The 65,908-nt window shown below is 35.9% G+C and overlaps 3 protein-coding genes and 1 pseudogene across 4 annotated transcripts; 3 read left to right on the top strand and 1 right to left on the bottom strand.

Annotated features, from left to right (window-relative positions):
• The first annotated feature begins 1,038 nt into the window (after nt 1-1,038).
• Nucleotides 1,039-3,481, top strand: LOC144349244 (uncharacterized). Its single transcript, XM_078007897.1, has 5 exons — nt 1,039-1,251; nt 2,361-2,430; nt 2,552-2,827; nt 2,984-3,031; nt 3,180-3,481. Exons 1-5 carry the CDS (start codon nt 1,039-1,041, stop codon nt 3,479-3,481), a joined length of 909 nt encoding a protein of 302 aa, XP_077864023.1.
• A 3,375-nt stretch (nt 3,482-6,856) lies between these two features.
• LOC100369458 (ATP-binding cassette sub-family F member 2-like) lies at nt 6,857-24,786 on the bottom strand. Of its 2 annotated transcripts, none has more exons than XM_006814490.3 (13): nt 24,671-24,786; nt 22,714-22,906; nt 21,187-21,402; nt 20,632-20,814; nt 19,037-19,304; nt 16,274-16,376; nt 15,902-15,997; nt 15,159-15,278; nt 14,771-14,860; nt 13,862-14,035; nt 10,522-10,650; nt 7,892-8,095; nt 6,857-7,305 (listed from the first exon to the last, which is right to left on the bottom strand). In XM_006814490.3, exons 2-13 carry the CDS (start codon nt 22,835-22,837, stop codon nt 7,186-7,188), a joined length of 1,827 nt encoding a protein of 608 aa, XP_006814553.1. In that variant the 5' UTR covers nt 22,838-22,906; nt 24,671-24,786; the 3' UTR covers nt 6,857-7,185. The 2 variants fall into 2 exon arrangements, with proteins under 2 accessions (XP_006814553.1, XP_085357098.1); XM_085500972.1 differs by having other exon boundaries at nt 22,714-22,903; nt 24,671-24,776.
• A 7,206-nt stretch (nt 24,787-31,992) lies between these two features.
• LOC144349245 (uncharacterized) lies at nt 31,993-40,889 on the top strand (annotated as a pseudogene).
• Nucleotides 40,890-43,339: 2,450 nt separating this feature from the next.
• On the top strand, nt 43,340-53,459 carry LOC100370649 (uncharacterized). The gene is made up of 13 exons (XM_002733144.3): nt 43,340-43,477; nt 44,693-44,917; nt 45,196-45,343; nt 47,253-47,389; nt 47,855-47,990; nt 48,977-49,072; nt 49,563-49,687; nt 49,831-49,928; nt 50,524-50,680; nt 50,778-50,882; nt 51,560-51,718; nt 52,667-52,762; nt 52,925-53,459. Exons 2-13 carry the CDS (start codon nt 44,753-44,755, stop codon nt 52,991-52,993), a joined length of 1,491 nt encoding a protein of 496 aa, XP_002733190.3. The 5' UTR covers nt 43,340-43,477; nt 44,693-44,752; the 3' UTR covers nt 52,994-53,459.
• Nucleotides 53,460-65,908: the final 12,449 nt, after the last annotated feature.

Genomic DNA, 65,908 nt, shown 5'->3' with positions numbered 1-65,908 from the left:
AATTTAAAATCACTACACAAATTTGTATATCAAATAATAAAAATAATAACATGTTTCCATGGAAAAACTGACATTCTCCTCTTAACGTTAACCTCTATTCTCAGTCACATTATTGTGGTTTGAAAGTTAAATCAAAACAATATGCAAGTGAGGTATGTGATACAAAACCTCGTTTGGTTGCCCGGATGTTTACGTCTGACCTTTGAATACCTAGTCACGTAGATTAACGTCATGATAAATACATTTCATTAAATTCTTCTTTCAGTGAGTATCTTTAAGTTCCACTTCCAGAGTGTGAGAACAATCACGATTACGTCCGAAAACAAGAGTTTCGTGACCGGGATGTAACCATGAAATTAAACCCTACATAATTAACTAACATTATTTAAAAATGTAAATGTACATAACATCATGCATCTTTGTAGATATACATTCTATACATGCCGGGCGCGAACATTTAAAATCAAATAGACCAATCACTTTTGGAAAAAAATAGATTTGAAACTCTTTGAACAACTGAACTGAAGCAAAGACAACGCCCATTTTGTGTGTTTAAAGCGTTTTTTAAATATTTTCTACTCGTTTGCTTCTAGATCCGTAGCTAAAAATGAATGTTTGCTAGAGCAAGTCGTGCTGGATATAAGTTTTAAAAATGGCAAAAAATGCAGTTCATGCTGTCCGTGCTTGTAACATTCACAATACTAGGTATACAATTCCTTCCGCAATACTCACATTTAATGTAATACACGTCACACTGACAAACTGTGTCTCAATGTGATAAAATTACATTGACTTTCCCACGTGGCTTATAGATATTAGAAGTTCATATGATAATAATATTGCAAGGATATTGCAATAAATAAATTATCATCAACACGTGTTGACGTGAACACGTGATCGGCTGACGTGATGTATAAAAACAGGTGTCTGAAGAGTCAAGTATATATCTCTTCAGTTGTTATAACGGCTTCATACGACATACCCAACATTGCAAAACCGCAATTACTAGTTGACTGTGTAACACATACAGATAACAACATGAAAACTGTCAACACGCTCCTTGGGATGATGTTTTCAATGTGGATGAGCACGATTCTCGTTTGCTCGGTGCCAGTGACCGTACAATCAGACGAAGAAAGGGGAGTTACGACTCTGAGCACACCGAGCGGTACATCAGAAAGCCCATTCGCCGAATCAATGCAACCTGAAGATGAAATCTTTTTGGAATCATCGAATACGAATGAGATGACTGTAAGTATAACTCATATATTAGTATATCACCCTGTCTTTATTATGTACATGCACACACACTTGTAAATAATAAGGTATAATACTTACAATTGTAAACGGGAGATATATTTAAAAGCCATATAAATCTAATCTAACCTCAATCTAACCTCAGTCAAGTTCATGTTAAGCGATCTCCCACATCTCACATCTCAAAGTTTCTAAATCATATTATATGGTTTGTCGATTAGATCTGTGTTTTATGTTATTGTCCGGTCAGGCTGAACCTCAAACAATGCGAGCACAAGTGTGACAAAATACTAGTAATATATTTGTATATATAATATTCAAATATGACATATAAATAATAGTCAAGTTTTAGTTGTTTTCATTGAAATTAAAATAACAAACAATCAAAAATGACATATACTAGTAACTGATTTAACTCGACCTTCATTTTGTGTATTAGACAACTTTTAAACAATTGTTCTAGAAGAAACACTCAATACATGCTTAAAAGATTTGTTTACATAAATAAAATGTTATATTTTATTTCCTTTCAAAAACTCAAATAAAAACGTTTCAATTTGTGTCAATCATCCCGGGAAATGTGTTGTTAAGCCAATTAGGTCTTGCCATATTGCACAATTGTTCGGTCACAGAGTCATATACTCTTATTGCTGTCACGAATTATTACAAAATTCTGATTAATGTTATTAGTTTCATAAAATAATAGGTCCGAAATAATCCATTTCCATTTTTGTTTTCAGAATATGTGCCGACAATACAAATACTTGTCCGAATTACTATTCATGTATTATTTTTGAAACAAAAACATGTGATACTTTGCGAGAGAAACTTCTTCGACAGTGACGGATATTGCGAATATACCGCAACTGTTTCATTTGTACAAATTTCTATACATGTATATATCAATGATTCCAATTGAGTACACGAGACAATACAGCTAAACTTTTACCAATACCTAGTAGCCACCTGCCATGGATCAAACACCATGTATGTACGAGAGCATGGGTCATGCCGCGTGGCGTTGCATCCCGGCGTAACACAGAGCATCACTTGTATAATTTGAGATTTATTTTATAAATGAGTTTTTTTTTATTTTTGTACAGATGGAAGAACTGTTAAAGTCGTGGCTAATAATGGCAAATGGTGCCTATTGTCATGGTAGTTCAATCCTTAGTAAGTATCATCAAGCAATTTTGAAATTCAAATTGGAAGTTTATTTTTGTTCAAACAGTTATTTGCAGTTGAATCACTCTTTTGAGTTTAATTTTACTGATACTTCCGTTTTACTACACAGCTGCGCCACGTGTGGCATCAGTACGGCGTACCTTGAGACAGGGCAAAGTGATATTAAGACTTCACGCCGAGACGGATGACGTCAATTATTTCGTGACGTATCCATCATCCAACGGCACGTACAGTTACGTACTGAGAAGTCGTGACAAGTCGCATATACCGCTGCACGACGTACCGTTCCACGCAGTGGTCTTAGTTGAAGTGTTTGCTATCAGACGGTGTAACTATAAACTCTACTGGAGTAAGTCGACGTATTTCGAAATGAAGGTCAATGAAGGTGAGCACATACTGTAGCTATGCAGGGGGGTGAATGTTGTCAATCCGTAGTAAATTAGGCGGCCGCGAAAATTGTTGATACAGTGACATTGTTTTTTGACAGACAAGAGTGTCACTTTACTGAAATATTAAAGGGAATGTATTAATTGTTCTACAGATGAAAGGGTTACCATAATAACGCCAGCAGCGCCCTCACCTTGTGAAAGTAAGTCACTTACGTATTACTTCAATCTCGATCGGAAAATAATAGACTGCACCCGAGTAAAAATCATTGAAACATAGAGTGTATTATTTACAGATGACTTTACCCCAGTATTTCTAAATGTGATGTTATTTGGTATATCTCGTTATAGTTCCCAGAGCGGAGATGGCACTGGAGGGTAAAATGAGCGAAAATTCTGTTAGCGTGACGGTGAAACCCGAACCGAGCATCGAACACTACTTGTTCACCGTGAAGAACAGAGGGCTGCGTCACCAGTCTCGCATAAGCAATGGTCCAGAAGGCTTCGGAATAAGTGGATTGACCATTAGTGATCTGCTACCAAGGATGTTATATAGTATCAGTATACTCGGTGAATCGCAATGTATCGGCAAAACATTTCATGGAGCACCCGTGTTTTTCTTTGCGAGGACCATCGGCGCACGAATGATATGAATAGGTAAGCCTAAACTGATTAGAGACGATTACTCACACAGCTAGGATAATAAGAGCTTTATCGCTCAGAGAAAGTTTTTTTTGACAGTTTTTCCGTGTAATGTTAGAAATCTTACACATACTTGCATAATCACGGACACAAAGAAGAACGTAACTCAAAATACTGACAACCAACAAATACACTATTATACCGTAGTATTTTGCCCTATTAGAAGTTAACTTTAACACTTTTGTTTGTGCTTCTGTGAGGTCACAATGACATATATTTAGGAATGCCGTTCCTTTATGAGCAAGAGGGTCAACAACTTTTGTATTCGTGATTGAAATTATAAGAACAATCCTCACAAATCGCTAAAAAACCTTCAAGCCATAAAATTCATTAATCGAGATAAGAAAACGGCCGAACTATATCCATGGTCCATGTTTAAGTCCGGGGGGCAGTTAATACATAGCTGGGATCGGTAGGGAGTGATCAAAAGTGTGACAATTTTTTTATATCTGGATAGTGGCAAAATCTATACCCATATTTATACCAAAGTACCATTTCTGTCATCACTGTTTATTCAAAATAGAACAGTTACCGTATTTACTCTATTAGAAGAGCATATCTAATAGAAGCACATCTCAGCAAACAGTTGCATTGTATATTGATTTATTAAAATACGCATTTTGGCCATAGAAACACCTGTCACACAAGAGCACATTATTAACACAAATAGGAAAATTATTACCGATATTTATACCTATCTTGACCAGAAATAAGACCGATACTTATACCTAAAATCCAAAAAACAAGACCCATCTTGGGGGCACGTTTCCATTAGGAAAGTTCTATGTATTGCCACCCCGGGGGTTTAAGTGAGATACGCTTCATTGATATTATTGAAATGGTGTATACAAGAATACCAGTCTTGGTTCAATAACACTTTTGTGGGTCTATCATAGACCATATGCGATAGGCTGTGATTGTGTATGATCTGGCCACACATAAACAGTAACTTGTACATAAACCTATGTTTATGTTTACAGAAATATCACACTAGTTTGGGCTCCCGGATTAACCCATCTTCTCAGCGTGAATCAGTTTGTCCAGTGGCACAACACAGGAACCCGCCGTCTACAGATACCTGCAGGGAAATACTTGTTTAATTCTACATAGTGAACTACTACACAGCCAGACAGCTGAACGACATAACCATACCATACACCCTTAAATACCCACCACTAGAGGGCGCAATTTGTACAAGTGAAAACCAGGCACAAGAGCCATCTTAACAGCAATATTGTACAAGTATTATTGTTGGTATTACTAATTGTAAGTGTTCAAAGTCACACATTTGCCAAACGGCTCCATGCATCATCTGCAAGTCGATTTCATACATCAGTAATACAATATGCATGATAATGATACAAAGTTTGAACGAAAACAACTTGTTCATTTCTGAGAAATAGTTCTGAACATGTTTAAGGTACAGCCTACTCATAAATTTAAAAACCCAGAATTTATTCATTTTGCAATAAACTGTACTCCAAGGCAATATAAGGATATTGACCTAAAAAAAGTTGGGGGTCACCAGCCTTTTTTTCGAGAAATTGATGGTTGTATTTTAGTGGAAAGTCGCCATTTTGACACTATTATAACACTTACCATAGGATCCTATGGCAGAGATATTACGCAATATCTCAAACTCTAGCCCGGTGACATAGGCTGAATAAATCATATATTGTTAATGATGGAATACTTTTTGTTGTTCTGAATTATTCAAAAAATCTGGGTTTTAAAAAGTGTAAAAAAATGCATTTTTTCTTTAACATTGTGTTCTATGGAATTGTTCTAAAAATAGCAATTTTTAAAAAATATTAGGACAAGTTTCTCAAAAAGCACAACTTTAACACACAAAATAATGGTATTTCATTGTACCGTAGGACATTAGCTTCATGATTGTACATAATAAACTAATGAATATTGCGATGAGATTTATGACCAATTTTGTCAAAAATTATGACTAGGCTTCTACCTCAAGTATCTGAAGTTTGCAAATTTAAGGACCAAAATGGCCAGCAGTCGGCCATATTTATAAAAAAAAATAGCTCCAGACAGACCTTGAATAGTCTGATTCAGTACAAAGCAGGGACTTTCCAAACAAGTGAATCGTCAGTTTACTTTGGAGGTAAACTGAACACTTTCACAAGCACGTGTTCATACACGTCCCATATTTAATTATGAATATTAAACGTTTCTGGTCACTCACCCATGTTTAGTAAACGTGTAATATTTTAGTGATTTGGTATAACCACCCACAGAGGAAGCGTATACTAATTGATCACTATATACACCATAGATGTTAAACTGGTCCAAATCTTGTGGCACATTTCAGGGAGGTCATTCCTCAATTCATACTTTGAATACAGAATACAGTTTTCTAGTACTATACCAATACAACCTGATGCACTTCTCACTTTAAAGATCTGGTTTTTATTTGACAATTTGTACTGGTCAATGCACTTTTCAACCATGATTAATCAAAATAAACTTTATTATGAAAATAATTAGTGTAAATTTTTCTTCTCGAAAACCTGTACTACAGCCTTAATCTTTTCCCCACCAGACTTTCTCGCCCCAATTCTTTCTTATATTCTTCAATATTTCATGAAATAAATTGTAATTGTGGAGACGAGACAAAATTTGAGTCAATTTTCTGTTTTTACTCAAAAAATTTGGCTATTTTTGTCCCAGTTTTCTGAAGGAAAGTGCAGACTATAAACAGGAGCATTTTGTGAAATTGTGATGAAAAGAGGAACTGGTGGTGAAAAGGTTAATAATAAATTCATGTTTATAAACATTTAGAGTGACTCCTTTCAAAAACAAGCAAATATTCTGAATCAATACATCTTTTATTTCATTGAAGCATTATTTTGGTTGATACAACCCAGATTCTTAAAACCACACCTGAATATTTTACACAATGATAAGACTCTTAGAGCACAATAAATAGAGTATATCAAAAATAATAAAATACGCTTCTGTGGAAATAATTTAATAAAATCTGTTCAGAAAAAAAAAAGAAGGGAGAGTTTCATAATATGAATGCAGCAAGACTTAAATATGGTGGTGGTGGTACTCTAGTCAAACACCGATTCTACTTTCAACAAAGATAGTGAATTGTACATGTTTTAATGTAACTAGGAAGCTCAATGTCTCAAGAATAAAATAATTTAAAATGTATCATTAAGTGTGGCTAATCTGAGACTATTGTAATATTTTTTCAATCGAGGAATACAAAGCGCAGAAATTGATCTTAGAAATTGAAATAGAGAGAAGAGTTGTGTAAAATTGTGTTACAAACCTTTCACCTAAGCCAAGATGCAATGCAGTTATTAGGATTGAATAAAATGTAGTTTTATGTCTATTAAATTAAAGAAAGAATACTTGATAAATATATTAAAGAAGTAGGGGGATGCACATTATTGGATCCATATCATCAACCTGCTCAGGAGGAATTGACTGCTAATCAAGACTATTCTAAAACAATTATTGTGTATATGGTGTGAAATATTTGATGCAACAAGTGGGACAAGGTCAGGGAAAGGACAAAATTCATGGTGAATTGAATACATATTATCATTGGATGGATGCCACATGAGTTATCAGTTTACACCTCGGTGGTGCAGTCTTCAAGCATTGGACAGAACAGAGTTGAGATTTATTTTGCCTTGGCTTTTGCTTTCAAAACTTTGGCTCGCAAATTATCCTTGTAGCCTAGGATATCTCCTTTCCATTTTGTCACTTTCTGTTTTTGACACACCCAGATTTCTTTAGCAACCTGCAAATGAATAGAAGTATATAAGATTCCGAAAATGAATGACAACTTACAGAGTGAGTTTACACTGCAAGTAAACAGTCTTTGGTGATGCATGTACCAGTAGTTTTACAAGTACAAATTCAAAGCACAGATTATTCCTTCATGAAAGTTTTTTGGATGTAAAGATACAGTAACTATAATTTTATCTGTGAAACATGGTTACAAAATAATTCAATACTGTAAATAAATTATTCACTGGGTTTTAATGTCGCTTTTTTCACTGATAAGTGAAATCTGCCAAATTAAATTCATGTGAGCATGCAAAATGGTATTAGAACACATTGTTTTCCTGACAAATTAACTTCAAAACCAATGAATATTCCTAAAAACATCAAAATCAACTAGTTTTATAGTACCGGTAATAAGTTTTTACATTCAGTAAAATTTTGACCCCTACCCCAAAATAGTGCGATTAGAAATGTGTTCATTTCTATAAATAAATGTTGAAACAATATCGTATATTCTGCCTGATTGATAATAGACAATTCAGAGAAAAAGATGTTGGGGCGAAAATCCTTTCTGTGAAAGGAGTTAAAACTTTTCTTACCTGTCCTATGAGTCTAAAGTCGTGACTAACTAGAACCATTCCACCTTCAAAGTTATTTATAGCATCTGCCAATGCATCTATGGTCTCAATGTCTAAATGATTGGTAGGTTCATCAAGTAGCAGTAGATGGGGAGTTTGCGATGATATCCATGCAAATATAACTCTACTACGCTGACCATCCGAGAGATTGCGCATTGGACATACCTATTTCGAATAGAGAGAGAGATTGCAAAGTCTGTTATACAACCCTGTAGCAAAAATCAGACTCAAATATCTTAATCTTTTATACCTGCATAGCAAGCTAGACCCCCCCTCCCGAATTTAACTTGAACAACAAACTATAAAAGCACATGTATACTTCAAAAAATAACTATTCAAACATTTGCACTTCCCACATCCTAGTGAACAGTACTTAAATATGTGGGAGGGGATATTTCCCAAAATGATAGTCATTACTGTACTTAGAGTACAAGCCCCTCCCCGATTATAAGCCCTGCCCTCTGTTTTTGGACATTTAACGAGTCGAGGGCATCCCCGAGCATAGGCCCAGGGTGTTTTTACCGGGCGTTGACATTTATTAAAATATGCATGTAAAAAGTGCATTTCAAAGTGCATTTCATTGCATAAAAATCATGATTGGTACGGTAGTTTGGTTCCAGCTTTTACGAGAAAACTTGCATTAATTTCAGAGTGCACGGCATGTTTTCTATTCTGTTTTCTATTCTGTTGTCGAAATCAGTGTTAACAGATCGCAATATAACATTGCGGTAATACACTTCCGCAATGCGTTGATAAAAATACTTCGTCAATAATCGGAAAACATTTTCATTTTCATTGGGTAACGAAAGACGGGACCCGTTAGGTCAAAGGAAGTTGTTCAGGTCAAATTATGATGAATCCATGGCGGAAATAGCTTTGTATCGAGAGTTTGCGCACGATCTTGCCTTTGACCGTTTTCCCACAGACCCTACCCATTTTTGCACCGTAAATTCAGACCGTATGTGAACCGCTTTGTAATAGAATTTTTGTTTTTTGTTCATATTTGTTTGTTCATTCTAAAAAGTGTCATTGAAATCAATGACAGCTCGTTTCGCATCTTTGTTTTCTCAAAAAGACGTACCGTTAAAGTCCTATTATAAACCGCGGTTTATATTACAATGTATCAATTTAAAAATTGGGATCAAAAGCTCAAGTTCGGGGTGCGGTTTCTATTACGTACATATTGCAATCACTAAATGGGCGTGGTCAATTTTTGTCCACAACACATGCACAGAACAAACAATACACCATACAATCTCTTGAATAGGCGCCGGGGAAGAGTGAAAGGCCTTATTTTGGTTCTAAAATAGGCGATACGAAATGTTGAAAAATTACAGTCAATCAAAAAAAAATTCCACATGATACAAATAATACTCAGTATTTTTAATGTAATATGCATTTATTTTTTTAATTTTCTTGGTAACGAAAAGTATATTCTAACAGAAGTTTCAAATAAAAACACGAATGCACTGCTTAGTAGCAAATGATCACATAACGGTAGATCGATCCGGCCATGCTGCGGGTCACAAGTGAATAACTTACTTGTTTTCGAAGTGTTGATATTGGTGATTATTATTTAGTAGTGATTACAATAACGCACGAAAAATAAATTCGTTGAATTTTTATAAAATGCAAGTAAAATTCAACTTAGTTTCCCCGTAAGTGAATGATTTCAGTCACATGTAAACAGCCGATACGATATCCAGCATGTTTTTGAATGCTCACGTGATGTATTATTGACCGGATAGGTCAAGTCGCTAATTAACCAATCAAAATGCTGGATGGTGCCCACGTGTCTAAATTACATAGCTCATTTGAATATGTTAATGACAGTTCAGCGACCTCATGGTGAATGCAACACGGAAGAGATTTACCGATAATGTAGCGCAATCTTTTGCCTTTGATTTCCATGGGAAAACGGCATGATTTTTTTTTAAATCAAGAAATTATTTGTTTTCGAAAGATAAATTATTCTTCAATGCTCAGTTTAACACTTTTACGGTGATAAAAGCTCATTGTCTAAAACTTACGAAACACAGACGTATTCAGAAAGAGTATTGACAGAGGTCGCTGCCAGAACAAAAGCAGTTTCATTGCCTGTCTGACCGCCTGTGGTCTGACATCCTATCACCGCTGAACAATAAATACATGTAGGTGTGAATATCTTTAGGCACGTTGTCGAAACAAATGAATAGGATTAGGAACAATGCCGTTTTGGAACAGCTGGTTGAAACAATGAAGTCAGTCACGGTCTTGTTGAATTGGGGGTGCGGTTAGTAATAGGTACTTTTCAAGTTTTCAATTTTTGTTAAGAACTCTTTAACCCCGAAGCCGGAATTGGGGGTGCGGTTACTATTACGTATGCGGTTTATATTAGGACTTTAACGGTAATATTCCCCTGAAGCCGGCGCTGTGAACGAAAAATGTAATTTGGATAATGTTTCGAGGCTGGGAAGATCGTTACAGTTTTAAACGCACCAACAATTATTTTTTCTGCAGTGGTCCTCAAGTATAAGCCTACCCCTTATTTTTTCCGATTTTACATGTTCAGGCCCCTGGGCTTATACTCTGGGAAGTACGGTATTACTTACCTGCTGTTTTCCTGTTAAGCCATATCTACCAATGACTTTCCTCATGTCTTCTTTTTCTTTTATTTCAGGGAAACATTTCATCATGTAGTCCAAAGCACTCAATTCCAAATCAAGAGCTTCTTGCAAGTGCTGGCAAATAAAGAATTAAATTATTCTTTTTTATTATGAAAGTTATTTACAATCTTGTATTATGACAGACAATCTTGATGCTTGTTGAAGTCAGAAATATTAAAGTCGCTTCAGGTATTTTTAGCATTGTTCCCATGGCTATAAAAGCCAGGGCACTAAATCGGCCTTTCGATGTCATCATTCTTCAACGTACATTAAAATTTAAGGTAGAAACCTACTCATAAATTAAAATACCCAGAATTAATTCATTTTGCAATAAACTGTACTCCAAGGTAATATAAGGATATTGACCTAAAAAAAGTTGGGGTCACCAGCCTTTTTTTCAAGAAATTAATGGTTGTATTTTAGTGGAAAGTCACCATTTTGACACTATTATAACACTTACCACAGGTTCCTATGGCAGAGATATTACGCAATATCTCAAAATCTAGCCTGGTGACATAGGCTGAATAAATCATATATTGTTAATGATGGAATACTTTTTGTTGTTCTGAATTATTCAAAAAATCTGGTTTTTAAAAAGTGTAAAAAAATGCATTTTTTCTTTAACATTGTGTTCTATGAAATTGTTCTAAAAATAGCAATTTTCAAGAAATATTAGAAACTGTTTCTCAAAAAGCTTAACTTTAACACACAAAATAATGCTATTTCATTTAACCATGGGACATTAGCTTCATGATTGTACATAATAAACTAATGAACATTGTCATGCGATTTATGACCAATTTTGTCAAAAATTATGACTAGGCTTCTACCTTAAAGGGGAACCGCTCAATCCCATGGATTGCACCAAAGAATCATGGGACACTATTGTTTATGTTGTTTACAATGTTAATCTATCTTTTGTTATCCATTGTTATTTTAATCCAGAAAGTAAATTTGTTGTAAAATTAATCTTAACTGGAAGGTGCCGCTTTAAGTGATACATTGTACACAGTTTGTGGGTGGGGATATTGGCTTCATGCCAGACAATGCTTCTGACAGTTTGATAATGTATCACTGGAAAATCTCATTTGGAACTTGCTCAGTCTGAACGATATGCATGACTAGTTATGAACAGAGCATTTAAATATTGGAGAAGTATGTTGAATTTGATCACAAGAAATATTCACACCATTATGTCATTAAATGGGTGAGTATATGTAGTGTGTTATGTAGTTTTTGTACCAACAGGTTCGAGAAATCTGCTGCCCTGATGGACTCCAAAACACAAGTCCCAGTTTTGGACTACTTCCTACACAACTAAAAAATCAGAAATTCTATTGCTCAGATTATTAATCAGGGATCTGCCCACGCTGGTCGGGGCCGGTCGCTAGCGACCGGCACTCAGAATTTCCGACCAGAACAAAAAGTTGGCGACCAGCACTATTCTATTTGTTTATGATACACACAGGATGTCTGCCACTGGACCATCATTCTATTGTCTTTGTTGGTTTTAACACACAACACAATGCAAAAAATTAACACAACAAAACTTGAAAGATACCGCTGTTCAAAATCAACGTACACGTGTGACATCGGCCTAATCTGTTTTTGTTTTAACCTCCGATTGACATTCTGTTAGTTTTAACAAACGAACCAGATCAGAATAAGTCATACATCAAGATAATGGAAGAGAAGACAATGATAAATAAACAGAAGGAAGGATTACCATTGCAAGTTTAGTTGTGTGTAGTATTTGCCGAGTTGAACAATAACTTGCTCACTTCACCAGCAATGATGCGTCAAGCTGTCGTTTGTTTACAATCTGCACTTGCACTCGAGTGTAGTAACAGTCATTGATGTTTTTGGCTTCATGACTCGTTCATAAAATTAAATTCATAAGCTATATTCAGTCAGCGATACAAGGAATAATAATTTCTCACTATTAATGTGATTTACCAGCGTTCCATCGGAAAAGAAAACAATTAAATTCTTGTTGCCACTTTTGCCGTAACAAATGGACGACACGCTTTGAAAAAAAAAGTCTGCCAGGTCAGAGGTTAATTTCTCAAAATACGTATTTAAGACTCGAATTCAAAAAAAAAGTGTATATATTTTTTCACTTTTATTTAAGCAGATTAATTTCACATTGAAATATTTAAAATAAATAAAAGTTAAAATAATTAAAGTCGTTAAATCGTAGCAAGTAGAACGGAAAATGAATATTAATTAAGGTCATGAATATTAATGAGCTCATGAATATTAATTAGCGACCAACACTCAAATCAAGCTGGGCAGAACCCTGTTAATATTGAAGCAAAAATTAAAAGTTGTGAAAGGTACACCTATACCGTACTCGACCGCGTTAGCGCCCAGGGGCCTCAACTCAGAAAATAACGATTTTTTAGGGGTGGGCGTTTACCCGAGCACCCCCCTCGAAAAAAAGTGCAAATGAAAAGTTTGATTCATCAAGTAACAGATTACGTCTTTGAGGGAAATCAAATTACGAAATTAGTTGAGTCGTCATTGATTTTCACAATGAAGAAACAGAAATGATCACAAAAAATATGCACATTTTATTAAAATATTAATTACGTACCACCAGAATTTACGAAATTAAAAACATTTGAGTCTGTTGGAACACAGTCGAAGTCAAAATTGTCATATTATCTCCACTGACGAAGGTGTTGGATCGTACGCAAACTCTTGATGAAAATCACTTTTCGCCATGATGCATTTGCAGATTTCACCTGCAGTGGCGTCCTTTGACCTAATGGGTCAAGTGGTTATTAACCAATCACAATGCTGTGTTGTACTGACGCAATTCTTCGGAAATTCCCGAAGACTTTCCGGTAACGCAATGCGGAAGTGAATTATCGATGTCGAAGTACGATCTCTTGGAATTGATTTCAGCGAATAAACGACATAGTTTTTCCAAAAAACTAGTAACTAGCCATTTTTGAGAGGCAAACTGAATATGGCATGAAATATTTACCGCATTTTACTTGTATTAACAGGTCATTGTCGAAGTGTAGTTTACGCACGGTTACCGTGTTCTACGCATTCACAACATGTTCACAGCGGTCGATATCCACGCTGTATCATATAAAAACGATTACCAAGATTCGTTACGCAAGACCAAGTTTTAAATTAGTTACATTTTGAAGGGGTGGGCGCTTTGCCGAATGTGACCCCGAATATAAAAAATGCGCAAAAGTAGGGGGTGGGCGCTTGCCCGGGCATGGGCGCTAACGCGGTCGAGTATGGTAATACACATGCAGACATTTACCTGGTGAAACCTGCCAATTCTCAGATGAGGATGCTTCCTCACAAGACCATCTGACGGTGAGAGTTCACTGAGAAGCAATTTGATTAGTGTTGATTTTCCGGCACCATTAGGGCCAACAAGTGCGACCCTGGAATCCAAATCAATACCAAACTCCAAATTCTTGTAAATAAAAGGCTGTATAGGAAAAACAAAATTAGAACACTTTGGAAGAGCAGTATGGTGGTTTAGTAATTTAAACTCAGTTACGTTAACAGTTCTCAATTAGAGTACTACGGTACATTTTGTAACTATGCAATACGCTTAACAATGAGATCTGTATTGCCTGTGTGCTTAATGAAGTCAGATATATTGATTCGCTTCAGGTATTTTTAGCATTGTTCCCATAGCTTTAAAAGCCAGGGCACTGTAATTCGGCCTTTCGATGTCATCATTCTTCAACACACAACACTCAAAATGCACTAAGAAGTCGTAATTTTTTTTCCCAGTGATTTCAGAGAATAAGTATTGAAAACATACATTTTACAAATAAAGTATGTAGGTATTTTCTTCTTTTTTATATATTTTTTTTATAGAGACAGTTTTGCAGATACAAGGGACATGAATCATGTTCAATGTTTAAATTATCCAGTTTGAATTTCAGTAGAACATCATTTTTTGACGTTTTCTCAAGGTCTGGCAAAAAAATAAGGTAAGTTGATTGTAGGAACCACACAATGTTATATTCCTTGGCCTAGATACAAGCCTTCATTCAAACCAACCAAGTTTTCATAGCCATATTGGTTTTCACAAGTCCATAGAACAGTACAGCAACGGTAATACCAACATTTATATTCATTTCATGATTTCTGTTCTGTTCTTATGTGAATGCTGGCTGCATAACTAAATATTGAGTACATAATATAACCTTACCAGATCGTCTCCATATTTGAAGCTGACATTCTGAACCATCAAGACAGGAGGAGGAACTTTACCACAGTCAGGGAAGTAGAATGATAACGTCTAGAGATAAAAGAAATGTTAGTTTCAAATCAGGATGTTTAAGAGGTATGCAAGGTGACTGCTGAAATTGCATTCAAATTTCACTGGCAGTTTGTATTCTAATGACAGATTATGCTACTGATCCACATTCTCTAGAAAGCTCAGTTTTTGATTGGTTTAAGTTCATTCATTGACTGATGTTAGGGTCACAGGCTACACACAATTATTGTAAGCCACTGCAGATTAAAGTCCACAGAGGGCAGCAAAGCAAAGCAGTGACATTCATGCCAAGGAGTCAACCATATTTAGATAATCTTACCTTATCTGCAACCACTCTATCAGCTAGCCCACCAGCTACCATTTTACTCAATGTTTTCTCTTTGCTCTGTGCTTGTCTGGCCAATTTGGCACTACCATGACCAAACCTGGCTATGTAATCCTACAAAAAGTATGGTATGTGTATGGCATTTTGAGTGCAAGTTAGATTAGTGTAGAATTGGTGATTGCTACAGATCTGTGTGCTTGTTGAAGTCAGATATATTGATTCGCTTCAGGTATTTTTAGCATTGTTCCCATAGCTTTAAAAGCCAGGGCACTGTAATTCGGCCTTTCGATGTCATCATTCTTCAACACACATTTAACTTAAAGTTGTATTGCTGACAAAATTTAGTTTGATACCTTTGACGTAAAAGTAATACATGTAAATGTGACAAATGCAACAGCTGTGGCATTCACAAGATATCCACTTTGCCCATAGCCTGACATGACCGAGCAGTTCTATGAATTCGGTTGTAGTTTTCAGCATTTTTTGGTGTCAACACACAGAATCACACAAGATCCTCCAGTTGACAATGTGCTTCATTACAGAATCAATATCCGATGCCAGCAGCTACTTGTGTTATCAATATTACATACTTTTTAGGTTGAACTCTGGTCTAGTGACCACTAGTCTGATGCTGCAAGTATAATACTGGCGAACAGTTTTAACTAACTTTTGCCAGCAATACAACTTTAATAAATATGGACGATAACCACATGACCTTACACATGCTTTCATCATACCTTCATGTGGGCTATTTGAGCCTGCTCCCAGTTATACCGCTTCATCTGATTCTCTTCAAGCTCAAACCTGGTTCGCACATACGTATCATAGTTACCCTAGGGGAAAAAAAACATGCGTCGCATGTCATTGAAAATTTATTATTGTTGCACAAATCAAATAATCTTCTCCTGTATATGACAATATCAAAGGTTCAATTCACTTGCCCTGGACAATTGTATATTGGAGGTGTAGATATGTAGCTCTGTATGACTACATCTGGGCTTGCATGAGCCGTTTAGTACAGTGAGACTTGCAAGGAAATATCACCATTGTTTATAGTATACCTGGGCTTTTAATTTGTATCAAGCCATATGAAACAAAACTTTACTTACACCATAATACTGTAATTTTCTGTTATGTAAATGTATAATATTGGAACAAACACCATTCAGGAAATCTTGTGAATGCGATACTAGCACCAATATACGTTTATAGCTGAGAGAAAACACATAGACAGTCAGAATGCATGGTAGTTACAGTGCTGGACTGAAGCTCCAGTGTTCTCCCCAGAAATTTACCAGAGTCGCGGCTAATTTTCATAAATTAACATGTTGTTTGTCATATGGGGAAATAACACAAGACTAGTTTTTTTTTCCTGTTTTTTCTATTTATTTTATGTACAATCTGTATACAATAAAAGTGCACTGCATGTTTAGTATTGCAAATGTCCCGCAGAAATACCGAGCTTTCTGTTTCTTTGCTTAACCCAGTAATCAGCAACTTTATAAAACCCTGTACGGTCCCAGTAAATTAAACATTGGGTTGACGATTCTCAGTGCTTGTCTTCCATTTCTGTTGTTTTCCGGTTAAGTACAACAACTGTTATGAATCACAATACTTGCGCTACTATGTTCGAGCAATAATAGTTTTTCTAGCTGAAATTATTCATCTTTATGTATTTTTTTTAATCATCGATGTTGTGAACAAGTCAAGACAACGGAGGTCTGAATTACGAATTGTCGCCATTGTTATACCACGTAAAATTGAGGCTTTTCCTCCAAGGAATAACACAAGTGTCACTCCAAATTCCACACGTTTCTTGATTAGAATTCCTGATTTCTTGATAAATATATTATTTTCCATTATGCTTCACTTAATTCATCCAGATCTGAGCACGATATGCGATCCGAGTAGGAAGTTCACGCTCGCTGGATCTTGCGTGGGTGACGCCATCTTGGATTCACGATCACGAGGTCAAAATTGTTTACATCATAAATATATATTTTTTCACATTTTGATCTCAAAAAACAAATACAATATCAAAAATACTGATAAAAATCAAAACCTAGAATAATAGTACGACTACGTTTCTAAAAAATAATAATGAAAATAAGTTTCGTACACACCGGAAACATGTGGCTTTTGACCCCAAGTGTGACTATATCATTTGCATATGAATATACGTTTGGCAAAAAGCTTACGGCTTTGTCTTTATAGAACTGAGCTCCACCTTAGTTTGGTATGTAAGCAACTGGTTTATTCAGTTCTGAATCAATATAGTGATCAGTGTTCTCCACATTCCAAAATAGCTGGTGGGCGGCCTAATTAGCATAAATTTGCATATCATTTACGTACGGCATTCTAGCATCTATGTCATGAACTGCAATAGACACTAAGTTATTTACTATTCTCTTTTTAATTTAATTGAAACACGTTACAATTTTTTGAAATACAAACAGATTGGTCACTACATGTATTAATATTTACGAAATGCAAAAAGTTTAAAATCTGTATTTTATACGTTCGCAAATTATTCTGCATTCATGAAATGCAATTCGAGTAACCAAGAGCAAGTACAAGAGTTATAATGTAGAAAATATACGAGGTGATTTGTCCTCGATGCCAAAACGGACGATTTGTCAAAATAAAACCCATAACATTTTTTATTTGTAGCATCAGTACTCACCCGTGCCGATGGACGGTAAGATGCATTTACGCATGTACGGTCACGATACATTGAGTTTTCACACGTTGTTTTGGAATTAAAGAAAAAATGCTAGCAATTGGCAAAATAAAAGAATCTGCTATGTTCTCGAAAGATTAGACATAAAAATGGATAAATTGAAAAAAGTATGTGGAAAAGATACCTAAAATATTATTCAATTACAAATACTCACGGTAAACTAATCCGGCATGCCATGTTTGATGTTTATTACCGCTTTCCGAATTCAGTACACGAACACCCAGAATGTGCTGTTCCCCTATGCAACTTAGATACTAAATCGTTACAGCGCCAACAGCGGTGGGTGGCCGACTGTCGTTGAATGGGGTAGGCCAAAAGGTCACCAGTTTGCCTTTTCATTGCTGGTCTCACGATGAAAATCGAGCAAACGTAAATACGGCCAGAATTTTAATTTTTGTTCGAGTTTACTGGGAACATGCTAATATATTTACTTCTTTCTTCATGATCGAAAGACGATTATTAAAAATACAGCTGTAAATTGAAACCACTGTAGTTGCGTATCGTGAGCAATAAGTGGCAACAATGTCGGGCGACAATGAATTCAGGTGATTGACACATTGCCATGAATACACTTGATAACTGCTTGCAGACTTTCAATGGTCATTGTTTATGTTTAGACTCTTGAAGCAATAGCAAAATAAAGGGTTGGGCAACTACTCTTTTGTTTAGGCTTGGGAAGAACAATGCAAGCTTTTTACAAATAATTTCAGCTAGATGTACGCTGGTGGGCGGGGTGTTGAGAGTTACTAGGCAGCCGTAAAACTTGATGGGCGGGGCCGCCCACCTAAAACTCCTTGAGAACACTGGTGATAATTACACAACTACACCCCGCCTCCCATACCACTGGCAAAATAGCATAGCATTTACTATTCAATTTTAGTGACTAGGCAAACCAATACCAATACTTTACATTGTGTATCTTCATATTTATACGACTCCCCAAAACCAAAACGTGAAGCGTCTCTGAAAATGGCTATTCTCTTGTTAAACTAAACAGATAAAATTATCAATTGTCTACAACTTTTTGGTAAGAAATTTGAATTTTTTAAGATAATTGACATTGTTAAAATTTTATAATAAGTAATTACCTAACTAAATAAATAACTAACTTATTCAAGCAGTATATACTCACTCTTTTAATTCTTCCTCAAGCCACACGCACGCATCCAAGTCTAAATGATTTGTGGGTTCATCTAGAATTAGTAGATGAGGTTTTATATACAGTGCCTTGGCGAGTGCTATCCGCATTCTCCAACCTCCAGAGAAGTGCTTACAGGCAGTGAGTTGCATTTCAGGTGTGAATCCCAATCCATGAAGTATACTAGCAGCTGTCATTTCAGCTTTGTCAGCATCAAGTTCATCAAGACGTTCAAATATTTCCATTAGTCTATCGGCTTCAGCTGCAGTCAAGAAAAGTATGATAATTTGATTAATAAGTTTGAATTAGAGCACATGCATACATCACATTCACATCACTAACTTATTACATTTGAATTGCTGATTTATCACTAACTTTCACAACCCATTGCATACTGATGCCATTGTATACAGTCAAATCTATGGAGACTTTCAGCAGGCAATGTGTTGAACCTTTATGACAACCCACTAAGTATGGAGTAATTGCGAATATTAGGTTAGATGGTTACTACTATCAATGTGATGTGATGACAAATGTGTGACCCGACGCAATAACTACTCAAAAGTCATGGAGTAAAAGGATTATGTAGTATGTCAGGTCATATAGCCTGTATGCTACTAGTATGAAGCAATTGTCCTAGTTGTCTAGTTCATGTTCACATGTGCAGTCAGCATATTCTGCGCCCTACCATAAAATAGTTATTTAAAACCACATCTCTAATAAAAGCCAAACCACATCCCTTCTGTTGCATTTCACTATTTTAATAGAAGCTGCGGTTTCTCATATACAGTATAACCCAAAAATATGTTTTGTTTAGCATAAATCACTATTGTACCAGTACTTTTACATCAACTTGACCAGAGAAGGGTTAAACAAATTACTGTAACTAACAGCATTAATATTGAATGGTAATTATTTGATCATACTAACTGGGTTTTAAATTCACTAATTTTATAGTCAAATTAAAGGTTATATTGTAATTTTATATGTGGATTTAATTAAATATCAAAAGGCCATTTAAACTAAGAATTAACAAAAAAGACTACTGTGAATGAAATGTTGACTCTTCATCATACAAAACTGATTAGACATCATGGTACATTCAGCATCTGGTAAAGCATAACAGTGATATAATCATCTGATAGAGTCAGGTACAACTGTACACGACTTAATTTACATGCCAGGTTTTATATTATCTTATTTTGCTAATAAATGAAGCTCAAATTAACACAAGTGAGAATATTTCTCTTCACAATAGCATAATGACACAGTACAGTGTACTGAGAATCATAGGTGCTTTTCAAAAGGGGTGGGGTTGTAATCTTGGCACTACAAGACAAAAACTTACACCAAAATCAGAAAGGCTCATGGTAAGGTTAGATGCTTATTTGTAAACAATGACAAGCTAAGGCTATCCGTCTGTGCTTGTATGATACTTGATAAGAAGGGGTGGAGACAACTCTTATTCATCGACTAATGATAATTTGTTTTAACTTTTTTTGTTGTATACAAAACCAACAGCCTACAATACTGTAATAAATTATGAATGAATTAAATCTACAGTTAGTTAATACAAAAACAATCATTACACTCTAGATGTCCAATCTCCTCTGATTCTTTCTCAAGTCTGTTTCTTTCTGCATCTGCGTCCATCACACACTGCAATGCTGTCTTATCACTGGCCGATATCTCCCTGGTAAGATGGAAAATGTCTATGTGATCAGGTATTGGAACTTCACGAAGACCGAGTGCTGTTAGAAAGGTAGACTTTCCTACATGAAAAAAAAAATAATGACAATTCTTATAAGACCTAACTTATCAAACCTGGGCAGATGGAAGTAAGACAAAGAACAAACTTGATGTCCAGTGTCTAAGCAGTTTCACTAGAAATGTCAAAACTGCTCAACAGGCTTTCTGGTAAGTAAGGGCTTTGTTTCTATCTTTTATATCGTAATTCATCAATTTTAGCAGGCACATGATTAGACCATTCACAAAGAGAAAGCAGAAAGCATTTTTGAACTTAAGGTATTTGTAGTTGCCACATTGTCACTGGGAGTTGACGCTGATAACTACAACTAAAGACATCAGCAAAACTTAAAGCATTAATTTGTTTCCAGAAGTTTGTTACAAAAAGACAGACTTACCGGATCCGTTCAAGCCTACAAGACCATACCGCCTTCCACAGTTCAGTTCTATTTTTGTGTCTGCCAACAACTCCACACCATGAAACGTGACAGAGAAATTATAAATTTTAATATCTCTACTACGTGGATGGGATGCTAATACACCAGTCACTGATCTTCCAGTATTAATATCTAATGCAGCCAGCGATGATGCAGCACCATTGACACCATTGGAGCCTAGATGAACAAGGTTTGAATGATACATTAACATGTGTATAAAGAGATATTTCCAGGTTACCAGCAAATACAATTTACAGTACCGTGAATACAAATGCTAATACAGTGGCCCCTTGCTAAGTCGCGGGTGTCGGGATCCAAGCAAAAACCGCGACTTATCGAGGGACCTCGTGAAAGAGGGAGATCGTGCATTGAAAAACATATAAAAAGCGCATATAAACCCTCGGTTTAGCTAATTGATGTATCATCATATGTGTCATATGCAGTATTCGAATAAAATCATGATTATGTTTTCTGTAAACACTTCAGTGATGCGTTGTTTATTTTGTTTGTGTCTGATAGTATGTGGGTAGTTTGCTTTTTGCTTGCGACTTCAACGGTAACAGCTTCCAAAATGAACCAGTTTCATCGCAATTATAAACTTGTTCGTCAAAATAACCACCTTCATAGATAATTTCTCTCAGTTTTTCGGGAAAAGTTCTGACAGCGTCCATGTTCGCAGAGCGAGCTTCGCCTTGGATTGAGACTGCGTGTATAGCATGTTTTCTTTGCCATCGCTAGAACCACCCTGAACTGGCCTCAAATTCGAGTTGCGTGCTTTGCATTGGGTGATGGAACCAGAGAGTGGAGTTCCGGCAGACCATTCCTGAAGAAATGTAAACAGCTTTATCGATGTCACCATTGTCGGACAATTTCGCACATTTTTCTGTTCAGTCCCGCCTCTTGGTAAACTTTGAAAACAAATTCATTTTTTACCCTGTCCCACCCACGAATAGTGGGCTAACCCACTGCTAGATCACGTGCAACCCTTAACTTTGTTTCACCTATGGTTTCACCTCTTGACATTGTCGATCAGTGTGAGTTTATGGCGTACGAACAGACTGGATAGCTTTCGCTTTGACATGCTGCTCAGTTGAGAAATAGAGATCAGATAATGAATTCAACTCATTGTAACGAGTTATATAGAGGTATACCAAAATGGGACTGGCCGAGAAGCACGTATGATCACTACTCAACACCCCTGTTGACACCTTGAGTAAGGCCGCCGTCATCCATTGAATCTAAGCAATTGACGAACAGTAGGTGTTAAGTTGTCTTTTTAACGGTTGGTTAAAAACACTATGCAACAAAACATTAGTCTTTGTACTTCAAAACTGCTGTCAAAACAATAGAAATTTTGGGAGCCATCAAAGTACCCGCGACTTAGCCGAATCGCGACTTACCGAGGCGCGACTTACCGAGGGGTCACTGTAATACAATCATTTGAGAAAGTTAAAGAATTTTCACTATTCTAAGATAGACCAAACTCACCATTTTGAGTGCCATTGCTTTCTCCATTCTTTACATCTGTTTCTTCAGCCTTCCCTTTCCTTTGCCTCTGCTTTGCAGCTTCTTTTTTTTTAGCCTGGCGTTTTTTCGCGGCTTCAGAAGGCATATTCACTAAGGCAATGGAATGCTAGTATTATGGCACACAGCAGGAAATTCTGTCCAGAGAGCGACTCTACTGTGGAGAAAACCACATGTGGTAATGTCAAAGGTAGCTGCGGTTCCGTAGCTCTTTGGTGCGACCTACAATCGAATTTCGCCCTAACAATTTCATTTGGACGTCTTTTTTTTAATTTTGTTGTTGTACGTCGAACATAGAGCTACGGGATCTATCACCGTTTAAAAACAGAAATCTGGCATACGTAAATTAAATTGCTTTTGCTTTCGATTACGATGGTGTGACATACCTTTATTGTGAATTGATAGCTGGATGAATAACATACAAACTTTTGTTTGCAATTTGTGTTTATAAATAAGCAATAATTTGTAATATTTTACAATTACCGCGGAAACCAAGCAAATTACGAGAAAACGACAGCCATTGACATCCCACACTCCCTAGCGCAGAATAAATGTAATCTCGTTTGGCGGTCATGTGATACAGTGGTGGAAGAATAAAACTCACTCTTCCCGTTATTCTAATTGTTCCAACAAAGCAATCACATACAATATTTATAATTGTATGATTTTTGTTTAATAATAGAAACTAGTTGCATAAACGCAATTTATCTACTGATTTCGGTCACGTGGTACAAAATTATAGGTCTCGCGTAATTTGCTATAGGTCTCGCGTAACTCTGTAGTCCAAAATGGCGTCTTTCGTCTTGTTATTTTTCTGCGACTCTGTGTACGGTAAATAAAGTCATTTTTTTATGACCACCGTCATCATTTCACAGCGCAAATAGGTTCTGGTCATTGTTTGGAAGTAAATAAACATAGTGAGTACTTTCGAAGGTCTTAAAATGTGATTTTCGCGACGACCAAATTTGGCATGTGGATTAACCGGTATTCAGTCGCACAAGGCCCCATAGCCCGGCCAGAGTCAGTCACGTAAATAATGCGGTCGGCAACATAGGGCTATGATTCCACAGCTATGTCAAAGGGTGTTAGATGTGGATCCAGACATTAGTCCATACGTATCCCATGTGATGATCAAGTGTTTAAAATGTACACGAAGCTTGAGATTCCAACCACTCATGCTGAAGGTTTTAGAGGTTATTTGACAAAGTGAAAGACCTCAATTTCAGTATTGAATTGAATGAATTTCACATTTTTGTTCAATACTGCTTTGAAGGTGGAATGAATGGGTAACGCCCCACGAGTCGAAAGTATTTGTCACTTCTGACTAGTGTACAACCAGTAACCAAAATATGAGAACGGGCCTTTACGAACTTGAGTCATACATACACAGTTGCCAACATGTTACAATCAAACACCGGTGACTAAGAGGTCGTCTACATGGTTGGATTGCATTAACTGGTTATCCGTACTTCAAATACAGTGTACTGAACTGCATTGCTTTGTGACGATTTTATTTTCAATACAAATTTTAAATTTAGTTGTGGGCCACTGGAGTTACGCGGGCTCTTCGAACATTCAGTTTCCTTTGTTAGGTTTGGACTTTTGAAGGTCAAATGCTTGCCAACACTTATGACGACTTATGACGTACTCAAACAGTCCACGCGTTACCAACATGGGACTGAATGGCATGTCAACAGATAATTACAAGCCTTCAGCGGACTGCCAACTCTGGATCGACAAATTTCAGATACAGGGTCGAAATCAAAAACTCCATTCAATAAAATCGCGCTTGAAAATTGCAGTATGGATCATTGCGGATATTATAACGATTTAGCCATGGTTCTGAAAATGGTCGTTTTTCCTCGATTGTAATTTTACTGTTGTAAATGTTAGGGCTGTGGCATATTCTCCAAATACTCACGAATGTTATACTTGACTTCGAAGCTCCCAGTCGTCTATAAAATCGGTGAAATCGGGTTAATATGACAGACAACTTTGAAATACATGTGCATCCACCGCTATTTCGTCACCGATGAATGAAAAAAGCCGGTTCCGCTTACCATATAAGGAAGTTCTCGGGAATTTTCGGAAAATGTAGGAATGTTCGGCGCTCGGGTGAGCTTTGACCTTTGGCTCGGGATTTGAGTTGTGTCACTTTTGCCAAATTATGTATAACGACATTCGACCGTATGATTGTTTGGATTCTTATTTGTATTCATATAATTTATATGTGTATACACTGAACATTCACGTATTCATTCTTTTACTAAACAACAATATTTACGCCAACGTGATCTCACAGCGATACGAGAGCCACGTCACAAAAGCGCCATCCACGTTAGGCGTCAAACATCAGAACTGTGTATCTGTACCCTGTACATACACACACGGTTAACTGGCAACCGTAATGCACATGAGATCCTCGGGGCTTCACCCATAGAAAAGCTGTGCGGGGATTATGCAACCCACCCTTTCCACATCAGTTGGTATAGAAGTGGGTATAAATATTGACACGTTTATGACCTAGTGGGTTGAATTGTTTTAAATGTAAAAAGGCTCGGGAAATCCAAAAACAAATATTGGGGAAAACGCCTGAAACTGTTATTCTGGAGCCGTCTATGCCCGTTTCCCAACATATAGTGACGTGCTTATTTTGGAATTCTGACCTTTTCTACATATAACATCATCATGTTGCACTGCGCATGCGATTTGTAGTACTGAAATCGTAATACCACTGATACTAGTAACTATTTAGTCTAGAAGCGGGTTTGTAGGGGGGGGGGGTAAATGTAAATGATTAAATAGTAAATAAGTAGTAACCTCCGGGCGTATACATTATACTAAGGACTGGCTTGTACTACCTTATTTTGTAAAGTTCGTCAATTTTCGGCAATCATAATATTAAATTAAACCATTTTAATTCGCTTTGAAACTAATCCGTCGAAACTAATGGACCTGCAAACCCCCATGATGTAATATATGGGGTTTCATAATATAAGAATGAAAGATAAATAAAGCTACTTTCAGTAACATTATACAATAAGTTGGCATACAATCATTATATATTCGAGAAGTACTAGTAAATTCCTCGCCACCATGCCCTGCCATAATAAAAACACGCCACTTGCACTATTATACACAAACCTCGTGCTTCAAACTATTTTGAAGTTCACCTGTGAGGGCATACTAACGCGCGCCGAACACATCACACTAACATTACGTTTATACTTTTTCAGCCACTTTAAATACTTATGCAGGTTATCTAAAAGGTCGTTGTAGGTTTGGATGTATGTTCTGAAATCGAGAGAAACGACCAATAATGGCCTCGGGTGCATAAATAAAGGGTACACGATGCCTAACAGTGTACCTGAAGCTGCTCGTTGTGGAATCTCAGTGTAGTGCAGAAGGGGGGGGGGGGTCGTGTCTCCTCCGCTAACTTCAACTTAAAGGGCGGCAGTCGTCGTGCCGCGTCCTGTTCGATATGGGACTCATAGTCATGTATACAACGCGTGTAAAATACATTGTTTATTGACATGAAATTCGAACACGCGCTGCGCGACGACCACCACGCTTTAAGCTTGGACGGACATGATTATTGACGACATATCTGGCAAAATGCAGAGTAGACCCGGGAAACTACATATTGTTTTTAAGTTTGTCATATTCATAACTTGAAAAGCAAAATTCCCCACTGAAGTCAGCAAATACGGCAGCAAGGGCGGTATTCGTCACACCATGCAATATCTGGGTGCAACATGCACCGTTGATGGCTCCTTCGATACCTGCTAACCGCCAAAGAAATTGCCGAGTTAAAACTTAGTAACGTCTCAGTTTGTACTCATTGATCTTGCGTCAACGTCTTTGATTTTAGTAACAGTCAAAGTCGCCATCTTTGTTCACATGAGTCCCACATCTCGTGGCACGACAACCCCCACCCTTACAGAATAAATCAACATTATACGCCATTTATTTGACAACATTTATTTTTGAAATTAAAAAGTCATGCCAATGGCACAGAAAAGTTGGATATATGCTTTGCTCCCGCTTTAACATACTCACTGGCGGGTTACTAAGATGCAGAGAGACACTAGCCCAACATGCAGAGTGATATACTTATTTTAACAGTGTTTGACAAAGAATCCTATACCACTTGTACAATTTGGTTTGTAATAAGTTTACATGGTAGAATTTTATTTGAGCCGAGCTATGGCTCCTCCCACCAATTAACAGGAGATTACCTCTTGTGCGTTTATACGGTTGGGGCCGAACTGTACTCTCGTTTGGCTAGGTTTGTTCACAGTCAGAGGCAGGGGCGGACACAGGATTTTTTTTTATAGGGGGGGGGGTGTCCAAACTTTAAAATCGCCAGACTAAGTTAATGATTTTTTTTATGTTATACTAGTAGCTTCGCTATGAGTGGCCCTTGCGGTAAGCGGGTTTCGTATCTGTTGGGTTTCGCGGGGAGTAGGGCTTTGTCCCAGTAACTGGTCCTTTCATCCTTGTTGAGAATTAAAGTTTTATGTTTCTTTGACAACTGGCACTATTCTGGGAATACCATCCTGGCAGGATGTATGTATATTTACATACATTATTACTACTGCATTGCAATACAACTAATTCAAATTGAAAGAAATTGCAATATAAAATATTCCATCAGTAATACTTCTCAAAGGCGTATTTCGCGGTCAGTGTTATTTATGAAAATATTAGTTTACAATTTTATAATCTTGCTTGGCAATACCCACCCCAATTAGATATAATGTGTACATATGTTAATAAATAAAGATATAGTAACAAAAATGAAATATTATTTATTTCATATTTTATTATATAACCTGCACAAAAGTAATCAATATTTTTCCTTGCTAGAATGATATATAACTTCATACGGGAATCCTGATAAAGTTCACAACTGGCGATTTAGCAATATTAGGGATTATCAAATTCCTGTTACCTAACGTTTTTAGGTTCATGCGCTGCCTAAGCTGCCGTCCCCAGCAAATAATTAAGGTAGCGAGAAGGGAATTTTTAATTTTTTTTCTTGATTTTTTTTCAAAAATTGATAAAACGGTTACTTTCGACCTTGATACATCATCCCATGTTTTTAAAAGATCGAAATTGCGAAATAACGGTGCTCAAATGTATATTTGCATAATGTTTATCTTTGGAACGATAACTGTATAATATGTTGTTGACGATTCTGATATAGCGGGTGATAAGCTTCCTGTCGCAAACAATGCGTGTTTATCTAACGTCCATTGCTAGCATTATTGTCAGTCGAGACTTCGTCGGATAAACATGGTCATACAGTACTCATTTCGGTCAACTTTCCGCTTTTTTATCGACCGCTTATCTCTTAATTTCCGACCACGCGGTCTCGTCCGACCGGAAACCGACCGCATATCAATCACGTTTTTTTTGCTCGCTCATTGAAAACATCGACCGCTCGCCCAAACACTGATCACTGGCACATGAGTGGTCGAAACGGTGGTTTTGATAGTGAAGTGTGAACATACTGAACGACATTTCAAATCTAATGGTTGTATGACACTTGTATCGTGAAAACAACTGAACTGGGACCTCTTGTTACGTGTTTTGGGTGCTTGTTCTAGATGTACGGTAATATTTTATTTTATTTTAATGAGACAGTTACATGAAAAAAGCACAGGTAACTCATTTTGACAGAGCAGAGAAACTAGGAAATGTTAATGATTAATTCCAAAAATAACGATACCAAAACTACGTCGGTCCACAGGCGGTCGGTCTGGTAAAATTCAAATATCAAAATTAAGTCACGATCAGTGAATGAGCTAAAAGTATTCCCACAAAAAATATTTTCGACTAAAAACGGCCACATGCCCTGAAAAAACAGAGCTTGATATGTATGAATAATGTATTGGGATTCAAAAAAAAAACGTGTCAAATTTAGTTATAGCCATAAATATTTGGTGGATAGTCGATGAACAATTCGAAAATCAGGATTCACACGGAAGTCCTTCAGGGCTGAAAATCATCGACCCTACTCTGGTTTACTTTATTTCACAACTTGCAAAGAAAACTGATTCGCCGTGGACTCTAATGTATATCAGCCTAGTTTTTTTTTTTTGAACTGAGGTCAAATCCCATCCGTTTGTCAAAATATACCGATGTTTTTCAGTGAATAATTTTGAAGCCTGTCACAGCACACAAAAAACTATGTGAATCGACGCCGGAGATTGGATGGTACCGTGACGACGACCCTTCAATTAGCGTCAAATATGCTTTGTTACAACATCATTGATTGGCTGAAAGTCGCATGATCGGAGCACGACCTGGGTCACAGTACAATATTTGTCCGTATTATCACGGTTACTAGTAACCGTGGTATTATCAACAGGACTTTGAACCACAACCACATTTTCAAACATTTTTAGCGCGGAAGTTGCCAACAAATTTCGAAAAACAAACATAACAAAACAAAATAAAGCTAGCGATTGGTAAGAATGGTTATTAATATATTCCCGGTGCTCTTCGAATTTTTATTTTTTGTTGATTTCAAGGTAAGAAATGGCTAGTTGAAGTTGCATCGACTTCAATGAATTACGGCCAATGTTTGCCCTGTCTCGGCCGATTGTGTTGAATGCCGGCGTCGGGGCCGACGCCCGTCCTAAATTCAGTATGGAGAAACCAACGGGGATCAATATTCCACACAAATGAAATTATCAACAAAAGACGATATTTTTCTAGATATTTACACCCATACTGTCATGACAGACATAGGTAAATTCTACAAATACACAAAGAGGTGTAACATTAGGTTTTATTTTAGGCTTAGAAATATTTCCTTTCACTCACTCCATGCATGGAACTGCTATTTAGCTTCATGGTCCTTCAGCTTGTCTTCGCCTCGGGGGAAAAACAACAACAATTATACAAAAAACAAACAAACAGACAAGCATGTCGTAATTGTGTTGAAATTTCACGTCAGAATATTGTTTAAAATAAAATAATCAGTTCAAGCCAAATCGAGGTCAAAGGGTCAGATTGCGTGCATATAATTATAGATAGTTAAAACAAAAAGTATTTGAACTTTTGTCGGCTATTCAACATAATATGAACCTCGGAAATTTGTCTGTTAGCCCGAATTGTAATTGTAATTGTAAGTCAATATTCTATTTTTCTAACGCAATGGCGAGGAAAAGAAAAAAAAGCGTTGACAGACGAGGCAAAGAAACATCTGCCATTCAGTGACGCGGAGTAATATTACGGACCAACCTCGATACATCAGACGAGAAAGCGAGTACAGAAAATCTGTTGCTCCGAGTCGTCGATATCAGCCAAACAAACAAAACCATCGTTCCCGTTTACACAGAGAGCACGTGCCCATCTAATTTCCGTTGACACTTTTAGTTTTCTATCCTCAGCTGTGGTTTCAATCCATTCACACAGCTGTACATTTTTTCTATTACAAAATAATATACGCGCTTTGTTTGACGTTTAAAGTAATTTGTATTATTTGATTATAGATTCCCGGGGATCAAATATTAGTGCTGTAATTCAGAGGAAGGCGTGACATTGCACTTTTTAACGTTATCCGATATTATGTCTAAGTTAGACAGGTCTATTTGGGCAACTATTGGGACAGTTCGTTTTTCTCCGATATTATTGATTTCCGACATGTTAGTTGACAAAGAAATGAAAGATTTTATGAATTTTCTCGGCGATAGCTACGTGAATTTGAAACAAAATGTTATCGGCAAGACTCAGAATGATGGCGTAAAATGGAGGCATATACCATTTTGACTCTTGAGGGGACTGGAAATCAGTTGATTTGAGGGTGTCACAATAAGCGTGTGAGCAAATCGTTTTTATGCTACTAAAAAATGAAGACCTTGAACGTACTTTTTGGACTTTAGTACAACGTCATTTCTGTTTGATTACCTAACGTTTTTAGGTTCATGTGCTGCAAGTTACACATACCTAAGCGGCCGTCCCTCAGCAAATAATGAAGCAAAGGCATTTTCGATGTCGAAATCGCGAAACTCTCCCTTTTTACGCAAACTGGGAAGTTCGAATTACTAAACGAAGTACAGGACGACGAAGATGCAATATTCAAGAACCAATACATACCAACAATTATATCTCAAAAGTGAATATTCGTGGCGTATTTTGAGTGTGAATTTCTCAGAACTCTAAATATCCAAACATATTTTAGTATAAGGTAGTAACAAAAGCAAATTGAATACATTTTTCAACGGTGTGTGGGGGGGGGGGGGGTGTCCGGACCCCAAGAACCCCCTTAGATCCGCTACTGAGAGGGACTGTGGTTCGTTCAAACCAGGGGTTCAGAACAGCTACCTCAATTACCTGAGAAGCAATATCTTTTTAATATTTGAGAATGTGCTTTGATTCTAGACGGCAACACCTCCTTGATACTGATGTCCCTCTATGAGCACCCACATTCGTGGGCTTTCTGTCATGACATGACCTGTATTCCTTGAGAAACCGGTACGCTTAAAGAAGACAAGTAAGAATACAGCAAACGATGTGTGCCAATTGCCGCCGACGAACAACACCTGTTTTCGCGATGGGGGGGGGGGGGGTGCAATTCGTTCATTTGCAGTTTCCGCGCATAAATTGCAAACGATATCGTCTCCTGAGATTTGAATGAAACGTAATTTTAGGGTCTTGTTGCGTCCAGTGCTTTTCGAACTCCGAGACTTCATCGGAGGCGAACGCGTTTACGCTACGACTTTGGCGGAAAGGAGTCGTTGTACAAAATGCTATCGTGTAAACAAGGTAACAGCCAAGCTGATGGGAAAGTTTATTTTTTATTTATAGCAGCATTCTACGAATATAGCATTATTTTGTCTAGTGTCTCCAGACTACGTTAATTCAATGTACTCACGAACAATATCAATAACAAGAATTGTTTATTTTTATCACAGTTCTCACGCTTAGTAGGAAGTTTACTATTCCATTCATTATAACATTTATTAGGGTTCTCATTCAAAAATAAGTTAATTCACAGTTCATTTAGATGGACAGGTTCCAGGGTAACAACATACTATTATAATACATCTTTTACATGTAAGAGTAGTTATTATTTAGAATCATGGGCATTCTAACACATGTAATTTGATGGGAATGGAAGCGTCTTTTACACGCCAGATAGTACACCTTTTCTGGTTATCAAATATAATTACATTTTCGTTTGTTTCTCCTTTTCTAAACCAGTTCATCATGGGCATCTATTCTTCGACGATGGATGATGATGATGATACAGATTTGAATTTCTTACTAAAATCAAAGACGTTGACGCAAGAAGACGAAGAACTGAAAAAATATAATTTCCCATTTGAGAACCTCGTGATGGATGGAGGTGGGACCAAATGAGTTACATATGCAGGAGTAATTAAGGTGATTTGTTAAGATAAATGGTCTTCATCTAGGTGTTGTTAAAGGCCGGTGGTCGTCGTGCAGCGACAATGTATTTTACATGTGTTGTACGCGTTCCCATGAATGGTATGGTCAAAATGGTCATAAAAACATGACCCAGATTAGTCAGAAAAATGTCCCGTTTATGTTTCTATAACAAAACATGTTTTAGATATGTCCAAATCATGTCTGGGACAATTGTGCACTTCTATAGAGATATGTTTATAACACGATTGAAACATTTCAGACGAAAATAATTAATTTAACATTAGTTCAAAACTTGTTTGTTAGATGTAGGCATATTTCAGACTAGTCTTGAAAACGTCACAGATATTCTCAGTAAATTTTCAAACCTTGCTGTTCATGAAATCGTATTCAAACTACAAAGATGGGCATTCCTCAGACAGGTCTCAAACATGTCCAAAAAGGCATAGAATATTTGTGTACTCCGAGGCATAATTACATGAAGTCTCACACTATCTCTCGGGATTTTATGAGATCTGTGGTCGGTCATGTTGCATTTTTAGGTAAACATGATGTGGTATCATAATTGTTGAGTCTTCATACTGATGTCAGAGTGTCTTTGTTCAGACCACTAATTATATTCATGTTTGAAATGTGTCTGAAACACGTATATATTTGGGATATGTTTATGTTACGTAGTACCCCTAAAAATGGTTTAATAAGTTGCTACTTTGTTTTAGAACGACATTTCAAATACATATTTATGCAATTTTGATATAATCGCAAATTTACTATGGTATTGCAAACTAATTGTTAATTGAATTGTCGATGTCCCAAGGTTAAATAAAATATACCTTATTTTCTATAAATATGAATGGTGTCCCAGCCTATAATCTTACATTTTATTGCATATGCCAAATGCGTATTATAAAGACTACCATTGTTATTTAAAGAGATCACACGGAATGCGTAATTTAACTAGTAACATTGTTTACAAATAGCAAATGCGTGTAAAGGGGGAACACAGATCAGAAGACGTTTGAAACAAACAAACAAAGCGATATATACGCGTGTTATAAGATTTAGTCCAATTGCAAGTTTCAGAATCTGATCCTGGTCAAAAAAAAGAAAATTGAAGTGCCAGGCAGCCCAGAAAGTCTATATTATGTACACCACTTTTTATACTCTGCCATTCATCAATGCATGTACACTATATATCCCTATACATAAATAAATAAATTATGCATATATTAAGAATAATAATCTGTTAACTATGCCATAACGGGTGCTTAGAATTTGTCACTCATCAACACTTAATTGCAAAAATCTGGTTTCACACAACAACACAAATGTTTGATGTCGCGATCATCATATGTTATGTGTGAACCATCTTACGAAATACCAAACCGAACATGCCAAAATACATTCGGACATATTTACTCTGCGTTTTTGTTATTTTGTATTATTAAATCACTATTTACAGGCAAGGCGTACAATCAAGAGTATGTTTCACAGATGTAATTATTTAAAAAGCTGCTAAAATTCGGATAATTTAACATTTTCGGATTTTCTAACCTCCAATCTATGCACATACCCAATTTTCTACGAGTATTTTCTGCTATACTTCGTGTCTAACGAAACAACCCAACATGGGATTTACACCCATGTTTGGTGACTGGCGCAAATGTTACCATTGAACATATCAGCTTTTATTGAATTTCACAATACATATTTATTGTCATGACCCGTGCTGTCATATCGAATGCTTAAGTAATGACTTCCACTAGGCACATTTGTTTTGTCGGATGTCTATTTCAGGTGTTGACAGATGTTGGGATTTTTACGAATATTAAACGATTTGCAGGAAGCAGCATTGGATCCATAGGTGCATGTATGTTGTCTATTGGCTATGACCCTAGTGAAATCATGTCGTTTATGGACCAAGATCTTACTGAAAAAGTCGAAGGTAATGATTGCAACCAAATGAGTACATATTTCGTAGACACATGCACAATCATAAAATTTGAAACATCTGACGACATTTGCTATGTTATGTTTTAAATTATATTTCATTAATTTGAACAAGTAATTTATATTTGCAAGTCAAACGACGTGTGTTATGATTGTTGACAATTTTAGAACGAAGATTAAACACATAATATTTATATCATAATTACAGATCATTCATGTGGAATCTGTAGTTTATTGGCAAATGTTTTATCTCGTTTCGGATGGAACCCGGGAAACACATTATACGAATGGATTGGTGATAAACTGGAAGAAAAGACAGCCAATCGAGATATTACTTTAAAACAAGTAAGAATGCTTACCTAATATGTAAATATTATTTATATCAACTCACTGTCAAAGTGTATTTAAGGAAAATGCCGGTCTGATTTGCACTTGCATTAAACTTGACACAGTTTTAATTTAGTAGCGAAGCAGTGATATGATTTTCTGAAGTAATCGTTCAAATTGTGACACAAGCACGAAACTTTTTATGGAAGGTGTTAACATCAATAACATAAACTGTAAAATAACGTGAGCCAATGACAAATACAAGATCCAAATGGCCAGCTTTCAAGACCACACCATAAACGTGATGGCTGTTTGAGGGAATCAGTGAAGACGGCAATTGATTATACATATTTATTTAGAAAAGCGAGTTTTGGTTTAATCCAAATTGTCCACATTGTATAATGTCAATCATTGCAGTTCGTTTTCGCAGCATAAATCAGATAGATGCTTTATTTGTTACAACATTTTGCTGTTCAAATTCTTGGGCCTAAATTAGCAGTCATACAAATAGATAAGCGGATTATGCCATATTATATTATACCAACATTTCAATTTCCTGATTACGTCGTTGTATTTTAATTATGCAAGCCGTGGTTAAATATACCATATACCACGTTTTTTGTGCTTTGAAGTAGGGCCCAGACAATTGGGGTCCCATTAGATTGTACCAGCATGTCATGAAACTGGTCAAAATTGTGTTTTTGTATAATTGCCTCTTGAGTGATTTTACCTTAATTTAATAATAAGCTGCATAACTTTAAAACAAGGTCTCGTTCAATCACATTACTGTGTGAACGGCACCGATAAACTGATATAATTAGTCTTAACCAATAAAACAACTATTTTTTCTAGCTGTATATCAAAACCGACAAAAAAGAACTGTGTGTGGCTGTGGTAAATGTAAATCGTATGTGTGTCGAGTACTGCCACGTTAAGACAACACCAAATTTACCTGTACGGCTTGCTGTCAGAATGTCAATCTCGATTCCAAGTAAGTATGAATATATATATATATATTACATAGTCCTGGGACTTTTCAACTTTTTGATCGCGGCTAACTCGAAAAAACAAACTGCAAATTAATGGTTGTATTGATTACGTGACATTTGTTTCCATGGAATCAACGACGTTGCGATCCCTATAACGTTAACCCCAACTTTGGGGCCAGAATACAAATCTAAAAATGTAAAATCCTTTACAATTCACAAGCTGTGTCCTTTAATAAGTGTAATCTGTGTTTTCCCGGAATGTCATCATATCAGACCAAGATGTCATAAACATACATATCTTAGGAAAATATTTGTGTAATGAATATGTAATGAGTAACGAATACTTGACATTCTAAGCATGTGACCTTTCATCTACTTCAGTTTTCTTCGAACCTGTTAAATATAAGAACGGTGAACACGTGGACTACTATGTTGACAGTGGATTACTGGCCAATTATCCAATACACTGCTTTGACGGTACGATGCAAAATTTCATTCACAATTATTCGTTTTATTGATTAATTGATTTGTGCGTGTCTGCTTACAAGGACGAGGTACCTTACCATAGTCACGGACCCCAATTCCACAAGTAGCGCGTTTATTTTTGTAATTTGTCTATAATACATTACATAGACAGACTGATAAATTTTCCACAATCGGCTCAGCAACAATAAAGTTTGTCAAATGGTCGTTAATACACGTGTTTTAGCTTATGTTGAAGAGATAATTCGATTAAGATAATATTACCTACTTGATAAGTATGCGTGGTTTCTGTGAACTGTTTAGGTTGGTGGTGGTTGTCTCTGAAGCCCGAAGACAGTCTTCTCATTCGATTACAACACTTAAACCAAATACCTGAACTTCTGAAAAAGGAGAACAGATTCGGTGAATACAATGATAAGAATCTGGGGGTGTTAATGGTGAGGCATCTTTCCTTATTTGATGCGAGATAATGCGGAAGCCATAACAGAAACCCTTTAATCGACTTCGCAATATAAATTTATAATCTAATTTTGACACATCATTTTGACTTTAATCCTGTATTCATTCGGTTTCATTTCCAGCTTAATTAGAATAAACTATAACAATAAAAGAGAATAAATCGAAATCACAAGATGTATGTGTGTATGTATTATGCGCAAATAAACTCAGACTGATTTCACATACACAAATGTATGCACTCAGTGATATACTAATAATAAATAAAGTCTATTTTTCTAGGTTGCTGACAACGATCCTGAATTATTTAGTGATTTACTGACAAGAGAAATACCACGGGAACAGTAGTATTGACAGACCTGACACGGCAGTAGCTAAGTAAGTCGAATAACGGAAACTTAACTGCCTGGGTGCATACACATTTCCTTCTATAGTAGTCAGATTTGTACACACGTATTTCACATTAGATACACTGTGGTGTCATGTGTTACATTAGGAAAGTTCCGTAACAAAGCTTGTAATTAATTCCACGGTACGGTTAAATTGATCTTGTCGAACCTTTGAGAACACCAATATTTGTCTTAACATGTATTATTTGATTATGCATTTTAAAATGTAGTACAGTGACTCTTCGCTAAGTCGCGGGTGTCGGTATCCAAGCAAAAACTGTAACTTATCAGGGGTCGCCACATATACTGCATATACATACATGGGTTATTTATAATACGTTATCTTTATGAAAACATCACAGCGCCACAACTTTATCGATGTCACCATTGTCGGATAATTTTCGACTGCTAGATCATGTGCAACCCTTTTATTGTCACAGTCAATCGCTGCGAGTTTTTTTACGTGCGGCGTAATTATTATTAATGTGTTGTGTGTTTTGCTGTTATCTGTTGCCTGTTCTGTGTAAATCAATCATGTTTCTAGGAAATGCAATGACATGCAATATGAGAAGAAACTATTAGAGCGAGACCATGAAAAATATTTGATTCAATCTGTCAATTGTTGAAAGTACTGGCTGAAACCGACCTCGATAACAGGAGTACCATCGATAGAAAAGAATTGCGAGATGCTTTAACCAATGTTTGTATCATATATTATAAGATCAGTAAACGTGGAGAACGTTTTATACAACATCTACATATATGGCATGTTTTAAATAGATTAGATGCAATTTCGTAATTAAAATACCTGTCAGGTAAACTGCATCTCTTCCTTAAATGTATTTATATTTTCAAGAACGATGCGTTCACTGTAGATCACAAAAAACAGATTTTTGGTGAGGACTATGATCTGGACACAATTTTTGACAAGTTGGATGTCGATAACAATGGTCAGGTTAGTGATGTTGTACTATTTATAGAACAAATATTAATAACAAATGCGACGGCTCTAATACCGATTTATCTTTCTGTCGTGAGATATTATAAATTGATCTGATTATCTTATATACAGATTCATTTTCGAGAACTGATGTCGCTTGCCGAGAAAAAAGGTCTTTACGTGCAGAACCTCTACCTTGGTTTCAACTGACAACACATCAACAATCTCAAAGATTTTCTAACTTCCATGATTCGCGCTTCCTCATTTAATATTAGGAGATTGAACACGACTGTGAGTATCTAAGATTATTGATCTGTCACGTAACATTATGTATCGGTTATGTATCAATATAATTTCAATTCACTGTTGTTGAAATATATCGATGTAATTTCAGCCGAGAGATGTGAATCGCACTATTGTTGTAGATACGGGTTATCTTGGTGCCCTGGACTTTGAAATGGAATCGGCAGTTTATGCAGTGCAGGTATTACATATGTATATGCGCAAAAAACTTAAGATATATGTGCATTCTGTTGACACCGCTGTGTACAGATTTTCAATATTACTTTATTACATGATCATTGACGGTCATATACACAAGTGTTGGTTCACCTATATGCTTAGACGGCTTACATAATTAGTATACGATTCATAAAGGTCAGTAAAACGCTGTCATGTATTCTTGTCAGAATAAAAACACTTAAACGACCATAGTTTATTCAGTAGGGCTGACAAATTGACAGTCATTCATTCATTATTCATTATTATTGCATTCAGTTTGTCATTATCCCAAATTACCCAATCATCTTCATATTATAACCATTTGCAATAAAATGTATCTAACATATAAAATAATATCAGAGAACTATATAGATACTAGTATATACAAATAACTTATTCTGTAAATACCCAATTGATTATGCAACATAGCGAGTTCTCATGTCAATTGTCACAGGTTCATACAGGCAGGGGTTCTGTCACTCCACAAGACGGAGTGTCAATAGTTTGATGTTCAAATATCAAAGCCGCAACCTGTGCGTAGTTCCGTCTTCAAATACATGGATAACCAAGAACTTCAGTGTTCAACCCACGTTTACGTAGCCGACAGTTTCCCACTATGGTCTTGTTTTTTGACCTCTAATTAAAATTGACATTAACGTTTAGTGGCACAGGTGACTGGGTAAAATTTTCTCAAATGGTTTCATCATACCTTCATATATGTAGCAATTGACCCCTCGGGTCGCTGAAAAAAATTGTTATCGATAAAACCGTAAACTCCCCAAGCATTTTTAATACAAACAAATTAATAACATAAATTCAAATATGCTTAGTTGACTTATTATTAGTACACACAATGTACACACCTATACAAATTATCTTTTTAGATGCCTTCACCTGATATCACTTCATATAAAAATGATTGTTACTCGAAGTGCCATGTGCCATATTACAATATACACACTATTGTGCTTATTAACATGCTTATTAACATTAACAGTAGGTGTAAAACCGGGTTGAAGATATAAACTATACCTGCTCATTGACGTCGTGAGTAATAAGTGCGATGACATAGTGATAACATGACCACCGTAAAGACATTATATGGCATTTGTTCCACCAATGATTTAAATAAGGACACGTATGATAATAATATTATTTCATCTAATGCAGGCCTAATTTTTCTGGAATGAAAAACGTAACTTTTTGTAGATTGAAAAAAAGAAACAAAATTAGCAACGTCAAGTCAATGAAGTGAGTGAGAAACTTAATGTCTAACCAATTTGTTGTTGGGCATTTGAAAAAAAAATATTATTCAACCTTTTCAATCGACACAATAAACTTGTTGAATCAGGCATTGGACTCTTTAGATGGCCCTTACCTAATATTGTCCCTCTACACAAACGGCTCATAATTCAGAAAATAAAGAGGTATTTTGTTATTGACTATGTTTAGCAATATGTTAACTTCCATCTCATAATCAGGTTTTTGTCACGGATACTTTATTAATGACAGTGTTTTCTTCTGCAATCGATCGAAAAAGTGAGAGAACCTTTATGGTGCGTTCATTTATTTTTCGAAAACACTGGCGCATCAAAAGGAGGGATGTAGAGTGGACGAGGAGTTCGGATTTTGTTTCCATACTTCAGGAAGATGTTTTCAATATTGGTGTAAACGGTAGAATATACCCACCAATAGATATCTATGCTACAACATGCTTTACAACATTATAATGTTGAGTGTCAAGATTAAACTATCATTGGTTTGTATGTAATATAATAGGTTTAGTTATACCTCACAGCAAAAAATAAATTTCTAAACTCACTGCTTGCGCTGACGACGTGGAATTTTTCATAACTCGCAAGCATGATTTCAATTTACTGAGTCGCTGGTTACATTTCTACGAGCTTTCATCAAAATCTAAAATCAATCTCCAAAAATCGGAAGGGTTATTGGTAGGTAGCTGGCGCAACATCACCTACTCTCCTCTCAATATCAAATGGAACAGCGTGGGGTTGAAACTGTTGGGTGTTTATTTGGGGAATAGTCTAACTTATACTAATCAGAACTGGGCTGAACTTGTTGCAAAAGTAAATAATAAGATCAACTTCTGGACTCACTTTGTTCACAGCATATCTTACAAACCGCGCGCTCTTAATACTAATAATCTGGTCTCATCGCAGTTAGTGTACCGCTTTAATAGCCTTGTGCCGCCATCGGACGTAGTTCCGAAGGTACATAAAATGCTGCTCGATTTCTTTTGTCAAAGCTGACATTAGGTATCTGCCGCAACACTGTACCTCCCCTTGGAAAGAGGTGGACAAAATGTTACACATCTTCCAACACGCATAAGTACCATGCAACTTTCCTATATTCAGAGATATCTATATAACAATTACCCCTGTTTTAAGTTTACAGACTTCTTTTTTATGCAAGCAAGTAATATATCATATCACTATCGAAGTACCTTTACACAGACTGCCATTATTTTATTGTGAACTCCTCCAGTGTTGGGAATCTGTAGATAAAGTGCGTAAATTCAATGATAATAAAGTAATTGATATTCTTAATGAACCACTGTTCAATAACCCACTCATCACACACCCCATAGGAAATGAGCCTTTTGTATGTGATTTGGTTCCAGAAACGAGTAAAACTTGGTTGGAGGCCGCTGATATGTCGGATAAAATTAAAATTCATTCTTAGCGTATTCTCAATCTCAGTATCAATGTTATTCACGATTCTATTCCTACTCAATGGAACAATACGATCAACAATTACTTCAAAGGGAACGGGGAGTGTAGTCAACCTTTTTCAAATCATAGCTTCGAACTGCACTTTTCTGATGAACTAAATTTGCACTATATAAGTTTCAAAAGGGCGCAATCTATAAATATATAATACGTGTCCTTTCAATCCCACAACACTCACAAAAAACTTGAAACTGTTTGGCGTGACATCCTTAGTCTTCCTTAAAATGCTAAACCCAACTTCAAGGATTGCTATGAAACACCAGTCATTAACAAACATGGGGATCTGCAGTGGCGTATTGCCCATGGTGCCTTTCCAACAGGGAGATTTATTTTCAAAGCTCGTTTGAACAGTTCAGATAAGTGTCCGTTTTGTGACGAAGTCGACACACTTTATCTTGCAGCAGCAGCAGTATCACCTTGGTAGCTGGTAGCTGTAGGTGTGTCATGGCTCTAGTTACCCCCTGTCCAGGTCCAGGATGTTGGTGGAGCTCATTGATGTTTGTGTTGATGGTTGTGGGTACAGGGGAGGGTACTGGCTGCTCATGTAATGAGAGTTTTGGGAGCCCCAGACACTGGTGGGCTGTGATGGTGGAGGCTGCCACTGGTAACTCTGGGGCATTTTTGGGGGGTACTGCCTGCTGGTGGAACTTGGTAGGTACGGCTGAAGTTGTGGCTGGATTGGAGGGATTGGAGCAACCTGTCGCTGCTACTGGCGCTCTTCAGTCTGCCTCTGTCCCTCGTGTAGCACTGCCATGAGCTTGATCTTTGTTGCCCTTTTTATGTCCCTAAGAAGCTGTGCCAGACCCTCATCTATAAGTCTGGCAAAGGTGGGGGACCACCTGTTTTGCCAAACATAAACTCCATCAGACTTCGCTTAAAGTCAACACTGAATGGCTGCTCTGAATCTGGAACCAGCATGGCTTCATCTTCTGCCGGCGGTGGTGTTGGAGACCTCGGCCTTTCCGCCACCTGGCCTCTGCCTGTCCGTCTCTGGCTCATCGAATTTTTCGAATATATACCACGAAAAAAGACGATAAATTCGGAGGATTCAACAGAGCCCAGAAACGTATGTATTTGCTGATTAGTTATACATTAAGAGGTAACACTTACTCAAATAATTGGATCAACTTATTGTCAACATCGCTTCCAAAAGAGGTTATCAAATGGCGAGTTTGACAACTGCCACGCCGATGCGAACTGATATATGCAATGTGTTTCAAGACAATAATAAATCATAATGTATTATTGTAATGTGGTCCTTTTTAATTAAATATGTGGAATATGCAGTACATTCCTGCAGCCAAGACTTTTGCACTGTGTTCAGCAGATGTACACCCCCCCCGTCAGCCCTCACAGCGCCGCAAAGCAATATGGGAGTTGTGTAAAAAAGTAATAAATCACTGCATGGCACACGTGTAAGTATGCTCAATACACAGTCAGCCGGCGCACAAGTGATAATATATAAATGCGATATTTACTATATGGGGGATTGGATTAGATCTGGTGCATATCCTATCTTCAGACACATAGGTCACATGACCAGGCCGTCATCTTGGATTAAAGGCGAAATTTTCAATGCCGAATTGCGCACCTTTCTGAGGATCTGAGTGCTCCAAATTGTTTATGGTGGTAGCAGTGGGACAAGGGCTGCAAATTTCATCAAAACAAACTTTAGCGGTCACGTGACTTTTTTCTAGAATTTTTAAAAATTTTGTTTTGCATCTCATTTGCATAATTTTCGACTAATCAACTAACCCTGCATAACTTGAAAGATCATATGACATAATATTTAATTCCAAAATATAAAGTCCAGGCAATGAGCCGTTTTTTAGAAGAAGATGTGACTAACAAGTCAGATGACCATATATGGTCATGTGACATCATTAAATATGGAAAATTGTAATATCTCAAGCAGTGTTACAGATAGAGACATGCAACCTGTGCAATATTGAAGCTATGGGACGAGAGATGTGACTAACTTATGTGATAAGCATATATGGTCATTTGACCGCATTAAATATGCATAATTGTAATACCTCAAGCACTATTACAGATAGGAACTTGCAACCTCTGCATTATTCAAGCTATAGGACAAGAAATGTGACTAACAAATCAGATGACCATTAACGATCATGTGACCTCATCAATATGCATGACGTTAATATCTCTATTACTGCTACAGATACGGACATGCAGCCAATGAGCTTATGTTTATTTATTTATTTATTTATTTATTTATTTATTTATTTATTTATTTATTTATTTATTTATTTATTTATTTATTTATTTATTTATTTATTTATTTATTTATTTATTTATTTATTTATTTATTTATTTATTTGTATGGTGTATGGTCGTCCTAACCAATCACCTTAATAACTGTCCGCCTTTTAGAACCACACCCAAAATAGCATATTTATATATGCAAATATAAAAAAGTTGATGTGTTTGTAAACCCTCACTATTCTCTTGTTTTAAAATAGCAGTCTCGCTTAAGCTCTTCATAGTGACGGATTGTGCATAGATAACCTGTACTGACAAGTGAGTATTGAATTGTATTTTAGAAACACCATGTTTGTATAGTAGATCCTGATTTTTGTATTTAAAGATTTGGATAACACACAATAATAGACAGCTCAAAGTCTTTTATTTCAAATACTATACCCCAAATGTTAACAAATTGAATACACATTAAGTCATGGAGGGCGTCTCAAACGATTTGCACAAATTTGGAGAACAATTTGACATGGATGAACCACCGAACTCAATCACTGGGAATATGATTTCAAATAGAATGTTTATTTTTCAAAATACGATGCCTTTTTAAATTGAGCTCCAGGTGTGTGAAATAAGTTTTTATAGTTGCACAAATTGGAAGATTGTTATCATATTATTTTAGGTGTTCATAAACCAAAATAGGGAGCATTCGATAAATATGTTTTCGATAAGAATGTTTTACCAAAATTTAGTTTTACATAGATTTAAAATTGCATCCACTGTACCATTGTGCAAATCCATTACTCGTACACTCGATTGGGTAAATGGACACAAAAGCATAATGTATATATACATCAACTTGCCATACGGCGAGAAACATATTGTATGTCTAATTAACATATGTTTGTGGTAATACAAAATACGGCCACCTTCTTAAATGTACACGCTTACCAAAAATTAGTAGGAAGATTCATTATTTGATAAATTACAAGGGTTTCTAAATTAGCCCCCCCAAAAAGAATCACAAAATTATAATAGGATTGCTTTGATATGAACAAACCTTGCTCTCTCCAGCCTGATGTTAAATATAAATATCTGATGACACTCTTTCTTAAAAACTGTGAAATGTAGATGATTTTGCATGGCTCTGTTTTCACTGTTTTTTCAAGATTAATTATTTTACATATAAATTAATGAGACATAGTTTTAAACTTCAATTAATAAAAAATAAATTTAACTATTCCCAAAAATGGCATGATGAACAATACTGTTAAGGCAATCCTCCCCCCAGTGAGCAATAGTTTTCTAACCCATGTTGACGGTCTTTTTGAAGTTAGCAAAATCTCTCATGTTATTTTACCACAGATGATACAAAATCGAGGCATTATTTCATTTACTGGAATATAGTGGTCTACTAACATTGCACCTGTGGTAAAAACATTCACCATGATCCTGTACGCTAGCATAGTGGTTAGAACCTATACATATCTAGTAAGCCTTCTCATCAGCTATTAAAGACTAACACTTTTCTGTACACAGGGTACATGAACGTGTGTACCACTGATATATTTCCTATCATAAAACGGATTTCCAAAAACAATGGGGGCAGCTGAATCAAAGGATGACGTGGTCGAAGAGATTCTCAATAAAGACTCGTTGACAACCGCCGAAGACAAAGAACTGACAAAGTACGAATTTCCGTTCGAAAATCTGATCTTAGAAGGAGGTGGTGTTAAAGGAGTGGCCTATGCTGGAGTGATAAAGGTAAACAAATAAACAATGAATTTAGATTACACATCTTTTTGCACGAATCTACATCTTTCACATTTTGTGTATTTTCACCACAATTTACATGTTGGGTAGTCTATATATATACGTAAGATGGATAAAATAAAAATAGTATAGATCTAATAACAGTTAATCGTTGCCCCATATCACATTATGGTACAATATACAATTGGGATACAATATACACCATTTAAAAAGTAAAACATTATTATGTTATTATTACTGTTACTTTATTTCTGCTTTATGCCTTAAAGATTTTGACCGATGTCGGAATCTACCAAAACATAAAACGCTTTGGTGGTGGTAGTATCGGGTCTATGTTTGCCTGCATGTTAGTGGTAGGCTACCCACCAAACGAGGTCATGCTGATGATGGACCGTGAGCTCAAGGATATTGCTGAAGGTATGTACACTAAAAGCTATTTTTTAGCAGTATACGAAATGTATGCGTTATATAACCAACACAATATCTATACAAAGGTGATGGATAGTGAGTGAATGTACTAGTATTCTTCGACATGACTTGTTGGCGGGCGTGAAAGGTTTATATACTTCCCCCATCCTCAGTTTACTTTTCACAAATTGCGGATCAACAGCTTCCAGGTCGCATTTCAACATCGCGGTAATTCACTTCCGCATTGCGTTGAAAAAAATACTTCGTCAATAATCGGAAAACTTCGTCTGTACGACACAGTATTTTGATTGGTTAACGAAAGACATGACCTGTTAGGTCAAAGGAAGTTGTTCAGGTCAAATCATGATGAAAACACCATGGCGGAAATAGCTTTGTATCGAGAGTTTCCGTACGATCGAAAACATTCAACAACGAAGATAATGATAAAGATCTTGCCTTCGACCGTTTTCCTACAGACCCTACCCATTTTTGCACCGCAAATTCAAACGGTATGTAAAACCGTATTGTAATAAAATATGTGTATTTTTATGGACATGTTTATTTCTTCATTGTGAAAGTGGAAATCAGTGACGTATTTTTTCCTCAAAAAGACGTAGGATAATATTTCTCCGAGACCGGCGCTGTGAACAAAAAGTGCAATTTGGTAATTCTTCGAGGTTGGGAAGATGGTTACAATTTTAAACCCACCAACAAATTATCTTTTCTGAGGTGGTCCTCGAGTATAAGCCCATTTTCGGGCCCCTGGGCTTATACTCGGGGAAGTACGGTATATAACAATGTGTATACGATGTAGGTAATTGTTCAAAATTATTATCTAATATATATGCTAACTCTAAACATAAACCACTGAATACCAGTACATTAACGTTCAGTTACTAATATTAATTAATATTCATTAATATTCAGTTACTGAATATAAAAGAGAGTATATATTTTATATAATTGAGTAACAAATATGTACACTAATCAACTAAGTACTAACATATTGATACTTGAGAATTCACCCAAAAAATGTGTACAATATAAATTTAATAATATAACAGTAGATATACGCTCAACTAAACGTACTGATGCTTATGAAAAATAACTCAGAGAATAAACTGTTCCTTTTCTGAACTAGGCACTTACTAAAAGGTGTATTTGTCTGAAAACGGTTTGTTTCGGTTTGTTTTGGGTTTATTTGGTTTAAATATAATATCTTGTATAATATTCGCGTTTACTGACAAGCCAGTCTAGTGTTAATACGGCTTTGTAACAAACCATTTGATGTTGATTTATGTGTTTCAAGAACCGCCTAGTGTTTGAAATTACCAAACACGGAGTAGGAACCTGTTAATTTTCACTTTGATAGATGTTCCCTATGCCGAGTGGTGCAAGTGTTTTATTATGGAAATACCCCAAATGAGTCAATTTTGTACCTTGCCATCATGGAAATGTGTATAGGTGTACTACACCAACTCTTTAATGGTAATAAACTGGGATAAGACGACTTAATAGTAGATTCTTTTTAAGAATCAGTGCAAAGAAATTCCGATGTGAACGTATGACTCAATCACCATTGACGTATATGCAGGCTAATGAGTGGAATTATATGCTGTGAATTTCGTTCATTAAATGATTGATTTGCATAAATGCCATTTTGCAACAGCAAATATTTCTGTAGGCCATTGTATATTTGATTGGATTATAGACAACGCAATATGCTACAATTGGAGAACAATGTCTTTTCACCAACAAACCCGTTTTGTTATACACATTTAAGTGTATGTCCCGTACATGTAACAGTGCAAGGACATTACATAAAATATTCTAATCTTCAAACAAAGACACGAGAAGCTAATTTGAGATAAATAAAATACAAATATATCACCGTATCGCATAAAATGTATACTTTCAGACCACTCATGTGGAATATTCAGTTTCCTGCCTAATCTAATTACAAAATACGGGTGGAATCCTGGATCCAAATTGTATAAATGGTTTGGCAAAAAACTTGAAGACAAGACTGGGAATAAAGATATCACATTTAAAGAGGTATGTATTGGCACGTGGATGACATATATTATATAATGGAGTTATAGTGATCTTTTAAAATTATAGTGTACTTGAGAAGAAACATAAAAACTAGAAACCTGAAAAACTCGCCAATACCATTATCGTGTCATGTTAAATGGGCTCAAGGACATAACAAATAACTCAATTGACAAAAGATACGATAGTTCAAATATTTATATTTATATTGACATCGTGAATACACAGAAAAGCAATAGCATTAATTTTATACGATTAGCACTGAAATAATATTAGTATATATATGACAATGTTGTTATATTTGAACAGCGACAACAAGAGAAAACGAAAGTTGTAATTGTGGGTTCCGATTTTGAAGACAATTTCTGGAAAAAAAATTGCTCGAGCAGATTCACATTCATACATTTTATTTCCCCCAAAAATAAATAAAAATGCCTGAGTTTCATCGCCATGTCCGTTTACTTGCAGCTGTACAATTATACTGGCAAAGAGCTTTGTATAACTGTGACCAACGTCAGTCGTCGAACTACTGAGTACTGTCACATGAAGACTACACCCAATATGGCGGTACGAATGGCTGTTAGAATGTCCATGTCTATTCCTGGTAATTTACATAAATTATTTGTTTATTATATACTAAATTTCAAATTAATTAACAATTTAACCCAAGTCACAATATTACATCTTGTAAAAACATGTTTTCCCAGTCGTGTTACAACCTTGGTATTTCGTTCTCGATTTCTCACACGCCCGTTTGAGATAATATAATCCTATTTTCTCATATGCCAGATCATTCGTCAATTACATTCAACTGCACTGCTACCAAACATTTTATATAATAAATTAAAAATGAAAACTATGAAAAAGGCAATGACACGAAAAAGTGCATTGGAGATTGATTGCAAGAAAACGATTAGTGTTCATAGTGAAGTTAGAGTTGCAATTAATATTCATGAGCTTAAATCACATGACCAAGTTAGTAGAACACGGTGCATGCAGGATCGAAGTCACCAATATCATGATCGACCATCAACTAACATACTGTTCAAACCATCACGATTCACATGGATTAGTTTGACATCAATAAATCATAATTTGAATAGCGCCGAGCACAGTGATTTAACGTGTGATATTTCGGTGTTTGGGATTTTTCAATTGATTAATTAAACTGACAATAATTTCACTTTAACATACCATTAAAATGTTTTTTTTTTAAATAGTTTTAAGTGTAACTGAGAATGAATAATTAAACTTTGTTATGCATTTTTTTTTATTGCTGGCTAATAATGCCAACATATTACGTAATCTTGTATTAAAGTATTAAATGAAAGTGTTTGAAATATGTATTGTAATTTTCTTTTCTATATACTGCAGTGACTGCTTTACTTAAAACAATAATTGCCTATTGCAATGAAATACAACCTAGTCAGTGACACATATTTTCCATATACATTTATTTAATATTGCACTGTAGACCTTCGTCTGAATGATACACTAAAATGAAAAATCGAATACGAGTACGTATGATAAACTCAGAATTCGTCTCATATGCTATCACATCTGCTATGTTTTTCTTTTGTTATTCTGTAGGGTTCTACGAAGCTGTTCAATATAAAAATGGTGAAAATGTTGACGTCTATGTTGATAGCTTCGTGTTGCTGAATTACCCATTGCACTGCTTTGATGGTACGCATTATGGACATGTGTTTTGCATGATTCTGTCTATATGAATACAAACTTGTAAATAATAAATAAAGATAAGTACAAAAATATATCGAATGACAATTATAATATTTGTTTTTTTCTTTGGACAAATCGCTTCAAAAACACATTTGAATTGTTCACTATGTTACATTAACATTGTAAATTTTTGTATATAATCTAATATTCAATTAGAAAACTATAACTACCAGCCTGGTTCTATGTATATTAATTTAAAAATATAAAAAACTCATCACCACAGTTAAGCTACAGATTGAAAACAAAACATTCGATTAAAATATGACGAACTGGATGACAATATTTGTATCAAACAGGTGTATAATATATCACATTAACACGATCTTACTATACAATATACAACTATACTGAGTATGGCACCTGAAATCACAATTTAATAAAATAAAATAGTGTTTTAGAAATAAAATGTTTAATTTTTCATCATTTAATGATCTAGGTTGGTGGCTGTCTACAAAACCCGAAGACAGTTTTCTAATTAAACTGCAACCCTTGAATCAAATGAGCAAGCTGTGGTCAAGCAGATTTGGTGAATTCAACAACAAAACTTTGGGAGTAATAATGGTAAGCTGAATTGGGCAAATACATATCAGTGGTTTGTTAGATTATACAGTGTATATTGTTTTGTGAAGTTATTAAATAAACAAATACTGGTTTAATTCATAAACAAAACCAAACTAACTACTAGTATTATTATATTTTTATAGCAATCGGACACGGAACGTAAATTATATGAGGATTTTGTTTTCCGAGATGGAGAAGCTGATGCCCAGCCGGTTGAAAGACCAGATACTCCACTTGCTAGGTGAGTATGAATTGTTTGTGCAGATTACTAAATATTAATATAACATGGGTTTCTAAGTCGGTGTTTGTATGTTCTTGGATTTTTTTAGAACGGTAACACGGTACTTTTAGAATAGTTAACTTAATACTTTCACCAACAATTACAATTGTTATGTTAACACAGTGAAATTAAAATAACAGTTATTGATATATCTCATAAACTCTAAAACAAAAGCATTAACATATATATTACACAAAAATTAAATGAAACGATAAATTAGAGCACTGACAATGGAATTACCATCCCAGACTATTACTGTAATGTTTAATATTAGATAAATACTTAACGTAACGCATGAAAATGTATTTGTTTGTTTTTTCTTTAAATTGTCCGAATTTGGATTTTCATCACATATATTTTGTACTTGTCCTTGTGTTTACCCCACCTACGCCAAAACGCCACCTTGATAAAATATAAACCCACCCAAGGCGTTGTAATGAGTGTGATCTATATCCCCTGGGACTATATCCAAAGTTATTGTATTACACATATTACACATACATGTACATTAGATAATCTGTTAATGTTAACCGATATTTGTGTTTAATACTCAAAGAGGTAGTGCAGAAGTAGAGCAAAAGAAAAAGGCATTGGACGAGTATCATGACAAGTTGTTTGCAGCATTCTCTGAGTTTTTGAAAGTTCTGTCTGATAGTAATCTGGACAAAAACTCCGTTATTGACAGAAACGAGTTAAGCAAGGCATTAGAAATGGTAAATAGCCCTTTTGGTTTTTGATGATAACAACGTTTTTTTTTAAAAATTAAAATGTCTTCATTCTAACATAATTGTGCATATTATTTTTTTAAAGACTGACCAATCAACATTCACAACAGAACATGCAAGGACACTGTTTGGTGAGCAGTACGACTTGAGCACAATTTTTGATCTTCTTGATGCCAATGGCGATGGAAAGGTGTGAATTCAATTCAAATATTATCACAAATATCCATTTTAATTCATTTCATTTACTTTACCGTGTAGTCCTGGGGCTGATTTACTTTTAGGGCTGTTAATCAAAATTAGATGCATCCATTTTCAAACATATGTGTGTTGGTATTTATTTAGAAAAAACAAAACCTGACATTGTAGTTATTAAACAGGTGCTCAATATCACATATTGTCGTTTGGTGCATGTAGGAAATATTTTAAAACAACAACGTTTTGACAGGATATGTTGTAGATGTATGGAGAATACGCTAGTCTACACCAGAATTATATAAGTCTTGTATTTATTATGGCTATGTATTATGCGCTAGAAATATCGAATGAATTATGCGCTAGAAATATCGAATGAAATTAGATATTTAGAGAATGATATATTGTTTACTGATTGGTTGCCTAATGAGTATCGCTCAAATATATAATTGTAGATGGTTATTCTCTCGCATTCGAGCTACTGTGGCATATGGAGTTTGACCCGCCGCATTGAGTGTTATAAAATGTAGAACAATTGTAAAAGCTGGTGTTATTTCTTCAGTTGAACGGGGTTATTTTGTGTTAACTGCTGCTGTCCGTTCTTTGCCAAGATGCCAAGCGATAGCAATATTTACAGTCACGCGCATGTTATATGAAAACATCACTTTCTTTTAGATAAATTACTACGAGCTGATTACATTTGCTCAGAAGAGGGGAATTGATGTACAGAGTCGTTTTACTGGTTACGATCGAACAGAGATAACCGGCATCGGAGGGTTTTTAGGATCAATGATGGAGTCTATGACAATGAACTTACAACGGATTGGCTTTACTGTGAGTAACCACAGATATATATACGATATATCAAGACCTCGAAAACTTTTGTTCTCAGTCACTGGCCCTATAATATCTGATATATTAATAAGATCAATACTAATTAGTGTTTAAGGTTGTTGGATACACTTAAAATAAATACAGATTCTCTTGACTTTTGAATTGAATTAGTTTCTAGAATAAAAAGAGGCACCATATCTCAAAATATCTTTTGATGAAAAAATAGTATGTAGTTGTGAGATGATATTTATGGTTGCCAAATATTATTAGGCCATTCTGGTGATTACTGTTTATGTATAAATCGAAAATATTGTGACACTTTTGAAACAAAAAAATGTGGTAATTTCTTCGGCCCTAATTTTTGATCTAATTATCGCCATCTACTTTAACACAAAGATATGAATGTTTGAATAAATGTGAAAATGAAAGTTGATTAGTGTTCGTGGATGAATATAATGTGGTCTATCAATGCCTTTTTTCTTATTCCTAACCTGACTGAATAATTTCCCGGCTAGAATAGCAGTGTTATCATAACATACCAGCTGTTTATGCGTTTTCATTGTCACTGGTATGTTGGTTAAGAAAACCGCGGTCATAATATACTCCTTGACAGGCAAACTTAACTAACTTGAATTTTGACATCGAAAACGTATAATTCAAGGACTTCCTCCTGAAATATATTAATGTGCTCATATTTTTCGTTTTTTGGGATACATTGAAAGCCATTCAAACCTATTACTAGGATTATATATTAACAGAAAATACATGATACTGTTAAAAGTTAATAGTAGTAAGCTACCTTCTTCCTCGGTTTAAAATGAGTACACTAGTGTTTATATATTTGCATATATATTATTTGTGGATGATATGCACCGTAAGATTAAGTAAAATAACAAAATATATTAACCAAAATTGATTATGACTATGCTGTCGTACTGTTAATTTCAGGCAAATGATGTCGATCGTACTATTGGTGTTGATGTCGGTTATATTGGCAGTTTGGATATGGATTTGACTCCTGAAGATAATCTATATGCAGTTAAGGTATTATCTTCTTCCAGTATATCTGCAACACTCAAATGGAATAAAAGTAGTGTTTTCATTATCCTTACTTCTGAGTTTATGCTTTGCAGGGGCCAAGTCGCTCTACTGCCCCCATAATCATATACCAATATTATTAAATCATCTTTTTATGTTTCTCAACAGCAAGGTATGGTAGGAACACTCCGATATTTGAGATACTACGTGAAAAAATTTAACCCACCTGTAAAATAAGAGAGACATGGTGTCGAAAAACATGGTGTGATTATTGCACGAAAATTTAGGAATTTACTGTAATAATAAAAAGATCTACTGAATAATCGAATATAGATGTCCATTGCAGCGATGTGGACTAACATTAGTTTACATTTGTTTAGGGAGCCTATCTACAAACTCATAGTCGATATAAAGTAGCAATGATGAATAGAATAGAATAGAATAGAATAGAATAGAATAGAATAGAATAGAATAGAATAGAATAGAATTCATTAATTCCAGTCATATGACTTTATATAACCGGTATATATATATATGGCATATATATATATACTTGAGTACAAAAATGCCAAATAACAAAAGTTAGTAATATACACATATTTGAAATTATATTGAAGCCTTCAACTAAATTAACTTGATACTTGTAATTGTTGATTTTAGTTAGTATAAATATTTAGCAATAAAAATATGATCTAGTGCTGCACGTCATTACTTTTTGTTCACCACAGTTTAATAAATTGGTATTGTATATCACTTGTAACGTGTTTGGAAGCGTGCAGTCTCAGTTCTAGTCTCGGACGCCCGATTGCGCAGTGAGTTGCTCGTGGCAAGAGACTAGGGAAGCACAGTTTTACTTGTTGCAATTCAGGGGTTACCAGCAATGGTCAAATTATAATTATTACACTTCAGTTCTAATGCATAAAATACGTTTTCAAATTATTGCCGAGTGAATTCTAGCGTAAAACGACGAGCTAGTAGATTTGATATCGATTGAGTTCTTCTTCTTCATCTTGAGTTGTGGCACTCTACAGAGATCGGTTCGCGGTCCAAATACTCGTTGTCTTTTTGCGTACATATCAGATGAAAATTTCTGCTTACAATTTTTCCAAGGGGAATTTGGATTATAACACGATCTAAATTCTACTTTTAGCCTATAACCGTTCCTTTGCATTTATTGCTAAGCCCCTTTGTTAAGTACAACAGCAAATATTTTGTTTTTGTGTTTGTGAGCTCTTGCGCGATTGGTCAATGCTTGAGTTCTTCCAATACTGTGTTTTATTCGGGGATTCGTGAACAAAGGATTGTAAGAGAGTTACGATGAGCACTGGAAAACTTCCAATCATTTATTAAACACAACTAATTAATGTGTTTCGATTACAGTGAGAAATTTTCTATACAGATTGAGCACCGGGATCGAACGTACACAATTTACTATGATGCCGGAGATGGTTGGATGGTTGGATGAGAAGTCTTTTCAGTTTCTCGGATTATTTAAAAGGTTTAAAATGATACAAATTTTCATATGAAAACTGCACAAATAAATGAATATAAAATCCATTACAATCTTAACAATTTCGAATAACACTTTATAAAGGCTGCATCATAACATATAAAGCCGCTCTCTCGACTGCCTTTTCCGAATTTTAATATGTAATTATCTTAGGGTTATACCTCCGAAAGCGAAGTTTTTTATCTTCAATATAACGTAGCGGTTACACCTTACAAACAGTCTGATTCAACGTCGCTCAAGCAGCGTGGAATTTTTGTTTTGTTTTATTTTGGCCTATTTGAAAAAAAAACACGGTATCAATATTCAAAACTGTTTTGTTTGTCTGTGGCGTACTTCAGAATAATAGATTTTGGCCGGGCGTATTTCTATAAATGATCGGTGTATTCCGACCGAATGTACAGTATTACTGGAACCCAACCTCTCGCCCGCTTCCGCTTTCGATCGTTTTGTTTTTGCTCGCAAGCACTTGTTGAATTCGAGCGGACAATTTCCACTTTATTCTCAACCACAAACACACACACACGGGAATGTCGCCTGCTCGCTCGCATTGTAAATACTTTATCTGCTCTAGGGAGTTAGCATTGCTCCTTCAGCATGTTGAACAAGAGGTCATAGTTCAATTTGCGTTCACCGATACAAAGCTTCATAGATTGGAAATGTCGTTAGGATTTTAATATTTGTTCATATTCGTTGGGTCCTCAAACGTTACCATTAAATCAACAAATTCGGCCACTCATGTGCCGATGAACAGTGTTTGGTCAAGCGAGCAAGAAAAGAAAGCGATAACAATGTGGTCGTTTCCGGTCGGAAAAAGGACCGCTTGGCCGGGAATAAAGCGATAATCGGTCGATTAAAAAGCGATAATATTAATAGAGATAATTTTAATTTTATTGGCCTTACTCTCTAGCATTTCTTTATTTATTTCGGATTCCATCACAATCTGCATCTGTTGAAGCAGCAGTCTCACTAGTACTTAGTACTAAGATCTGGCAATATCTTCTATCTAAAAACATGATATAAGGTCTCCACGTTTTTATTAGAAGCACTTCAATACATAGTTTATTGCATGCAATACAGTAAACACACGTGTTTCTAATAGAGCAAATATAGTATTTAAAATACAACCGTTTAACAATGATAAATATTTCATTAAATAATGACCATATAGGATGATTTGCTATTTTGGTCATATATCAAAATTATAAAACCAGTTGCATGCACCTATCTGGAACAGTACTTAAGATATTAAGATATTATTGAGGTCACATAACCATATATAGTCAGCTGATTAGTCATATCACATTGTCAGATGCCTTCATTATAACACTGGGTACATATCAATATCTGCAGCAGTGCTTAGTACATTACAGTTATGCATATTAAAAAGGACATATAAAAGTATTTACAATAAGTAGATAATAAATGTGGATTTCAACCCTGAAGTAATCAGATCTGTGGATTATCCAATAGCACCTGTATACATAATTTCATTAATTAAATTTGATCAGTGAAACTCAAGTTATCTGTGGATCACCTACAAATAGGTTAATGTATGCAAATTTGGTAATTAGTAAGCAAAACATTTAACCCTGAAGTTAACATGTAGGTGGCTTTTCCTAAAGCATTTATAAACCATGTTTCATTAAAATCTGTTGAATGGTACATGAGGGAAAAGTGAACAACGATAAACTAATCAGGTCTGCGCAATATCCCACTCTGTATAAAGTTTCATTAAAATATGGTAACAAGTGAAAATACTTAATATTGGCTAATTGATATGTAAATTGGATCATTAATATAATAAGACTTCAACCATAAACAAATTATAGAATAGAATAGAAAATTGTACAGAAAACCTGAATAAATATTAAATATACATGTATATATTTTTTCTGGTGGGGACCAGAGAGGTAGTTCTAGCAGAACTACTCTAGTCCCTGGCCCCGAAACCATACTCAAGTATTAAAATGTACGTTGTTGTGAATAGTGATGCAAAAAACAAATTATATTGCTAAGTTAAAAATAAATAAATACATACATAATTAAGTAAATAAAGAGACTACAAACTCTCACTAATAATAATAATGAAGAAAACAAAAATAGACAATAATACATATATTGCAATAACGCAAGTATTTATACATTAGTTAAAAGATATTTTTTTAATGCCGTTTTGAACGTGTTTCGTAAAGTTAATGTTTTTAACGAAGTTGGGAGCTCATTCCAATGTTTTACAAAAGTAAATGTCAGACTTTTCTTAGTTGAACTTAGATTAATTGGTGGTGTGACAAGTTTCTCAGAGGTTACTGATCGTGTATGGTATGGATGTGATATTGATAAGGCATAATGATCCAGAGAGTGTGCATGGCGGCCATTTTTCAAATCGTATGCAAATAAACATGTATTGTACTTACATAATTCATACACATCAAGAATGCCAAGTTGCAGGAAAAGTAGTGTGGTACTTGCTCGGAAATGAGAGAAAGAAATTAATCTGACAAACGTTTTTTGTAATTTAAAAACTGGATCAATATATGTGCTAAAAATGTGTCCCCATATTTCTAAACAATAAGCAATGTGTGGGAGAATCAACGAGTTGTAAAGTAATATCATAACGGATTTTGGTAAATAATGCCTCAAGTATGAGATTATCCCAGTTGTTTTACTGATTTTTTTAACAATGTTATTGATATGGGGTCTCCAACAAAGTGTTGAGTCAAGTGTAACATCTAAATAAAAAGCTGACGACACCATTCTTAATGACAAATCATCAATTGATAATACGCCCTCAATAGCTGTTTTTCTTTGAGCTGTCTGAAAAATCGTGACATTTGTTTTGTCAATGTTTATACTTAATTTATTTGATTTGCACCAGGTAGCAACTTTATTTAATTCAATATTGAGTGTGTAAAGGTTTACAGAACGGTCTTTTACTGAAAAAATGAAAAAAAGGAGGGGTGATCTAGAAATGTCATTAATATAAACTAAAAAAAGAAGAGGGCCTACGATTGACCCCTGTGGTACGCCTTTTGAAATAATTTCACAGTCAGAATCATTGTTTTTTAAACCAGTTCAAAGTTGACCCTCTAATCCCATATTGTTGTAGCTCAGTTAGCAAAATACTGTGATCAATGGTATCGAAAGCCTTTCTCAAGTCTATAAAAGCACCAAGTGTGACAAAACCTTCATCAATTCTTTTTGAGATTTCAGCTGTGAGATCAGCTAGGGCGAGTTTAGTGCTATATTGCTTTCGGAACCCGTACTGATTTTCTGAAAGAATTTTTCAATTTGTCCATAAAGGCACACAACTGTTTATTGGCGAATGATTCGAACAGTTTGCTGAAGACAGGTAAAACGGAGATCGGCCTGTAGTTTCTAACTTCATAAGCACATCCTTTCATGAAAATGGGATTCACTCGTGTTTTTTTCAGTTTGTTAGGGAATACGCCTTTCGACAAGGAACAATTTATAATATAGGCGATTGGTTCGGCAATATATTCAGCAGCCACTTTCACGACTTTTGGGATTTACGAATGTCAAATTTGACATCGTGTGCACAGATAGGGCGAAAGGAAAATTACTCTGATTGTCTGTTGCCAAGGCAGTCATTGCAATTGGTGTTACAGGTAATCTCCGAAGCATGCTTTGGTCCAAATGTGCAAATCTGTAACAAATTCACCTGGTTTGGTGGTTGATTAAAATTTTTGAGGGGTCCCAGCTTTGCACATGTTTCCAGTCATTATTTCATTAATGGCCTGCCATGTTTTATTATTATTGCCAGCGGAAGTGAAAAATCTGTCACGAAAATACGACTTTTTGGCAGCTTTCAACAGTTATATTACGGTACTTTTTATATTGATTGTGTACTGTTGAGCTGACAGAATGTCGTTTTGTTTTAGAAAATAGTTTGTGTTTATTTTTAATAGAGACAAGCAGTCCCTTGGTAATCCAGGGCTTTTTGAGTGATTTGGGCGAAAAACGAGTTTTAATCCTAGGGACATGTTTAGCGACAATGTTTATAAAAGGCGTCGTAGGCCAAATTTGGATCTGATATTTCATAAATTGGCATCCATGACGTTTTTGCAACATCCGTTTTGAATGATTCAGGATTAAACACAGAAAAGTCATGTTTGTAACTATTTGTTGGATTTGTGTTAAATATATGACGTAAACAGCAAAAATGTGAATATGATCACTAAGATCCGCCTCTAGGGTACCGGCTTCAATAAAATAATCAAAAAAATTCATAAGACAGTGATCTATTGTTGTAGATGTTGCTTTGGTTACTCAAGTTGGAGAGTGTATAATTTGTTGAAAATTATTGGCATAAAGAACTGTGTCATAGGCAGCATGTGCATTATTGCTGCTAGCAACATTAATGTTGACATCTCCAAGAATTTTTTTTTATTGGCACAAAACGTTTCAAGACAATGATCAAAACTATCAAGGAAATCTTGCACAGAGGTATTGGGCTTACGGTAAATTACACCTATTATAACTTGTTTGTTGTCCAATGTAGTTTCAATAAATAAACACTCACAATGACTTTGAATAACTGAGTCAATAACAGTATAAGGCAATGATTCGTGTATACACCACCTCCTGAAGTAGATGTGCGGCAATTCGAAATAAATTTTTAAGATGGCAGATTATAGATTGAGGTATCATAATTACTGTGCAACCACGTCTCACTGAGACCAATGACTGAATATTTCATTTTCAGAAGGAATAAAAGAGTTGAAAGGTCGTCAAAATGTGCACTAATGGACCTAACATTCACTGTTGTCAAATTTCTCAATTGAATAAGATTCACAGTTGTAATTACTGGATAGCAATGAGTCTGTTGCGTCAGGATTCATGAATAATGCAACTTTTCACGCTGCAAACAGTCACCATTAACATATATTGCAAAGACTGTCTTCGTTTGGAATGTAGACAACTGGTGAATTCTCGTCTTTCTTTGTTAAAATTTAGCCATAATGTGTTCATAGAAATTTCCAGCCACACTGTTTCCTTTTCATGTTTACCCTAGTAAATAAAGCTTTTCCAATAGGCGTTAAGTTCTCATTTATATATATATCATTTGTAACTTCGTAACCGAAACTCAATGTTTTAACGGTTGACAGGTTTTTGAGGGCCTTGTACACAGCATCGCGAGCTCTTCTAATTGTAAACCTGACAATAATTTGAGAGATGGAGTTGTAACGCTGACCAACCGACGGCTTTCGTTTTCCGATACGATGCGAGACATCTATGTCCGACATAGTGATGTTTTTGTCCGCGATCTGAGCGATTTTCAGAGCTATTGCATCTGTATTTTCATCTTCTGTTTGTGGCACACCACTAATGACAATGTTTTCTCTTCTTATATACTGATCCAATTCGTTATGATTACATTATAAATCCGAGACTCAAGACTCTGTTCTCTTCAACAAATAATTGGTTATCAGCCTGCACCTCCTCTAATTTCTTTTTGTTTTCTTCAAAGAAAGCGTTAATACATTGCATAGATGTTCCTACCTTTTCAAGTTTTGCCTCCAAAGCACCCATTTCCTTCAACTTGTCATTAATTCCACGTATTTACTGTAGAATTGTTAGTATATTGGCTTCACTGTTGTTACCATCACCTGTTGCAGTGGTATGCACCGCCTTACCTATCATTGCCGAGTGATCATCGTGCGGGAAACGTTTCTTTTTGCATTTTTCACACAATTGCAAATCACCTTGGCACAAATGCACTCCCTGTTTTATATTACAGTCGTCGCACTTCATTCTTTCGTGGATAATGTTATAGGAGAGGGCATACTAACTCGCGCCGAACACATCACACTAACATTACGTTTATACTTACAGAGATTATTCAGCCACTTTATATATACTTGTTATCTAAAAGTCGTAGTAGGTGTGGATGTAAGCCTAAAGACATCGAATTGAACAACCAATATAATGGCATGGAACGAACATAGCAATATAAGGGATGACGTCATAGTTATTGGATACCCATGGAAGTGAAGTCAATGGGTAATTAGCATTTCTAACAATAGAGTTTCTTAACCGATCTTCTAGTAACCGTGATACAAGTTAAATAGCATTATTTAAAATATTCTTATTTTATGTTGTTATTAGTACACACTTATTCAAATTAACGTTTTTGATACTTTCACCTGATATCACTTCATATAAAGACGATTGTTACTCGTAGTGTCATGTGCCATATTACAATATACACACTATTGTGCGAATATAGTTCACATGCTTATAACATTAACAGTAGGTGTAAAATTGGGTTGAAGATATAAACTAAACCTGCTCATTGACGTCGTGAGTAATAAGTGCGATGTAGTATTGATAACATGACCACCGTAGAGACATTATATGGCATTTGTTCCACTAATAATTTAAATATTAGTATTTCTTGTTTATATATTTGTTATGCTCTTTCCACAGCAAGAAATTGCTGCTACACGGCGGTATCTACAAGCCACCTTTAAAAGACACTGTGTAAATAGTGGATGAACAATATAAGCAACCCACTGTGAAGTATGAATGAGCACTGATATAGTGCACACAACGAATATCAAAGAAAGCTTAGAATGGGCTTAAAATGAGTAGTAATTCACCGGATTTTGAACAACATGGTTTATGCGCTATATCATGCAATATGTTATATACAAATTCCCAGTATGCTGTACACGCATATTCAAGGCCAGCGGCAGAAACCATTTTATTACATGAATTTAATATGCTGACATAATTAATAAGGTCTTCAAAATCTGCAACAGTGTTTGAAATATTACAGTTATTCATATAAATAGGGTCACATAAATATATGATATGTTTCATATTTCTTGCTTTTATTATAGAAATGGTTCATGTTCCTAATCACACCAGATATAAGAGATATAAGAGCTATTCTAGGCCATGTCTACATTCCTGTTTTCTGCAGTACCAATATTTTTATTAGACTGATTTCAATATTTTTTTGTAGACTCTAAGCATGCCATAATTAAGTTTGTTTGCCCCCCCTAAGAAAATAAACCACGTCCAAAATGCTTTTAAATATGAAATGAAAACAAACAATTTATTATTCACCTGAATGCTAATACTGCATATTCTTGCAACTACTGCCAAATAAATGTCAAAGAAATTTACGAATACGGCAAATCAAATCAAAGCAATCAGTCAACTTGGTTTGATAATGAGTGTGAAATGTTAAAATGCATTTTAGTTTTCTTTTGTAATGCCCAATAGTTTATGAGTCAGGATTTTGTTTCCATGCTTCACGGAGATGTTTTAAATATTGGTGTAAACTGTAGAATATACCCACCAATAGCTATCTATGCTACAACATGCTTTACAACATTATAATGTTGAGTGTCAAGATTAAACCATCATGGGTTTATTTATTTTACCTAGTTTTAATTTCAAAGATATATGCTATAAGCAAGAAATAAGAAATGTGAATTATTGTCTGGCAGTCTTCTTTGACATATTAAAAAAATATCTTATTTATCTAGTGGTAATGCAAAGTCCATATTTAATTACTTAATATAATATAATATAATCGGGTGAACGCGGTGCTTTTCAGCGCTCCCCGATTTTCTGCCTGTTTTGCGTTTTTGCGCTCGTTGTGCGCCCGTGTTTCTACACAGCTGTATATATAGTGTGTCTACCTTTTACGTGAGTAATTTATAGTTGTTGTTTTCGTTATTATTGTTGGTTTTGGAGTGTTTTTGCCTTTGCCTTGGCAAGGTGGTCGGCAACCAAGATGGCTGCCGCTCACACAAGGCCACCGTCAACACCAACAGGTCACCTTACTAGAAACCATGCGGTACGGTGTGAAAACATTGATGGCATTCCTGTTGAAACTTATGTGGAGTCGGTTGCAGAATTAGTCGGGGCCAGTAATATTGTGGCTGCATCCCGTATGAACCGATCGGTTATTGTCTTTTTAAATAAGGTTACATGGGTCGACATGGTTTCTGCCGCTGGCCTTGACATTGGAGACCTCCATGTTTCTGTTGAACCTCTTGTCCGGCCCTCTACAAAAATTGTGCTATCAAATGTTCCCCCTTTTTTACCTGACAATTTTATTACAGATGCCTTAGCTAAATACGGGCGTGTCATGAGCGCGGTGCGAGCGATCCCACTCGGGTGCAAAAGACCAGCACTGAAACATGTAAAGTCTTTTCGCCGCCAAGTTTATGTATATTTAAAAGATCTCAATATCAACGGTTTATTACCTATTACTTTTCAAGGTCAGACATATAATATTTACGTTTCGTCTGACGAATTGACGTGCTTTTCATGTAACATGAAGGGACATACACGTAAAACTTGCCCAAACTCTCAAACAACGAATATGCAAATGATGAATGATGAAAACAATAGTGCCCAAAATAGCACTCAAACAGACTCTCAACAGGTGAATGTAATAACTAATTTAAATTCCCCTGACACATTGCACGACAAAGACGATGACATAACTGATATAATTAACACCCAAGCATCAGATACTGAGATAAACAATCATGAGACCGATGGTACAACAGATAACATTGAAATTGAAACTGAAATGAATACAGATTCATCCAAATATATGAGCAAAAAGCGCACGCGCTCTAGATCACCAGTTCATAGAGAAGAACAAAACAATGACCAGTTAAATGACGAAAATAAATGTGAACCAAGTTCTAAAAAGCGTAACGATGAAAATGCAATCGAAATTGTTGAACAAAATTGTCCGATTGATGAAGAGAGGGTACGAACCCCTCCTTCCCCTTCCATTGCATCACCACCGCCTCCCCCACCCCCTCCACCCCACAAACCCTGTCCCCACGTATATGCCAATGTAACAGTGTGCACTCCAAAGCCACAGCCCGAGCTTACGGAGTCGGCCCCATTTCCATCATCTCCCTCACTTGAGTTCACAGTTGAATCCCCGCGCGATTCGCCGCTATCCGAACTCCCCATTGATTTAAGTGGTTTAACTGATCAATCACAAGACCTTTTCAGCACACCTATGTCACAAAATAAAACCGCTGATGATATGGAGGAAACTGCCAGCGAATGTAGTGAGAATGAGGGGTCTATCATTTCAAATGTTTCAACATGTACTGATAACAGCGAATCAACAATATCAAACGCTAATATCAAAACCTTTTTAGTGTCTACACTTTACTCACGTAGATTTATAGACAAGTGTTTTGAATTTTGCCCCAATCTTAAAATATTGGTTCGACATCTGATAAACTACCGCAATACCACGCAGTTGAACACATCTGATAAATCTCGCATGCACAGACTCATTAAAAAAATTAAACAGCAAATTAAAACGGGTAACTTTATCGCTGATTTTTAATTTCCCTTGTTATGATGGCAAACACAATTACATGCGCAACTTACAATGTCAATGGTTGCCGGGACGCCCTCAAACGGTACAGTGTTTTCAATTATCTCAAGCGTGACCATCCCTGTAATATTTATATGCTACAAGAAACACACTCTCTTGTCTCCGATGAAAATATTTGGAAACTTGTGTGGCGTGGCCTTGGTATTTTTTCTCATGGCACTGTTAATCGTGCGGGTGTGGCTATTTTGTTTTCGCCAGGAGCAACTGTGAATATTTTATCACAATCTGAGATCATGCCTGGGTACGTGTTGCACGCTCATGTTCAAATTAATGAAAATCTTGTTCACATAATTAATGTCTATGCACCTATTAATGGCGCTGAGCGTGTGGAATGCTTCACTAAAATTGAACAATTCATCAGTTCTCTAAATAATGACCCAGTAATCATGGGAGGCGATTTTAATTGTACTACTGAACCCGACATTGACCGTAATAGAGGGACTGAACCGAACATGCGCACTGCAAAGCTCCTCAAATCTGTCCTGAATCATCACAAACTGTTTGATGCATGGCGCCAATACCACGGGAACACATTAAACTTTACTTGGGGGCGTGGTGGTACGCTTGTGCGCCTTGATAGGTTTTATGTCAGCAAATGTATGCGTGGGAAAATTAAGAATATTGACATAAGCAATGGCGCATTAGCTTTTTCTGACCATTCCCTTGTCCACATCAACATCGCCATTGGTGACAGTAAAAACAAAAGTCCAGTGTGGTGTATGAATACAGAAATTCTGCGCGATGAAGTGTATGTGGCAATCTTAACTGATTTTTGGGCGAAGTGGCAAACACTTCGAAATAATTATGTGAATATACAGACATGGTGGGATATTGGCAAAAATAAAATAAAGTTACTCACACAACAGTATTGCACACTCAAACAAAATAAATACAAAACCGAAAAACAAGCATTGGAAATGGAAATTAAAACCATCGAACGTTGTACTGCACACGATGCACCGCTCTTAAACAGTTACACTGAAAAGAAAAAACTTCTCGCACGCCTTGTTCAACGTGAACACAAAGGCAGTGCTACGCGTGCGCGACATCAGTTTTTAAATGAAAGTGATGTTTGCAATTCCTTCTTTTTCCAGTTAGAGAAAAAGAAGGGAACCAAAAAGGCGATCTTTCAGTTGAGGCACCAGGATAATACTCTTACTGAAAATCAAACTGAAATACGGAAAATCATACACACCTTTTACAATAACCTGTATACACCTGTTAACATTGACATTGAAGCTCAAAATAGCCTCCTTGAAGGGCTACCTCAACTAAATGAAACAGATCGTGATGACCTTGACAAACCAATCACGTTTGACGAACTGAGTGCCACGGTCAAACTACTTCCCCATGGGCGTACTCCCGGTATCGACGGAATACCAAACGAATTTTACCAAACTTTTTGGCATATCATTGGAAGTGATCTGTGCGATGTATTTACTGCTGCCACAAACGAAAATGTGCTCCCCCTATCCTGCACAAGGGCCGTGGTCACTCTTCTCCCTAAAGAAGGTGACGTTACCAACGTAAAACACTGGCGACCCGTGAGTCTGTTATGTAGCGATTACAAAATGTTCACTAAATCGCTTGCATTGCGTTTGCGCGGTGTTTTAGGCAGCATTATTCATCCAGACCAAACTTGCAGCATACCAAACAGGCATATTCACGACAATATAAATCTACTTCGTGACAGTATTGACTATGCCAACTTAACTAACTCGCCCCTGGCTATTGTTGCCATTGACCAGGAAAAGGCATTTGATAGGATACATCACGGATACCTCTTTAATACGCTTCGTGCCTTTGGTTTTGGTGACCGTTTCCTTTCTTACATTCGCCTCATGTATACCAATGCCCAGTCCCTGGTCCGCGTTAACTGCGCCCTTACTACACCCATCACAGTGGCCCGTGGCATTAGGCAAGGGTGTTCAATGTCCACTGCCCTCTACGTCATTGCTATTGAACCACTACTTCATAAAATTAGGAATGATGAAAACATTGAAGGGTTGGTTATACCTCACAGCAAAAACCAACGTTCTAAACTCACCGCTTACGCCGACGACGTGGAATTTTTCATAACTCGCAAGCAGGATTTCAACTTACTAAGTCGCTGGTTACATGTCTACGAGCTTGCGTCAAACTCTAAAATCAATCTCGAAAAATCAGAAGGGTTATGGGTAGGTAGCTGGCGCAACATCACCTACTCCCCTCTCAATATAAAATGGAACAG

Source organism: Saccoglossus kowalevskii, chromosome 7, assembly GCF_978046115.1.
Source record: "Saccoglossus kowalevskii chromosome 7, keSacKowa6.1, whole genome shotgun sequence".
NCBI classification, from domain to species: Eukaryota; Metazoa; Hemichordata; class Enteropneusta; family Harrimaniidae; genus Saccoglossus; species Saccoglossus kowalevskii.
The sequence above is the reverse complement of the archived record's forward strand: the minus strand, read 5'-3'. Positions and strand labels throughout refer to the sequence as shown.

What these genes read in the sequence shown, in the direction of transcription:
- LOC144349244 (XM_078007897.1), top strand. Translation starts at nt 1,039, where the DNA reads ATGAAAACTGTCAACACGCTCCTTGGGATGATGTTTTCAATGTGGATG. An exon ending in TCATGGTAGTTCAATCCTTA is followed by an intron (nt 2,431 to 2,551) that starts GTAAGTATCATC and finishes TTTACTACACAG; the next exon opens with CTGCGCCACGTGTGGCATCA. An exon ending in AGCGCCCTCACCTTGTGAAA is followed by an intron (nt 3,032 to 3,179) that starts GTAAGTCACTTA and finishes ATCTCGTTATAG; the next exon opens with TTCCCAGAGCGGAGATGGCA.
- LOC100369458 (XM_006814490.3), bottom strand. Translation starts at nt 22,837, where the DNA reads ATGCCTTCTGAAGCCGCGAAAAAACGCCAGGCTAAAAAAAAAGAAGCT. An exon ending in GAAAATTACAGTATTATGGT is followed by an intron (nt 15,998 to 16,273) that starts GTAAGTAAAGTT and finishes TTTTTCCCCTAG; the next exon opens with GGTAACTATGATACGTATGT. An exon ending in ACTTTAGACTCATAGGACAG is followed by an intron (nt 7,306 to 7,891) that starts GTAAGAAAAGTT and finishes ATTCATTTGCAG; the next exon opens with GTTGCTAAAGAAATCTGGGT.
- LOC100370649 (XM_002733144.3), top strand. Translation starts at nt 44,753, where the DNA reads ATGGGGGCAGCTGAATCAAAGGATGACGTGGTCGAAGAGATTCTCAAT. An exon ending in AATGTCCATGTCTATTCCTG is followed by an intron (nt 47,991 to 48,976) that starts GTAATTTACATA and finishes GTTATTCTGTAG; the next exon opens with GGTTCTACGAAGCTGTTCAA. An exon ending in TACAACGGATTGGCTTTACT is followed by an intron (nt 51,719 to 52,666) that starts GTGAGTAACCAC and finishes TGTTAATTTCAG; the next exon opens with GCAAATGATGTCGATCGTAC.